Source organism: Sciurus carolinensis, chromosome 3, assembly GCF_902686445.1.
Source record: "Sciurus carolinensis chromosome 3, mSciCar1.2, whole genome shotgun sequence".
In the NCBI taxonomy this organism is placed as follows: Eukaryota; Metazoa; Chordata; class Mammalia; order Rodentia; family Sciuridae; genus Sciurus; species Sciurus carolinensis.
The window spans coordinates 22,019,685-22,080,632 of NC_062215.1; the positions used below are offsets into that span (position 1 = coordinate 22,019,685).

Consider the following 60,948-nt stretch of genomic DNA (forward strand, 5'->3'; position numbering starts at 1 on the left):
ACTCCAAAGTCTGAGGGCACTAGGATGGGAGGAGAAGCAGCTGTCTATTCTCCCAAGCACCCCCGCCCATGATCTAAGGGGGTCAGTGGATGCCAAAATGTAATGAAACCAGCACAGGAATATCATCTGCTTTAGTTCATACCTCACGATGGAGAGAGTCTTTCCTTTGACGGGAAGGCAGGGGTGGGATGATCTTGAGCCAGCAGCCCTGGGGACCAGTGGTGGGGTTGCCCCAGAGGCCCCGGGTACTAGCCAGTGGGGTCGCGCCTTCCTCTTAACTTCTGCTGACTAGAAGGCAGCTCTGACCTCCCTTGGTGGTTCTGTTAGCAAGTCTGTAAAGCAGGCCCTGGAGGCCAGGTGGGAGGCAGAGAAAGGAGCCAGATGCCAGGGAGCAAGGCAACTGCCCTCAGCACCCAGCGCAGATAGAAGGCACCCAGACACCAGCTGTCACATCAACACCGGCCCCATTCACAGCCACAGTAGGGAGTGGGCTCTGGGAATTTGTGGGTGAATAGGCAGGACAGGCTCTGATGGGAAGCTCCTCCACAGTTGCCTGTGTTCCCCACAACAGAGCCTTCTAGAACCATGGACGGTCCTCAGCATCAGGGAAACAGCTGGGGAGGCAGGAAATGGAGCCCCACACACCTACCCACCACCTGCCATCAGGCGGGTCCCTCAAAGTCCTTTGGGGTTACTGCTTTGTAAGCTTACTGGTAACAGGGCCTCTGGAAGGGAAATGCTCCCCACAGCCTTGTAGGAGCCCCAGTCCCAAAGCCAAGAAACACCCCTACGCTTGAGGAGCTCCCACATCAAGGGGAGGTCCAGGCCTTAGTTGGGAATGAGGGATGTCAACTTGTTCACTGAGAACCTCAGGGTTCCTCCAAGACTCCTTCCCCCAGGGAAGGGTGCAGGCCTCAGGTGGCGGGTGGAGATTCCATGAGTAAGCAGGTACAGAGGAATGCAGTTCCAAGGAACTTGAGTCAGAGGCAGGAAGAGGAGAAGGAGGCTGGTGCCACTCTCACCAGCCGAGGGGGCTCAGGGAGAACCCGGGGTGCTCTCACACCCTCAGCCCTACTACTCCAGGGAAAAGGCCTTTTCTTGCTGGGGTCTTTGTTGTCCCAGCTGGACTCAGGGAAGATCCCTGCAGTCCTGTGAATGATGGTGGCAGGAAGTGATGTTAGTGGAGCCTTCCTCAGGGCCCTGTCCTCTCTGCTGCCTGAAGCTCAAGGGTATTTGTAGGGGGCATCCACCGAAGGTGGCCCATCTCACTGGGCATGTGCTTGGGCATGTGCCACCTGGACCTCTCTGAGGGTTTTGCCCTGTCAATCTGACTGACCGGCCTTCAGATTAGCTGCCCAGTGGGCTGCAGAAGGAGTCCAGCCAGGCTCTCTGGCTCCCTGGACTTAGAGCAGAGCAAACTTCTGTGAGCGTTTAAAAGTGCTGGATGAACACATTACCTAGTAAGCACAGTATTTCTCAACACCAGTCATGCACCTGTACCTTCACCACCCCCACCGCCACCACCCTAAAGCTATTCCTTCCCAAAGCTGCCACAGCCTTGAAACTGGGACCCTGGCTTCCTCATTTGACCCCCCTCTCTGGTTCTTCAGCCATACTATGACCACAGGATCTTTCGAAACACAAAACTATCACAGTCTCCAAATGTTGTGTTACTTCCCGCTGCTCTGGGATAAATACAAACTGTCTACCTTGGTGCACAGGGCTGGTCCCTCACCACCTCTCTGACCTCATTGATGTAAGCCCTTTATTCTTCAAGCACCAGTCACAATAAATTTTCTTCAGCTCCTCAAGTGGACCACTCTTGCACCTACCTCAGGACCTTTGCGCTTACACCCACAAGCCCTTTCTCCCTCATCATCTTTGCCCAGCTAATTCCTATTGTCTTCAGGTCTTGGAGTAACTAGGGAGTCCCTCCCTGAAGCCCCAGAGGCAGGTCTCAAAGCATTGTCAACTTCTCCTTCATAGCCCCTTTCATAGTCTGTAATTACACATTTGCATGGTTATTTCATCAATGTCTACCTTCCATACCTAACTCTCTCCCCTTCCTACCCAAAGGCCATTAGCAGGATGTGGACCAATGCCCATCCCTGGAACCTCCCCTCCAGGAAGCTGGGGCCTGACCCCAAAAGGCCCTGCACCCCAGGGGGCTGGGATTTGGGAAGTACTTGACCCAACACGTCAACCCTACTCTGTGCCAAAGATCTGGAGAGGAAGAACTGGAGGGTGTGGAAAGAGAAAGCTGAGGAGTACTTGGGGAGAGAGATAAGGTGGTCAGAAAGCAGGAAATGAGCTGCCAGAGCTGTTGCCTAAGACAGGGCAGTTGAGAATTAAGGCTGCAGATCAAAGCCACAGGAAGTGGGCTGGTTTTTTTCAGTAACAGAAGAATCTGATCAAAGCCACACTTTCCTGTCTGGGTGGGGCCGGCAATTCATTCACTTATCCATTCGTCTGTGTGTGTCCTACGGTCATTCAACAAATACTGACTGAGCGCCTGTCTGTGTGCCAGCCACCGTGCCGTGCCCTGGGGGTACAGTGAGTAAAAGTGGATCATGTCCCTGCTCTTCTGAGTTTGCAGCCATCCAGCTTACTGTCTAGACCATGTTCAAACTGCCCACCTGCTGTCCAGGCAGTGAGTCACAGCCAGCTTTATTTTAAATGCAAAAGAAATGCAACAGAAAATGAAGAGTGAGCACTCAGTTATATATGTGTTAGGTGAACTGGGCCCCTGCCTAATATGTAGTTCTTAGTGTGACTCACAATCAGATAATTTTGGAAGAAGAAAAAAAAAAAAAACTCATCTAAGTATCATTTAAATTATTCCAGAGCTGGGATGTAGCTGGGTGGTAGAACACTTGCCTAGCATGAGTGACACCCCCAGAACAGAAGGGAACAAAGAAGAAATCTTTGGGAGAATAGAATACTAGGACCCAACTGGGCTCAACTAGAGAGTGGTCAAGGACGTTTTCCCTGGGGAGAGGATGGTTCAGCAGAAGGACAGGCAGAGAAAGAGAAGGAGGTGGAGTAAGAGGGAGAGGAGGAAGAGGGAAAGACGAGGGAGGGGAGGGGAGGAAGAGGAGGTGTTAACTAGGCCTGCGTCCACTTGGGGACAGGAGCCTCTAGAAGGAGCGGAGGAAGCAGAAGGAACAGCTCACGCCATGTGAGAGGAAGGAGCATGGGAAAGCCAAAGGGAGGTGTGGAGACCTGTGTAACTGCAGTGAGGCTGGCAAAAGGGGGAGGTGGGGACCTCTGGGACCTCTGGGATCTCTGGGAGACTAACAACGCTCTGCCCTAACAGAGGGGAGGAGGTGCTCTCTGTTGTCCAGCTCTTGCTTGGCCCTGGGGCATCGAGTCCACAGCGCCCCAGGTCTGTCCCCTGCACAGGTCAGCCCACTCCTGCTGCAGAGAGCAGCTCTGACGGAGGTGTGGTCGAGATGCAGGCAGGAACCTCAGGGAATGCCAAATGCACAAGGGCCTGACCGTCTGCCAGAATCATCCTCTGCAGCTTCCAGAGTGTTCTGTGGTGCTTTAAGTTCTCTGCATTTGATTTAGGGTGAAGACCCTCAGCCCTAACTCCCGCCCTAACTTTTCCTCTGGTCTCCAAATCTTTCTATCAACTCCCACCCAGATCTCCCACTTCCCATGTCCCATGAGCACCCCAAATCATCAGGTCCTCAAACTTAATCCCTACAAATCCCCAGCCTCACCATCAAACCTATACCTCCAGTTTCCTTCCTGGGATGGAGGCACCCCAGCCAGAGGGCAATTCCCTTCTCCTCACCACCTAAGCCAGCCAGTCACAAACCTCGGTCCTGTCACTTTTCTGTCCTCTCACGAGCCAGCGTTAGGGGCCTTCCCAGCCTCTCCTCGCCGCACCCCATCACTGCATCAACTCCCTGGCTGTCCTCCCAGCTCCATCAGGCTGACCCCAGGGCAGCCCAGGCAAACTTCCCAAAGCACAGATCCGGTGGTATCTGTCCCCCACTTGACGTCTCTCACACCTCCCACTCCCCAGAGGATGAAGTCCAAACCCCTGCGTATGGAATCAAGACTTTCACGTCTGGCATCACCCCACAACCTACCTAATAGCCCCAGGGCGTCGTTAGGACCCTCCCACCTCATACTCTCCAAACGCACGGGGATGGGGAATCCAACCCAGGGCTTTGCACGTGCTAGGCAAGTGCCCTATTTCTGAACTACCTTCCCGGCCTTTTTTTAATTTTTATTTTGAGACAGGGCCAAGTTGCCCAGGTTGGACTCAAACTTTCAATCTTCCTACCTCGGCCTCTCAAGTGGCAGGAATTACAGGCAACCTTGGCTCCAACCTTTCTTGGGTTCCAAATTCCCCTGGCGCATGTCCATTCCTTTGCACTTAGTGACCGACTTTCTAAATCCAATGACTTCTGCTTTTGTCCACCTGACAGATACCCCTTCTTGTCTCAGCTCAGCCCTGCCTCCTCTGGAGAGCTTGCCACGGTGGCTCCACACCACACATCATCCAATAAAGCAGTGGTCACTGTGAGCTGCAGATCTGCTCCCCCACTAACTGTGACCTCCTCAAGCACGAGGACATTATTTTCAACTATGTACACCTAACACAGAGACTGCTCCCAGGGAACCCTCCCTATGTCAAGTGCCCAGGTTAAGGTGACAGCATCTGAGCCAGATGGGACTCCCTCTCTCCTTCCACTGAATGGAGCGCCCCCAATACAGGTGACCCATGACTGGCAGGACAAGAAATAAATAGAGCAGCACTTTATCTGCCAGCATGGCACTCCTGACCTTCCCAGTAGGACCTGGAGTTGCCATGGTAATGCACACTAAGCATCCACAGTCTCTCAGGACCAAAGGCAGGATCAGACCAACATATAGGCTGTGAACCTGGGCAGAGAAAGGAGATTCTGTCCCCTGGACACCAAAGACCTCCTTGGCTTCAGGGATCCTGGCTCTACCCATGTGGGCCAAACGACCAGAAAGCATCAGGGGATGAACCTATTATCTACATGGGTGACTTGGGACAAACTGCTCCCCCTTCTTCCGAGCCTCAATTTCTCCATCTGTAAAATGGCATGATTCTATGATTCCAGCTGTGGTCCCACCAGAGAACAAATCTGATCCCAAGTGAGCGACCAGAGGCTGGAGGGGAAAGAACACAGTGTTTGGGGACTGGGGCCCTCTGCCCAGTCTCTGCTTTCAGTCCCTGTTACTCCATCTGAGTCACCTTCCTTGGTTTCCTCATCTGTTAGAGTGTAAGGAGAAATGCAATCTGCGGTGTGGAGCGCCTGGAGCAGCACTTGACCCAGGTAGTTGGGCTGGTTCCCTTTTCCTGGGTAAGGATGCTAGGTGCCTCCTAGCTCAGCCTGCAGCACCCAGAGACTAGAAAATTCTGTCCTGACTCACCTCCTTCTGTCCACCCCCAGCTGTGGCTTCCCTCTCTGCCAAGCTCCTCAGCTCTTCGCCTGAGTCTGGCTGAGGGCCCGAGTGGCCAGGTAAGTGTGGTTAGCCACAGACCTGACCACTCAAGACTCCATGACCAGAGTGGAAAACCCAGATCTACCCAGAGTCTGGAGGCTCCAAGTCCAGGCCCTTCTCACAAAACAGCAGACCCCCAGGCGACACCGGGCCCTGGGCTCTCTGCCCACTCACTGTCCAGACCCCTCGCCCCTGTCCCCAGGTGATCCCATCACGTTTCTGTGTTTTGGGGTTTGCTGGCGTGGTGGCCGTGACTGAAGTCTTGGCACTCTCCCACCAGTGACGGGGAGGGGCTCGAGGGGCCAAATTCCTCTTCAAATGAGATTCTCGTGGTTTCCTCCGCTGAGGCGTCTGCGGAGCAGAGAACAAACAATGTGGGACTAAATTTCTCTGGAAAATAAGCTCCTCAAGTGAAGATCTAAGCATCTCCTGGGGCCAAATGCTTCCCAGCGCCAGGCCCGACTCCCTCTGCCTTCCAGGCTCAGGGGCTCAGCAATCCCAACTCCTGAGACCAGGCACTCCTTCCCCACCAGCCTCTCCACCCTCTGAGACCTCACAACTCTCCCAGAGATGGATTCCAGCTTTTTCTGGACTCCGCTGGGTCACCCTGACCAGACACAGTTGGGAACCCTGAAACAGAAGCACCCTCCTGGGATGAGTCCACCCCAGCTGTGTCTGATGTTACCGCTGCCACTGGGCGGGATTCAGGATCAGGTTGCAAAGATCAGGGGATGTGGTGAGACTGGCTGTCTCCCTGGATCCTCAGGCCTCATCAGTAGATTCTAGAGTGAGAGACCCCAAGGCACAGAGGACTCAAGGACAAAGAGGTGAAGCCACCAAGTGAGTTCCCCAACTGCCCGCCCCCATTTCAATGCCATCTTAGATCCTGGCAAGAGGGACCCTGCACCTGTGGCCTAAACTTGCAATGGATTGTTAGCCATACAAAGGAATGAAATAGCTAGGAGAGTGGTGCAAGCCTGTGATCCCAGTGACTCAGGAGGCTGAGGCAGGAGGATCACAAATTTGAGGCCAGCCTCAGCAACTTGGTGAGGTCTTAAGCAACTTAGTGAAACCCTGGTTCAAAATAAAAAATAAAAGGAATTGTGGATGTGGCTCAGTGTTTGAACATACCTGGGCTCAATCCCTAGTAGCAGGAAAATTTTAAAAAAGAATAGATCACTGATATACGCCCCAACATGGAACAACTTGAAACCATGCTAAGTGAAAAAAAGACAGACACAAAGGCCACATAATGTATGAATCCATTTATATAAAATATCCAGAATAGGTAAAGCCATAAAGATGGGACACAGGTTAGTGGTTGCCAGGGCCTGGGGGAGGGGGAAGGAAAATGATAATGGGTATAGAGTTTCCTTTTGGGATGATAAAAATAGAAACCAGATAGAGGTGGTGGTTGTACAATATCGTCAATGTTCTGGATGTCGCTAATGATCAGTTTTATGCCATATAAAAGGAAAAAGCGAAAGGTCCCTGCCCTGGGTCCCCAGCTATCGAGGAATCCAACTCTGGCCACCCCCATGGAATGAGGAGCCTGGTCCAAGTGGACGTACCCACCAGAGCCATTGTGTGCACAGAGAGGAGCAGGGAAGTCCTCCCCAGACAAGCCTGAGGCTCCTCTAGTGTCATTTCCTCACAGGCAAACCACATCCTGGGCCCAGGGGACCGCCGTTTACAGAAGAGTGTATGGAATTTGACTTCCCTGCACTGGGTCAGGATGGAGCCGGGAAGGAGACAAAAAGGAAGGTCAGAGCTGGGCACCATGGTGCACATCTGTAATCCCACAGTCTCTGGGGGAGACTACGCAGGTGCACAGGTAAGACATTGAGACTCAGAAACTTGAATCCATTTTCCCAGAATCTGTAGGGGAAATTGGAATCCAAGCTGGGAGCGCTAATTTTAACGGCTACATTGCCTCAAAAAATCCTAAAGAACTCAAGGCCCTGGGCTTCCCATCTGAGGTCAGGCACAGTTATCAGGCTGCCACTAGCCCTGAGCTCACTGCAGCATCTCAGTGGCTTCACCTCTAAAGATGTCTTTCTCATGAGGGTGCAGGAGCTGTGGACTCTGCTGCTCAGAGGCCTGCAGAGACCCAGGCCCGCCACCCCACCAAGGCGAGGGCCTTGACATCCTCTTCTGGGTCATCCATATCCTACCGGCAGACAGGGAAGAAAGTCAGTCAAGGCAGATTTTTCTAGAACCAGACCAGTCTTAGCATGGTTTACATCCCTTTAGCCACATTCCACTGGCCAGAACTCAGTCTATGACTCCATCTAAACTGCAGGGGAGATTGGGAAATGTCCCTCTGTGCACTTAAAAGGAAAAGGAATTTGAATTTGAAGAACACACATAGCATGGTACACAGGCACAGGCTCAGCAGGAGGCCTGTTCACCTAGCGAGCTCACCTTCATCCTGTGGCCAGGAACTCCATGCTTCTGGTCAGTCCTAGTACAGCAGCTTGGGTCATTGCTGCTCCAAGACATGGAAAAGGCACAAGCACTAAGGTCCCCAAAAGTCTCCCTAACCCTACCCTCCCCATGGAGAGTGAGAGGCCAGAGCAGGGCAGATGAGGGTGGCAGGACTGCACCCCGGCTGGTGGCTTTGTGGATCCAAGTAGATCATTTTCTCTTAGCTGTTAGAATCAGCCAGTTAGGTCCCAAAGCCGAGTACAAATTCTTTGGTCTAGAGAGGGTCATGGAGATGCAGACTCTGTGTCTAAGAGGCCTGACTCTGTCTGTCCTGAAGGAGAAAGAGGTGGGAAAGGAAAAGGGTATTCTCATCAGAAGCCTGTCTTCACCTGTTGGGGTACCCACGCAGGTCTGACCCCCAAAAAGCACAGAGCAGAGGAGATGTCCAGGTTCCAGCCCTGGGTCCCAGAGGGATAGATATTCCTAGGGCCACAGAACCATGTGGGTGGACTGGGAGACTCTGAGGAGGGATCTGCGCTGCACCACCTCCATCCTGCCCTGTCAAGGTGGGGGGAAAGCTCTGGAAGGCAAGGACCTGAGTTTCAGTCTGGCTCTGTCACCCTGCTGACAAAGGAACCCTTAAGCAACCTCCACCCAACCTCAGTGAACCTGTCAGTCCAGAGATTTGATCTCCAGGTATGGTTGCACAGATTGTGCAAAGAAAAGTTTAGAATTCAGTATAGATGAATTTCTATACCAAAGAAAGAAAGAAATTCAGGTCTTCTAATATTTAATGTAGAGTCTAATGTACAGGCTGACCCAAGCCCACTCACTCCTTTTTTTTTTTTTAGGGATTGACCCCAGGGGCACGGAACCACTGAGTCACATCCCCAACCTTTTTTTTTTTTTTTTTTTTCTTTTTTTTTTTTTTCTTTTGAGAGAGAGAGGACCTTGTTAAGTTGCTCAGAGTCTCACTCAAGCCTGAGACTGGCCTTGAACTTGCAATCCTCCTGCCTCAGCCTCCCACGCTACTGAGATTACTGCGCCCAGCTCACTCCTTGATTGTTAGCCAGTTACGTCCCCTACATTAGTTGGTTTCTGGAAGGAGTGAGCATGTCCCACCAGCAGAGAACTTCACGGCCACACCTTCACTGTGATGCTTGGTTTTCAACATATTGTAACATACTGACATCTACATGGGCCCGGTCCAATGAAATTACAGTTTATGATGTCTTATTCAAACTAAATCAATCCTCTTTTAAAAAGGCGGGATGGACAAACAACCCCAAAAGATTTCAGTATTAAAACAGCAAGAAAATAGCAGTTTCCCCCAATCCAAAGACACAGTTTCGTTTGTCATATCATAAAAGAAAAGTAAGTTCAATCCGTTGAGTGCTACAATAGACATTTACAAAGATGAAATCTCTTTTCTTCAAGATAGAGGTGAAGTTAAACAAGGGTAGAGGAAGAAGCTCTGGGGGGAGGAAAATAATATGATAGAGCATTTGGAAATAAAGTTTGAAAGTATTCCCATTGTTATATACATATATATTTTTTTTTTTTTTTTGCTGAAAATCTTGTGTATTCCCAAGATCGTGCCTATCTGCCCTTCAAACAACGAACCAAAAAAAGAAAATTTTAATTTGCTTAAAAATCTTCTAAATGAAGAGTTTGAGTGGGTTTGAAATCCATTTGCTGAAAGTATTAAAATGCAACATATTCCAATTTCTTTGCAAGAACAACTGATTGACAGGAGAGAAGATGGAAATTCGCAAGCCAATTTTGAACAAAACCTTTGCATAATTGGAGGATGGAATTGAAAATTGAAAATTAATGTCATGATTTAATGAGCTGAGCCCACAATGCACCTCGTCCATCTGGATCTAGGTGTCTTTGTGAGGCCTCCTTTTCAGCTGTGACAGCCATTAAAACTGAATATTGAAATAAACCAGATTTAGAATGAGACATTCAAATCACTGTCCCACAAAGTGTAAAACCAGAATTTTCAAAAATAAACAAGCATATTCAATCACAGTGCTCCTACTGCGAGAGCAAAAAGGATTTTCATTAAATGAAAATTTCTTTTAAATATTGTTCATTTATATTTATTATATATTCTTTCATTTCTACATGTAGTTTTATAATAATATGATAAATGTCATTTATGAATATATGCATAATGGTCATGGTATATTTTAATGTACATATGTTTTTATAATGTGAGCACTAATGTATATGCATGTATGTAGCTCACATATATAACTTTAAAAGTTCTATGTGTATAATTCAGAAATAAGTAGATCCCAGAGTAACTGCTCAACTTTTTTTTTTTTTTTTTTTTTTTTTTAACTGATGGGATACGTAAACAATGAAGTTGGAGTTCAAGGATGTTGGCAGAGCCTAAGGGCCCCTCCACTTCTGACCCGGAGTCCACGTGGGGCCCACCCTTTCCTGGGTGTGGGCCTTCATAATAAAGATGTTCCTGGACTGGGCCTTGCCTGCCCTGCAGGGGCAAAGGGTCAGCTGGAATTTCAGGCTCGTGAGTTTTATAGGTAAGAAGTCAGTCCAAAAGAATAAGAACTGAGAGCAGAGAATGAAGGTCATTTTCTCCTCCCCCCAGGTTAGTAGCAAGAACAACTCCCCCCAGTCTATTATATCTGTCTTCACTCCAAAAAAACAAGAGAATCCCAGAGAACAATAAGGCCTGAGCCTCTGCTGCCTCTTAGTGCTCAGTCCCTCCCTGAAGAGAAAGGACATTTTTTTTTTAAACATCTTTTTCGATGTTCATAATCCTTTATTTTTTTTTTCATTTCTTTATATGTGGGGCGTGAGGTTTGAACCCAGCACCTCCCACATGCAAGGCAAGCACTCTACCACTGAGCCACAACCCCAGCCCCTAAAAGGAACTTCTTCAGGCTCAGATACATTCATGTCATTCCCTCCCTGTTCTTGCCTGCCTAAAGTCTTCTCCTGTATTTCTGCTGCCCATAACAGAAAATCTAGGATGCTTAGACCAATTTATATGGCCTTTACCCACTGTCCCCAACCCATCGTATCAGTCACCTACATGCAACAGAAGCCATACCAGCTAATTTGAGCAGAGAGAATTTCATGCAGTTATTCTGTGCTTGCAAAATCCATGGAGGGGCTAGAGCCAGCCACATCGGCAGGAGTGGCTCCCCAAACGGGATCCCCTCTCGCACTGCGAGGAAAGTAAAAACTCAGGAGCTTCTCAGGCCCGTGGACTTCAAGAACCATTCTCACAAATGACCCGGGGAATAGGAAGCCACTTTGGCAACAACCTCTCAATGCCCACCAAGGTGGACCCTGCTATAAATCCCAGCGTCACTACTGTGCTGACCAGCAACAATTATTTTCCGTGCTCAGTTTGTTGAATCCATGACTGTGGAACCCATGGATACGGGAGGAGGGACAACAGTGATTACCTCCCCAAAGAGAAAGTGCCAGGACCAGGGCTGGGGAGATAGCTCAGTTGGTAGAGTGCTCGCCTTGGAAGCACAAAGCCCTGGATTTAATCCTCAGCACCGCAAAAAAAAAAAAAAAAAAAAAAAAAAATTGCCAGGACCAGATGGTTTCACTAGTGAAGGCCACCAAACATTTAAGGATGAAATTATACCAATTCTCCACCATCTCTTTTCAGAAGATAGAAGAAAATGGGCTATGTCCTAATCCATTTTATAAGGCTGGGGTTACCCTAATACCGAAACCAAAGGTATTACAAGACAACTATGAAACAATATTTTTCATGAACATAAATGCATAATTCCTCAACAAAAGATCAGCAAATTGAATCCAACAATAAATAAAAAGAATTATACACCATAACCAAGTAGGATTTATCTCTTGGTTCAGATGCGCAAGGCTGGTTCAACATTTGAAAATTAATTAACATGACTCATCACATCAACAGGTCGAAGAAGAAAAATCACATAATCCTACCAATAGATAGAGAAGGAAATGCCATCTCATCCCTTGGAGAAGCTGATCCTGTCAAAGGCCAGAGAGGGACTGGGCAGGGTCTGTGGAGCAGCTGAAACCAGCACTAGCGCTCTGGGACCAGTTAAGCTGTAGGAAGCAGAATGTGAATCAAGGGTCAAGCAGCCGCCAGGCGTGGTGAACACACTTGTAATCCCAATGACTAGGAAGGCTGAGGCAGGAGGATTACAAGTTTGAGGCCAACCTCAGCAATTTAGCAAGACCCTAAGTAATTTAGCAAGATCCTGTCTCAAAAATAAACAACAAAAGGGCTGGGGTTGTGGCTCAGTGGTAGAGGGCTTGCCTAGCTTGTGTGAGGCACTGGATTTGATTCTCAGCACCACGTATAAGTAAATGAATAAAATAAAGGTCTATCAACATCTAAAAAATTTTTTTAAATAAAAAATAATAATAAAAAAGGGTTGGGGATGTGACTCAGTGATAAAGTGTCCCTGGGTTAAATCCCCGATGCCAAAAAAAAAGAGTCAACCTGACTCCTCAGGCATGGGATCCTATGATTAGGAGACACCCCCAACCACTGGCCCTAAATGACTGCAGGGGCTGTCCTCAGCCTCAGGAGCGGTAGCCAGGAGTTTACAGGATCCTGGTCTAACACCTCCCGTCCCTGTCATCTGCCCCGTCCACCCAAGAAACTCAGAGTTGCCTCTCCCACCCACCATCATCCCAAGAGGCAGCCTCATGTCTAAGGTTCCTCAGTTTGCAGCTACATCTGCCCCAAGGGAGGGAGTGCCACTGTCTTCATTCAAAGACACAACTGCTCGTCCAGCCCTGTGCCATCTGTGCTGCATGGACACCAAGGGCACCTTTAAATGCCACCATCAATACAGAGCACCTTGTTCAGCTTTGCTCACTGGCCTCCTGCAGCGCAGGCTCATCATGCCTAAGCAAAACCACAGAGCGCCAAAAACACCAAGGCCAGAAAACAGTCCACGGGGTATGATGGGGGCGCTGAACAACCCATCCCTGAGAATAGCCAGCTGGGGTGACTATGAGTCTCTGGAATGGAGACACTGCCCGTTCCCTCACTTCAGATCAACCTGCCCAGATGGGCTCTGCTACCAGTGACAACCACCACTGTGGCTGGGACCCCCACCGCCACCCCAGCTCAGAACAGGGAGGAAGCTGAAAGCCATGAAAAGAGAGGGAGCAACTCCCTGTCCTCCTCCCCCACCCACCAGAGCTTCCACCCTGGGGCACAGACCAGATCATGCAGAGGGTGAATGAATGAATGCACTACAAGCCCCTTCCAAAGCCCTTCGGGCCTCCAATCCTCCTACGCCCACGTTAGAAGCCTGATTCCTGGGCTAGGAGATACCACTGTAAAAGGAAAGAAAGAAGAAAAGAAAGATCCATGCCCAGATTGCTTCCGGCAGGCCCCTCCCGTGTGCCTGCTACAGTGGGACCCCCAACACACAGGACGGGGACTGGAGAAGGGTTTCCTGTCCACCGTCATCCTGCTTTACCAAGGCCAAGCTCTCCCTCCCTGCCAGCTCTGCCAACCCCGTCTCTCCCCCAGGCTGGCACACGGGATGAGAGCGAGGCCCACAGAACACCTTGGCCCTGGCAACACCCTGTCCAAGCAAGGGCTCCCTCACCACGTGGTGCACCCAGAGCGCCAGGCAGGGAGCTTGGGAGCCCCCGACACACACCCCACCCGTGTCTGCCAGGCCAGCCGCCACCCAAGGCTTCCCCTCCCCTGGCCTGTGCCGGCCGCACCTGAGCTCACTGGGACGAAGCAGGGGCGGGGCCTGAGGCTGTCAAGGCCACGTGTAGGGCTCCTGCGGGGAGGGCCCGGAGGGCGGGCTGCTCTTAAGGCAGGTCTGGAGGTGAAGTGGCGCCTCCCCTTACTCCTCACCTGGACTCTGAGCGCCTTGGTCCCTGGAGCCAGTAGTGAACCCAGCAGCCTGCCCACCCGCGGACACCAGGTAGGTGCCTTTATTCTTTAAGGTGCTGAGGCACACGGTCCCTTGGCCCTGACTTATTTCACCTATTATCCTCAGCTTCTCTAGCTCTCCTGGGGCTCAGCGGGAAGGTGGAGAGAAATGAGGAAGAGACTGTGGATAACAGGTGGTCTCAGGATCACAGACCCTGAGGTCAGCACTTTAGGGGAACTAAGTGAGTTTTTAGGGTACAGATGAGAGAACCAAGGTCTAGGGAGGGGAATAAACTGGCCTGAGTTCACAGACACTTGGGAAGGAACTGGACACAGGACCTGCCTCCCAGTCAAAGCACGGTGCCCTTCTGAGTCAGGCAGGAATGGGGGTCTGGTCCTGGAGGGTCCCTAGCTGCCCTTCCAGGTCCTGTCTCACTGGGTCTGGGCGGAAGGGACGGGAGGATCAGGAGGCATGCTTTGAGGATGGGGTGGAGAAAGGATCGAGCTTCTGGGGTGATGTGTTTTGGGGAAGACTCAGGCTTCACCCTCTCCCTTCAGTGACGTAAGCTTGTAGGACAAAGAGAGTGAACCAGGGGAAGAGAAGGTTTGTCAGGGTCTCAGGATTCCCCTGCCTCTGGACTCCATAAGAACAAAGAAAGAGACTGGGGTCAGAATCTGAAGAGGGAGAGGATGGGAGAGACCCATAAATAGGGCAGAGCTGACTGGAGCCGTCCCTCCCTCTATACACTACACGCAAACACAGCCAGCCCAGGAACTCTCCCCTACCACTTAGAGCAGGGAGGACCACAAAAGAACGAGCTAGTCACGTGTGTTGGTGGGGCTGGGAAAGACAGCAGCTCTAGGAACACCAGAGTGAGCCCCAGCCCCTGTCTGGGAGGTCCAGAGGTGACTTGGAGAGGGTTAGAAGCGAGAAGAGCTTGAAGAAGAGTCGAGAGGCTAGTTGCCCTTTGTTCAGTTCCAGTCTGTCCCACTCAGTTCCAGAATCCCAGGAGGGGCAGGTAGAAGGGGCTTTAAACATTAACTGTGGCACAGCAGCACAGGGCGAGCGTGTGGGACTGTGAAGCCAAGCATGCCCAGGTGCAAACCCCAGTTCCATCCTTGGGTGCATGACCTTGAGCAAAACTCTCAGCTTGTACCCTCCTCATAGAACAGTTGAGAAAACTGGAATAAGTTTTAAGTGTCTGTTATTATTGTCTCTCCATTAGGCAGAGGAGACCAATGAGGCCCGCCCAAGCTGGCAAAAAAGCTGTGTCCAAATCAATAGGCAGACATCCTAAGCCCTGGTCCTGGGGGAGATCCAGTCCCCTAGTACACTCTGCAAAGTCAGTAGCCCCAGCGTCCTTTCTGGACCTGGCTAGAGAACCCTGCAGGGTGCGTCTGGGTCCTGTCCCAACAAACCCAGGACACTTGGAGTCCATGTGGAAAAAGCTACAGCTCGGGCTCTGTGTCCTCGGCTGCCCCCGGGGCAGGAGCGCAGAGGCCGACTCTTTTCCACTGCCATTTATAGACACGCTTCCCGCACCGGGGATGCGCCACCCCCTCCAGGTCTCCGCCAAGGAGAAGGTTGGCAACAAGCCTACAGGAGCCAGCGGGGGAGAGAGAGGGGAGAGAAAGGCCTGGCTTCTGTCATTAACTGACTTGCAGCCTTGGGCAAATCATGTCCCTCTGCGGACCTGAGGCGTTTCTCTGCACTTGAATTCCATGTGGTACAAATGGTTAAGATTCCAATATCCCAAGGCCTAGGTTTGTAGCCTGACTCCACCACCTTTCTGGACGTGTGGCCTACACAGGTTTCTTAACTTTTCTGGGTCTCATTATCTTCATCTGCTAAATGGGCTGAAGAAGATTGTGAGAGGGGTCAGTTACTAAATGCAACTCATATGCAAATCGTGTTGATCACTGCATGGCACCTGGCGAGTGCTCTGTGAGTGGGATCCACCATTGTGAGTGTGTCATTCTTCATGAGTCCCATTGCTAAATAGAATTGTCCTGATGGTTTCATAAGCAGCACCTCTTTGCTTCCATGGCACTCTCTGGGAAGAAAGCAGAGCAGGGGTTCTCATCCCCGTCTCACAGATGAGGAAACTGAGAGTCAGAGTGACACTAGAAGGACCTTTTGAGCTGGGACTCACGCATGAACCCCCAAAGTCCAGAGTCTGCTCTCCCATCATTTGCCCCAAGCTGGTCTCAACTTTTCCAGCACTAGTCTGATTCTGAAGCAGAAAGTGGAGGAGGAAGCATCTTGGAAAAGGGGAGAGTTGAGAGGCAGGCATTCAGTGGGAGTGTAGCCAACCTGTCCCAGCTCCGTAGTTTTCTCAGCAGCCTCTTAGTGCTTCCCATCCCCACCTGGGAGGAACTAGCACGTGGCATTAAGGTTAAACCACAGGCAGAAGATTCCACAGTAAGGGACATGAAAAAGTTGGGACAAATTTTTTCCTGGAGGAGCCTTCAGGGAATGAATTTTGTCTGATGATGTCACTCCCCAGCTCAAAACTCTTCTTCAGCTCCCCACTGCCCTCAGGGTTCAGTTGGCAATCCTGAGCCAAGCCTGCAAGGCCCCGCAGGGTCTGGCTTGCCTGCCTCTCCCACCCCAGCTCTCCCTCCATCCTGCTTCCTGGATGCTCAGTGATGCCTCATGGCCCCTGTCTGTCTGCTGGACCTTTGCATCCCCGTCCCTGCTGCTTTGAACACTGCCTGGCCTCCCTGCTCCCACCTGCCTTGCCCAGCCAGCTCCTATTTTTCCTCCTTATCTTCCTCCCCCTGTTCCCTCCTCTAGGAATTCCTCCCTGACCTCGCCACCAGCACCCACAGTCTGCTTCCCCCTACCCCATCAGCTCCCAGTAGCCCACCTGCATACTGCTCTGTTTCACCAACTGGCCCAAGTACAGGGCCCAGACCGCAGGCATCCCGGGATCCTGTCCTGCTCTGACACTTGCCAGCAGTGTGATTCAGGCAAATCACTTACCTCTCTGTGTCTCAGTTCTTTCATTGTAAAATGGTAGGAGAATAGTACCTACCTCATAAGGTTGTTGTGAGGACTTTAAAGGGCTTTATGTGTAAGTATCAGGGCCTGTGTACATAGCAATTCTTCAATAAACATTAGCGAGCATGTATTTAATTAGTATGCCTCAGACATAGTAGATATTCTATGAGCATCTACTGAAGTGACCTAATAATCACTTGCAAAATGCTCGTGACGTGCCAGTCACCTTTCCACATATATCACAAATATAGCTTATTTTATAAATGAGGAAACTGAGGCACAGTAAAGCTAATTAACTTGCCCAGACTATACAACTAGTCAGTCAGGGTGCAACGCAAACCCAGGCACCCAGGTTTTTATGAATGAATGAATGAACCAATGTGCCCTTGTCTGGGGTAATGGGGGCAGGAGCTTTCCCCACAGAGGTAACTCGGTTCCCACCCTCACCTCTTTCAGGTCCTGGGGACTCCTTTCGGCAAGTGATAGTTCTGGGATGTAAGTGAGCTGGTTGGGAGCCAGAGGTAGACCACCCGGGTCGCCAGCCCCACCATGTCCCAGGTGATGTCCGGCCCCCTGCTGGCGGGAGGCCATGCAATCGGTTTGGCTCCCTGCGAAGAACCCAGGATGGCCCTGCACCCAGTGCCCGGCCCAAGTCTGCCGCCCCAGTGTCCTTACTACACCACGGAAGGCTGGGGAGCTCAGACCCTGATGGCCCCCATGCCCTCCAAGGGGCCCCCCAGCAGACTCCAGAAGAGCCCACAGGCAGAGGTCAAAGCTCATGGCCTCCGACAGAGCCCTGGTGAGCGTGCCTTGGGGACCTCACAGGACCTCGACTCCTACATTGACTTCTCACTGGAAAGCCTCAACCAGATGATCCTGGAACTGGACCCCACCTTTCAGCTGCTTCCTTCCAGTGCTGGTGGCCCCCAGGCTGAGCCTGCCCAAAGCACCACCTTGAGAAGCAAGAAAGAGGAAACTGAAGCCTTGGGTAAGGACCTGGGGCACAGTGTCAGCAGGAGGGCTGGGGACTAGAGCTCAGGAGGAAGGACTATCCTATAGAATCAGAAGAGCAGGTGACACTCACCTGGGGGAAGGTGCAGTGCAGCCCTAAACAAGTTATTAACCTCTCTGTTTTCTCTGCTGCACAAAAGGGATTAGTACAAGTGTCCCTCACTACCCAATTCTATTTGGTTCCTGAGTTTGGAAAGTGATGGAAATCTGTTTTATATTAATTTTTTATGCCATCGTCAGCAAGCTAATTCATATAAATCTTTTGTACAATACCGTGCATAAGAGCCAGTTCTATAACCATGAAGTCCCTGAATCTTACATTCTTTGGTGTCTTTTTAGGTCCTGACATCAGGCCCCTGAAATTATTGTAGGACTCTAAGTTATTTTGTTGTAAGTTTACATAATGTAATTTTTAATAATGGCTGAGTTTAGCAACCAGCTAGCTGGATGAAATCTTGAAAATTTAACAATCAGCACTTAACAAGCTGGTACAAGCCAACACCAGTTCGTCACTGAGTCCAAGGGAATCTGGAAATCCCTACATCTGGATTCAGTTTCCCACACAAAAAGTTTCAAGGATAAGGGTCAAAATGCAGCAGCTCCATTAGACAGACAGGAAGACTGAGGCTTCCTAGGGGTTTAAACCATCAACAGGAGTTGGGGTACAGTTAGAATTACAGAGAGAATCCATCATAATTTCCACTTATTAAGCATGTATTATTTATCAGACTCTGTGCCTAGTAATCTACATAAGATCTTTCATCCTCCCAGCCCATGCCCATGAGATTATTTTATGCCCATTTTACAGAAGAAAAAAAAAAAAGAACAGGTTGAGAGGTTTGAAAAAGCAGCCAGTCTAGCCTGATCAAGGACTCAGGCAGAACTTATACAAGCTGTTTACTTCACTTCTTTGTGTCTCAGATTCCTCATCTACAAAATGGAGATAATAACTCCACTCCATCTGTAAAATGGAGTTCTTCCCTCAAAGGGTTGTTGCAGGGATTAAAAGAAATAACATTTGTTGGCTGACTGTCACAAATCCTGGCACACCATGAGTCATTCTAAATGGTGGCTGTTTTATTAAACATTGGGATTGCATGGAGGCCCAGCCCCAGGGTAGGTTTGGACTCTGGGGTGGAGGTCAGCCTAGCACCCCTGCCCTCGGCTGCCCCTGGCCTCCAGCCTGCTCCCCCTCCTCCCACCAAGCATTGCCTGCCAGCCCTATTAAAGGAGCTGCCTCCTCCCTCAAGAGCCTTCCTGCTGCCTAAGACCAGTCAGGGGCACGTCACTGCAGGGAAGTGTCTTGAGCCTAATCAGGACTGGCAGGGGCAAGCCCAGGGTTTTGATGTTCCTGCCCCAAGGCAGGGGTTCCACACGTCCAGGGCCAGCCAGGGCAAGACCAGTCTCTGTACAGCATCCACTTGCCTGAGGTGGAGGTTGATAACTTCTAGGCCCTTCCTCCACGGAGCAGGCTGATGATCAGCATGGGGCTGACGGGCGGTCGTCCATGTCCTCGGATGCCTGGCATTGTGAGCATGGATCCACCCAACCCTGGGGATCAGGGAGCTGGTGGTGGTTAGAGGGTCCCCACAAAGCTGTCTAGGTCTGTTTCAGTCCTCCTCATGGAGAAGGGGGAAATATCCTGTCCCCTACCCCCTGCTTAGACACCTCTCAAGCCTGAGAGCTCACTTCCTCCTAAGACAGCCCAGATGAGTTAACTTCCCACTAAAAAAAACTGTTCTACCATCACTAAGAATGTCAGGCACCTGTCCCTCACGGGGTCCACTACCCTTTCCATGCATCTCAAGTCTCCCCAAGCCTGCCTGCTGACCACCAGCACTGGTGACAAAGCTCTCACAAGCCCAGGGCAGTGGAACCAATTCTGGGCATTGTGGTAAGTTCCACATTCAATATGGAGGGCTCCCCTGCACGCACACTGCTTTGTGATCCCATCCTCCCTCTTTTGGGGTTGCTAAAAGTGAGGATCCTGGTATTGTGTTCATTGGTAGGTAGGTGTTCACTGTTCCTCCTTGTCCTACCTTGGCAAAGTTCAAAGCATTGGCGATCCCATACTGACACCTCCCCAGAGATGGGGAGAGAGGAGAGAGAGAGAGAAAGGTTTTTTTAAAAAGACTAGACCGTGTAATGCATGTTCCCATAAAGGAAATAGTGGTTACCTCATTTTACAAACAAGGAAACTGAGGCTCAAAGAGGGAAGGGATGACCCATGGTCACACAGCCAGAAGGAGGATAGGTCAGATCTCTAACCCATTGGTTACTGGGTTCCAAAGTCCATGTTCATGCCAGACATGGAAACCCCAGCAACTCCAGAGGCTGAGGCCGGGGAATTGCAAGTTCAAGGTCAGCCTAGCAACTTAGCAAGACCCTGTCTCAAAATTAAAAAAAAAAAAAAGAAAAGAAATGGACTGGAGATGAGGCTACCTAGTAAAATGCCCCTGGGTTCAATTCCCAGCATCCCCCAAAACAAAAACAAAATCTGTGTTCCCATGTTTTTCTATTTCTTGGGGTTAATTTTCTGCCCCCTGGGGCATCACAAAATCTCTCTGTTTGGAGGCAGTCTGAGGGCTCCCCTCCGAGGCACAGCCGCCCCAGCGCTTGGCCGACCTTCCCGAGACCCCTGCCTCTGCCTCATGCTCACCTTCCTTCAGGCCTGCCCTCAGAGTCCCCTTCCCACAGGGAACGGTGGTTCCTAGAAGCAGACACCACACACCCCTTCTTTCTCCTCTCCCACGACCTCCCACCCCATCTTTGGAACAGGCCCCCACGTTTCATTTTCCAGCAATTTCTGCCAGGCGAGGCTGTTTGCCAGTCCCAAGGGAAGGGTGTTTAATGACCGTCTCTCCACCCCCCACCCACATGCCTCCCTGGGCCTGCCCGGCCTGCCGCTGGCGCCCGCATCCACCCGGGCTGCTCAGACTTGCCCCACAGGCCTGTAAACAGCGACTGCGCCCCAGCGTGGGGTGGGGGCCCCTATCTCCCCAGCCACATCCACCTCAGAACAGCAGCAGGAGGTGACTCAGTGCCAGGGCTCCTCCTTCCCTTCCCGCCCAACCCTGCCTGCTCAGCCCCCCACCCCCCACAGGGTCTTTGTTGGGTATTTGTATGATCCAGGACGCAAGGGACCAGGAACTTTACCAGGCCAAGAAGCCCTCCCCAAAGCCACCAAGCTGTCCCTTGAAATGTGGTCCCAAGGAGCCACCTCCTCATCCTGCAACAGGCATCAACAAATCTCGGGAGCAGAAGTTGGGTTCCTCTACTCACTCACTGTGTGACATTAGACAGTTCCCTTAATCTTGCTGAGCCTTGATTTCTCATTTGTTATATGGGAATTAATAATATTTCCTTTTATTGAGTTGTCGTGAGAGTTAAATGAGACAGTACAGTTAACTTATGTGCAGTGGTGCTGGCACGTAGCACTCAAATACCAGTCTTTATTTTTTTGTTTTTTAATTATTGTGCAGTAAATGCTAGTTATAGTCCCACTTATCTCCAAGCCTCAGTTACCATCTCTAAAAACAATAGCTGTCCTGCCTAAGGGCTTTTATGAGGTCCAAAGGTACTTATGGATATAAACACTATAAAGTCCTATAAAAATAGAAGTTGCACTTGACAGCCTTCCAGAAGAATCCACCCCACTCTAAGATCTCTTCTCCTTCAGAGCTTACAATACAGTGCCCCAGATGCGCCCCTCTTGTCCTCATCCTCCTAAGTAGAAGGATGTCTGCTGATCCCTCCTCGAGGCCCGCCATGGGCCAGGTTCCAGCTCTGTTCTTCATGTGAAATCTCAGGAAGTTGGGTTTAGATCAGCAATTTACAGAAAAGGAAACTGAGGCTCAGTACAGTTATGAAACAATCCAGTGCCTCTTGGCTGCAAACTGGCAAAGCTAGGACTCACGCCCAGGTTCATGTGACTGCAAAGCTGGGCCGTTACTCCACCCGCTGGGACAGCAAGCCCGGGTCAGCCCTTCAGCCCCGCTCACCTGATGCAATACCCCACCTCCACCCTACTCCAACAGGCTCAGACAGAGGCAGCAACGTGAGCAAGGCCAGGGGGCCCTACCCAGGAGCGGGCTGGGGCAGGCTGGGACTCCACAGTCTTGGAGTGGGAGGGATGTGGCTATGCCAGGCCCAGGGCAGGTGGGAGGCCAGACAGGAGCCAAGTGTGCACGTTCTCCCTGACTCTGACTCACTACCCTCCTGAAGGGGGCAGCTGGTGACCCCCACCTTCCATCACCTTTTGCTGGCACAGCACCAGGACAGCTCTCCTCCCCCAGGTTGGGAGGAAGAGTGTCCATCCTCTCCACAGGAAAACCACAGGGCACCTCACTCCATCTCTGGAGGAGGAACAGGGTGTCAGAAACCCAGGGGTCCTGGATACCCCCACTGGGGCACAGGAGTAAATCAGCAGCCAGGCCTGTGCTCAGGAGCACCGGCTTTGAGTGTGGGGACAGCCTTGGCAGGAGGTCTGTGGCATAGCCAGCCCTGCCTTTAGGGTACTGCCACTCAAAAGCAGAGTTCTCAAACTCTACTCATCACTCAGGTCCCCAGGGAGTCTCAGAGAAATGCAAATTCTGATTCCACAGGCCTCAGGTAGAGCCTGAGATTCTGCCAAGTGGCCAACTCCCAGGTGGTGGTGAGGCTCAAGCATCAGAATCGCCAAGGAAACTAAGAAAACAAACCAACCCGAGGCCTGGGCCCACCCTACAGATCCTGATCTAATTAGCATGGGGCTGTGGGGCTTTTATAAGCTCACGCATGATTCTAGAGTGTGACCAAGCTTGAAAGCTCTGGCCTTTATTTGTGAATACAGACAGAGAGCAGCTTTCACACACCCTGATTGAGGGAGGCGTTGGAAGGCATCACTGGCAAAAAAAGGGATGATCTCTCAGATTTTAAACACCTACTAAGTGCCAGATCCATTTCATCCTTCCAGTGTCACCAAGAGGCTGGGTATGGCAGACTTATTCTACAGGACCCTGAAGCTGTACATGGTAAAGTCACTTGACTGAGCTCTCAGATGTCAAGTGGCAGAGTCAGACCTCAAACTTAGGTCTGTCTGATTCCAAGGCCACTGCCTGTCCCCACCCAAGGGACAACATCACAGAAAGGGTGACTTGGGAACTGAACCCTGAAGGTGGAGTTGGGTGCTAATCCAGATTCTGGGCTTGTTTCCTCATCTTTGTAAAAGAGGAGGGACCTGAGGATCTTGTGGCTGCTTCCAGCATTTTCATCCTGAGAGTTCAGGCTCCTGGGTTTCACCAACGCTCTGCTTTTCTCCCTAAAGATATAAAGTACATCGAAGTGACCTCCACCAGATCGAGGTGCCACGATGGCTCCCAGCGCTGCTCCAGCCCATCTGTCAGCCCGCCCTTTGGCTCCCCACGCAGCGGTGGCCTCCTCCTTTCCAGAGACATCCCCCGAGAGACTCGAAGCAGCAGCGAGAGCCTCATCTTCTCTGGGAACCAGGGCCGGGGTGCCTCCCCCCACCCCTCCACCTCCCCCAGCATCTCCATCCCTTGCACGGGGAGCAGAGCCTCAGGCCCTCATGGCTTGGGCTCCCCGCTGGTGGCTTCTCCAGGCTTGGAGAAGAAGCTGAGAGCCCTGGCCCCACAGCGGGGCAGCAGGGTCTCAGTGCTGTCAGCCAGTCCAGCATCTGATGTCAGCTATGTGTTCGGGAGGTAAGTTCCTTAGTTTCCCGCTTCCCAAGCACACATGGCACGTACATGCGCACAGATCCTAAAATCATGGAGGGTACCCTGCTCTTTCTGAGCAAAATCTGAGCATGCGCTAAGACAAAAAGGATGACTGTTGTCTTTTCTGCCATCACAGCCATTGGGATCTCGTGTTTTCCTCAAGCATTTAGAATATAATTCAAAAATTGTGCTTCCATCTGTATGATTGTTGAGAATGGAGCAGGTGCACTGATAAGGTTCACCTGTCTCCTCTCCAGCCCTGGCACAACCCAGCTCAAGGAAGGGCTTTTTAAAACTCCAAAACACAGGGATATATATGGACATTGGAAGCCTAAGGTAAACATTCAGGAACGAAAAGCCTCCTTCCCTTCGTTGCTGGCAAAACCTAGCAGAAGGAAGTCCACCTACCTGGCTGGGCATTCTTTGCCATGGTCCCAGCTCACTCTTCCACAGGCCTTGCCGTACAACTGCAAACACACCCCATTCTGCCCCAGGAAGAGGCAAGGATTTCCACAGCCATGCCCACAAGCTGAATGCCCAGCTGGCCTCCTCCTCCAAGTAGGGAGTTGCCTCTGGATCAGCATGGACGTGCCCAACCCAAGTCCAGCCTGTCTGTACCTGGGAGTGATGGGCAGGGGACAAACCGGTGTGACAGTTCAGGCAGACCTGCCTGGCTGGGAAAGCAGAGGGAACCCAAGGCAACTAAGCCATGCAGCCTGCAGTGGGGGTCAGCCCATTGGTTACTTAAAATGACCAAAGACCCTATAGCTAGACTTCTCTGACCTTCGGCATACCCTGGGGATCAGATGGTCATGCTCTTTATTCTTTGATCTGGGTTTGGGGTAGGGAGTATGATCTGTTTGGTCAAAACCACAGCTCCCAGATCACTAGAGTTCAGAACCTGGCTCTAGCCCCAAGGGTCCACCTTGACTCCCTAACATCTTGTTCCTGATCTTTCCCCCGCAGCAGCCAATCCCTCCTCCAGTCCAGCATCTCCAGCCCTCAGTCACCTTCTAGATCCTTGGAAAGTCCAGCCAGCTCTTCCTCCAGCCTCCACAGCCTTGGCCCAGTGTCCCCGTTTATGAGACCCAATGATGTCCAGGCCCCCAGCAACCCTGCTCTGAGCATGGGCCAGTCCAGAGCAACCCCTTCTCCTCCAGTGGCCAAGGAGCATGCCAGCAGCTGCCCACCTTCTGTCACCAATTCCATGGTGGACATACCCATTGTACTGATCAATGGCTGCCCACAACCACAATCTCCCCCACCCCAGTGGACACCAGGACAGCAAGGGTTTGTCCAGCCTGGATCTGCTTCTCCCAGCCATCCCTGTCAAACCACTAAGAGCCACAGCCAGACCCAGCCAGATGCCTCCTTTACCACGTCCCCCGAGGGTAAGTTGTAAACCTGGAGCATTGAGAACTTTGGTTAAGGGTAAGAGATAAAGCATCAGTGAATTTCTATAACAGCCAGTCAACACATTTATTGAGTACCTACTGTATGGCTGGCACTGTGCCAGGTTGTGAAGACAGAGTCTAGAAAAAGAGAACAAAAGAAGAATCACTCCAGAGTCAGAGAAGCACAAGTAACGATGGTCAAGCTTATGGGGTGACGGGGGAAGGAGTGATGAACGCGGTCTGGAGAACAGAGAAAGTGACATCTGAGCCAGATGGGGACAGCAGATCAGAAGTGTGTGGCCAGGGGAAGGACAGAAAGGGCATTCCCTGCAGAGAGAACAGGGACACCAGAGTGTGCACGCACATGGTACATTTAGAAAATGCCTAGAGTGTTGGGTGCAGGTCATTGAGAGTCATCTGGAGCCAGATTGTGAAAAACCTTAAATGTCAAGTTAAATAGTGGATTTTACCCTTTAGGCAATAGGGGACCATCAGAGAGTCCCAGACCGGGGAGAGTACAGGCACAGTGGCTCACGCTGGCAGCTGCATGAAAGATGGATTGCAAGGGCAAGATCCAGGGCGGGGCAGTGGGGGTGGAGGAGACAGGACAGAGCCAGGCAACCCTCTGGATGTGGAAGCAGCAAGCCTGATGACTAACCCAAGGAGAGCCAGAGGGCGCGTCAGGGCTCACTCTGACGTTCATGGATGACGAGAACACAGAGGGGGCGCACAGGGAATGGAGACAATGCATACCAATCCAGACAGCCGAAAACCACAAAACAGCAAACACCCTCCTTCCCGGAGTCTGCGACTGCAAGCGTCCAAGAAGAGCACAATCAACCAGAACCCACAGCAGTAAACACAAAGGCTGAGCCGCAGCACCCCCGGGTGCGCACCTCCCAAGAGTAGAGCCCCAGGGACACTTTCCCAGCTCCCCCTTCCTCAGTCATCTCCCTCCCAGGAATGCCGAAGGTGACTCCTGGAACTGAGGCGTGAGATGCGCACTAGCCCACTGCTCACTCCCACACAATGCAAGTGGGAGAAAATGGTGCCTTAGGCCTGTCTTTGAATCTGTCTGATGGCTTCCTTGGGCAGATCATTTGCAGCTTGTAGTGCATTTTTTTATAAGGAGTTACTCTCAACTCACCATGACACACCTTCTTAAAACACCAAAATTGTGGGCTGGGGAGATAGCTCAGTCGGTAGAGTGCTTGCCTTGCAAGCACAAAGCCCTGGGTTCGGAACCATTGCTGTCTGTCTGCCTTAAGGAGCTAGGAACATGGGCATTTTGTCATTTCAAAGAGCATTTTTGTGTAGAGGGGTGATATTCCCATCCTGTGACTCTGATGCCCTTGGATATCACTAATTATACCTCAGGATCTTATCAAATCCTGCAAAACAAAATTCATTTCCATTACATATGTTCCTGGAACATTTGCACACCTGTAATCACAGGGACTCAGGAGGCTGAGGCAGGAGGATCACAAGTTCAAAGCCAGCTTCAGCAACTGAGTGAGACCCTGTCTCAAAATAAAAAATAAAAAGGGCTGGAGATGAGGCTTAGTGGTTAAGTGCCCCTTGGTTCAACCCCTGGTACCAAAAAAAAAAAAAAAAAAAAAAAAAAAAAAATCATCAAAGGATGTTGAGCCTATTCTGTCCCCTCTGAGAATCCATTATCTACCCCTATTTCAGTCCCCACCAAGTTTGTTATCTATTTGGTTTTGATTCATTACCAAGGATACAAGGGTAATACAAGGGTCCCAGATGACCCAGGCCTTAGAACCCTTCTGTTTGGTTTTGCTTCTTTGGGTAGTTGGGCAACATACTGGGGATGGGGTCAGGGAGGGTGGGTCAAATGGAACTTCTAGGCCAAGGAGCAGGGGAGGATCTCCAGCCTTCTCTGCTGGTCATCCCTCAGCAACCCTCCATCTAGCCTACAGAATTCCCTCCTCTGTGTCTCCAGGTCCTGCCAGGGACATGCAGCCCACCATGAAGTTCGTGATGGACACGTCTAAATACTGGTTTAAGCCAAGCATCACCCGAGAGCAAGGTAAAAGGAAGCCGTGTGTTTCAGGGACCAAGTGATCCAGGAATCAGATCTAGGTCCACATTAGGCAGAGGGGGGCCTGAGTCATTGGGAATAAAGGGAACAGCAAAGGGTAGGCCCAGGGAAGGGGAGAGTCCTGCTGACCAGCTGACCTCAGGAGGAAATAGGAACTACAGTGAAAATGGTAGACATTAAACAGTAAAGAGAAGTTCTTGAGAGTGGAAGGTAATTCTGTAATGACTGTTCTATGAAGACACTATGGGGCTGGGGGCAGAGAGTGTCCCTGTGGTGTGGTATCTGCCTCTGACCCAAGCTTTCTTCCAGCAATCGAGCTGCTGAGGAAGGAGGAGCCAGGGGCGTTTGTCATCAGGGACAGTTCCTCATACCGAGGCTCCTTTGGCCTTGCCTTGAAGGTGCAGGAGGCCCCGGCATCTGCCCACAACCGACCAGGTACGCACGTGCCTCTGCGCTCACTCAAGGCCTCACTGAGGCAGCGAGGTGTGGTGGGTTCTCTCTCAGCCTGATGCTAGGTTTCAGGGTGACCTTGAGCCAGTCACATAACAATTCCATCTCAGCACTCTCCCAGCTGCCCCCAGCCCCGAAGCGACATAAAAATATATCTTTCACTTCAAGCCTGAGTCCTCCTGAGTGCCCCAAATTCCTTGCTCTACCCTTGGTGTAGGAAGAGGAAGAGAAGGCCTCACCCCTTCTCTAGGCTGCTCTCTTCTGGGTAGCCACCTCTGTCCAAGCCCAACTCTTCAACCCAAGGTAATGATGTGTGTGAATAACTTCTCACATATGAGAACTTATCACGTGTTCAATAGCTCATCGCACGTGTGATAGCTTATCACATACTTTCTCATGATCTTACACGCTCTTTCCATAACTCAGTACACATCTATGAGGTCTCTGGAATGTGTCAGGCATTGTGTAAGAAACCAGGATAGGGCTGGGGATATAGCTCAATTGGTAGAGTGCTTGCCTCGTATGCACAAGGTCCTGGGTTCAATCCCTAGCACCACAAAAAAGAAAAGAAAAGAAACCAGGGATACAGAGGAATTTCATGCAGAGGCCACCTCATTAGGGAGAGAAATGAGAACAGATTATTGCAGTATAAGTTACCTGGGTAACAGTCCTTTACCTAAGCCTCAGGATTGTATCTCTCACTTAACAGATGAGATAACTGAGGCTCAGAGTAATTATGAGACCCCAGAGCAATTAAGAGATAGAGGAAGAATGAAAACTCCAACCTTGTATTCTATTTTTTGGACTGGGGATGGAACCCAGGGCCTCGTGCATGCTAGGCAAGCACTCTACCACTCTACCATCTCCAGCCTTTTTTTATTTTTAATTTGGAACAGGGTGACACTAAGTGGCCAAGGCTGGCCTTGAACTTGCGATCATTCCGCCTTAGTCTCCCAAGTAGCTGGGATCACAGGCGTGGTCCACGGGCATCCAGCCCAACCTTGTGTTCTTTACGCTTGATCTCACCGTCAAAATAAGAAAAGTGGGAGGAGGATTGGTTATCAAGGAAGCCTGGCAAGAAGCAATGAACCCGAATGGAGGAGGAAACTAGGGGATGGAAGAGAAGAGTCAGAAGGGTACTCTGTACCCTCCCAGGGCCAGCCTGGCTCCACCGGGGATGATCTGGTAGAAAATAATAGAAACAGAAATGGGGCGTGGAGAAAGAAACAGAAAGCAGACAGAAGAGCTGATATTTAGTCTAAACTGTAATTAGGACCATCCCTGATAACTCCTGACCAAGGGAAAGCTTTCCCGAAGGGGAATTAACTGAACACAGAGCCTTTAGGCAAATATGTTGGCACCACCCACAGGGAGCCCTGGAACATGGGATCCCCACCTGGCAGGGGACAGCAAGATAACCTTTGGTTGGACCTGGAAGACGTGGGTCAGGGAAGGAGTTGGGCTGCTTTTGACTAACACAGAACTCTGGAACTCTTTCTTCTTTCTTTGCCCAGGTGAGGACAGCAATGATCTTATCCGTCACTTCCTCATCGAGTCTTCTGCCAAAGGGGTTCATCTCAAAGGAGCAGATGAGGAGCCCTACTTTGGTGAGCTGCCCCAGCCTCCAGGCCCCTGGGGCGGGGGGCCCCACTCTTCTGAGCTCTAACGGTGGGTGGGAAAGCCCTATTCATGCAGGGCCTCCTGTTTTCCTGCAGGGAGCCTCTCTGCCTTCGTGCGCCAGCATTCCATCATGGCCCTGGCGCTGCCCTGCAAACTTGCCATCCCACAGAAAGGTAGGACTGAGCCCTAAGGAGGCCATGTCAGGTGCCAGACCTGTTTGTTCTCCCTAGCAAGGCTCTCGAGGGTCCCCTTCTACCTTGTTTATGGATTACTTTAGGGTCATGGATTAAAGTGCCAGCTGCAGAGTTGGTCAACGTCTCTACTTCCTTAGCTGTGTAAATTTGAGAATGTTAACCTCCGAGCCTCAGTTTCCTCGCCAATATAATGGGGACAATCATTATCATACCTCCCTAAAACATCGGCTTGCTGATTGAAGGAGAGAGCACCACCAGGCCCTTAGCACAACCCCTGACACAAAACAGATGTTTGATAAACAGCAGCCTGCTTTAAGAAGGAAAAATAGAGATGGTTTCCCCGCCAGGGTCCAACGTTTCTCCAGCACCCACTCATTCACTGCTCACCATAACCCTATGAAGTAGACAGTACTGTTATGTCCCCATTTCACACTGGCCCAAAGGCCCACGACGTCACACCCAAGGCCTATCAGCAAGCCCTATCCAGAGAGCACAGCTCAGACCCTACCAGACAGAGCTGGTCACCTCAGGACGTGCAGGGGAAGCTAAAGAAGGGTGAACGCATCCCTGCTTTCTACAGAGAAGAGCCTGGGTTTCATACGGGGTCTGAAAGAATGAGAAGGTCAGGAACCCCTGAGGACAAGCTCTCAGCAGCACTCTGGGGACTGTGGGGTGGAGAGAAGGGATCAAAAGACTTGCAAGCTAGGCATTTGGGAGCCCAAAGTGGCCCTGTTTGCCTAATTACCCGAATCACACCTGGTTTCTCCCCCAGTCACTTCCTGGTGGGGGCGGGGTGGAGGTGGGAGATGTTCAAAGGGATTAATGAGGCCTGTTCCTCTGAAGGGGGTCCACTCATTCCACCCCCGCCCCCTCGGGGGCCTGTTCCTTTACCTTGGCTCAGAACTGGGAGGTGCAGACCGGGTGGCCTCAAACTCCTCTACAGACAGCCCGGCCTCCTGCCTGAAGAAATCTGCGGGTAAGTGGTATGGGGGTGGCGCCAGGCTTGGCTGTGCCCCCAGAGGGCACCTCCCAGCCCCACGCACAGGCGCACACAGGCCCACACATGTTTCCCATCATGGCTTTGTTTCTGCAGTTTTAACAAGGTGTCACAGCCCCTTCACCCCCCTTTAAACCAGAAGATGAGAGACTGCAGGCTCTGGGCCCAGGACGGGGGGTGGGGTGCTGGCAGGGCCCACCCCTCATCCTGTGCAAACATGGACACACATGTGCGTGGCCAGGGTTTCTCTAGACCGGCCCTGGAGGCAGTGTCTAGATCGAGGTCCTCTGAAGGGTATCCTGAGTCCTGGGGGCTTCAACACAGGGAAGAACCCTGCTCCCACATCCAAGGACCAGACATAGGTCAGCACTATCTCCTACTCTGTGCCCCTAGACACAATGTCTCCCCTCCACATACTTGATTTATCTCTCTACTCTCACTCAAGGTGGAGGTGGGGTTGGGGTGGGGGCAGGGGACAGGTCTAGAGAGAAGGAAGTTCTCCTGGGTGACCCTAGACACAAGGCAACATCCCCTCCCCTCCCTCACCCACCCAGGGGGCCAAGGGCCAGAGCAATATATAGCAACAGACATCCAAAATTCTTCTGAGGTTGGCCTCAAATCTCTGTCACCCTCTCCCTGTCTATCTGGTGGCTCTAAGGGGAACCCCACTGGATTTATGAAGAAGAAATCCTCCCCGCCTGGCTCTGGGCAGAGGGAAGATCTGGGCCTGGTGATCCCCCATCCATTCCAAGGACCCTGGCTGCAGACTCAGCAATATCTGCATCCCACAGGCTGTCACACCTTGTACCTGAGCTCCGTGAGCGTGGAGACCCTGACAGGAGTCTTGGCCGTGCAGAAGGCCATCTCAACTATCTTGGAGAGAGAGGTCCTCCCCACACCCACTGTGGTCCATTTCAAAGTCACTGAGCAGGGCATCACCCTGACTGACGTCCAGAGGAAGTAAGCGTCTTCCTAGTCCTGGGGCTGCAGGGATGGGCAGAGCAGTTCTGGAGGGAATGGTGAGACAGCTGAGCATTAGTGATAAAGGCAGAGTTCAGGGTCCTGGACCAGATGGGACTGGTGACATGCTAAGTAACTCCAAGCAAGTTCCCTGTCTTCTCCAGGCCTAACTCCAATGACCCCCTGCCAAGCCTTCCTCATTGGAGATGAAATTGACTATTCTTCACTGGGTGCTGATTAAGTCTGCACCCGATGATGGGACGTCATTCATGGGCCAGATGCCGGCTGACTGCTGAGACACAGCTTGGAATGAGATCATTCCTTCCTGGGGCTCAGGGACTCAGTCGAGCAGAAGCCTGATCCTGGGCTGGGCACTTAACTGGGAGATGCAAGAGAGAATCAAGATGTAGCTCTATTCTTTTTTTTTTTTTTTGGTGCTGGGGATCGAACCCAGGGCCTTGTGCATGCAAGGCAAGCACTCTACCGACTGAGCTATCTCCCCAGCCTGTAGCTCTATTCTTAAAAAGTTAATGGCATGGTGGGCCATGAATGAAGACCGCAACATGAGGACGCAGGCGGAAGCCCTGGGTGGGGTAGAGAAGCACAAGCTTCCCAGGGCCCAGCAGTGGGAAGGCCACAGCAGTCAGAAGGATCTCACTGGGAGACTTCTTGGAGGATAGGACATCTGAGCTTTGGGGGGCTCAGAGATGCTGGAGGCAGAGCATGGGCCCAAGATAGTCCCTCACCTGCTTCCCTTCTCTCCCGGCCTCCTCCAGGGTGTTTTTCCGGCGCCATTACCCACTCATCACCCTCCGTTTCTGCAGCATGGACCCTGAGCAACGAAAGTAAGTTTCAAGGCTCGGTCAAACAAAGAAGGTCATCCAGCCAGGCACGGTGGTGCCTACCTGTAATCCCAGCAGCTTGGGAGGCTGAGACAGGAGGATTGCAAGTTCAAGGCCAGCCTCAGCAATTTAGCAAGGCCCTAAGCAACTTAAGGAGAACCTGTCTCAAAATAAAAAATAAAAAGGGCTGGGGGTGTGGCTCAGTGGTTAAGTGCCCCGTGGGTTCAATCCTCAGTATCCACCCCCCCAAAAAAGGCCACCCAGGGCCTGGCTGCCCTCCACAGTGTCCTCGTACTAACTCTGGTATTGGGGTGACAGAAGGAGCTGTGAACTCCAGGGGTCAGGGGTGACAGAATGAGGGCAGGTGGGGCGTGGTAGGGTGGGGACTTGACTAGCCAGGCTCTCTCGCTGCTCATCCGGGGTCCGATGGATTGAAGCAAAGCCTCCTTCCTCAATCTCTCCTGTTCCCTTCCTACAGGTGGCAGAAGTACTGCAAGCCCTCCCGGTAAGGCTGGCCCCACCCCCTTGTCCACCCTAAGAGATGTCCCTGTGGAGGGGCCCCAGACAGACCCAACAGAGCAATGGCTCTAGGAAAGGAGGGAGGCCTCATCTTAACCCTAGGAGCTCGTGGTGTTGATGAGGGACAGGCCCTGTCTTCACGAAACCTTGGCCTACAGCGATGCCCCAAACCGATGTTCCAGATACATCTTTGCCTTCAGGGAGTTTCCACCCTTAACAGGGAAATACAGAGGTCCTGTCCTTAAAATGGAGAAAACCCAGAGCTTGAACTCGGGCAATCTCCCAGTCTGAGAGAGAAGGCATCTTCCCTAAGAGAACTCCATTATAATAAGGTTCTGGAGCCAACTGCCTGGGGGAGGTGTTGGAAGGAATGAGGTACAGACCCAGTATCCCACCCCAGTGCCATCAGCTCGATGTCCCCTGCATCCCACCACCAACTCAGACTGTACTCTCCCATCAGGATCTTTGGATTTGTGGCCAAGAGCCAGACGGAAGCACAGGAGAACGTGTGCCACCTCTTTGCAGAGTATGACACGGTCCAGCCAGCCTCACAGGTCATCGACCTGGTGACTGCTCTGTTGCAGAACACAGAAAGGGTGTAGGCAGAGGGAGCTTCCTGTGTACCTTCGCAGACATCTCAAGGGAAGATGTCCGTCCAAGAGCCACCTCCACCCGCTGAACAATGGGCTGTGGCCACACTAATAGAACCATCTATTGGACTGGAGAACGGTTATCAAGCTGACATCCTTGAACCTGCTCTGAACTTCAGCAGTAACCTTCAGCAGTAATCCCAAGCCTGTTTCCTCAACTGAAAGAGGAGTCTGATGGACAAGACCAGCTGCTCTTCTGAGATATTAATGGGCATCTTTAGCACGCTCCTCCAAAATTCTGAGGCACACCCACTGCAAAGACTTCTGCTGAAAATCACCTCCAAGAACCCTCTGACTCCATCAGCAGGAAGAGAATTCGAATAACAGCCGGAGTCAGAGACCTGTGGCCCTGTCTCATGGCAAACAGCAGGTTCTGGGTCGTGACCCATGGGGATCCCACCCTGAGGCTGGTGATGGTATGTGAAGATTGAGGACAGACTCTCTATTCTTTTCCTCACTTACCTGATGGCCTGTTGGATCCACCTACCCAGGAGTCCACAGGTGGATATTGTGGCAGTGCAGGAGTGAGGGGGTGGGGCTTCTGCTTATGAGCAGAGGAGATGAGATGCAGTTTTTCATTCTGTCTAATCTCTTCCCATTGCAAATGAGTATTAGCCCCATCTTTCAATTTCTTGGTAAGCAAATGTCCCAAAGCTCAACTGCCCCAGTGTTGCTTACATAACCTACATCTGGCAGATAGGGGTAGAGAGAACCCTTTCTAGAACAAATATAAGCGCAGCTCTCTGTGGTTCTGCTTCAACCCCAGTCTTGCTGCTGAGTGGTCCCTACACACACACACACACACACACACACACACACACACACACACACAGAGCTATGTGGTGTCAACTGGCCTCACAGCCACAAGGGGGCAGCAGAGAGTCAAGAATGCAAAGAGGCGGCTTCCCCGAAGCTTGGAGAAGCTGGGCCCTTTCCTGCCCATCTCTGCTGGGACCAAACCAGCTATCCAGAAGCTGAAGTCTTTTCTCTAACAGGCCTGGGTTCCTAAGGAAACCACACCATGGCTGGGAGGGGAGGCTCAGGGAAGAAGCCCGCTCTGGCTCTGTGCAGAGCAAGTGCCTGCCGCCTCTCAGACCAGCTGTGCCAGAGCATCATTATCTTTGGCCAAGTTGGGCCTGACACGGGTTATGATTTCAACCCAGGAAACCAAACCAGACTGGAGCAGTCCTGGGCTGTGGGACAGATTGAGCCTAGCCCACCCAGGCTGTGGTCAGTTGCTGCCCCACCCCTGGAGTCTGCCAAGGTCCTCAAGTCACAGTCCTCAGTCCTATGGCAGGGGGAGAGGGTTGCTGGCATAGTCCCCTGTAAGCTCATGGGTGCCTTGTATGGCTCTCATCATAAAAAATAAAATGTCTGTCTTTGCATAAGAGTTGGTCCAGGGCTGGCTGTCTCCTCGGAGATGGAATCCTAAACAGAGAAGGGGACTTAACTTATTGGGCAGTAATTGTCTCAGAGAGATCAGGTGGTCACAAAAATACAGGCTCCCACTGACTCCCACCTCACAAACCATCACTTAAACCGCTCTGTCCCCCACATGCCCAACATACCCCTTTTCCTTCTTCGTGCCTCTCTGCCAGGAAAATGGAAGGGTTGGGGTTCCCCTATGTCCAGGGCCTAAGGTGAATTTGTGGCACCCTGATGAGTTCCAAAGTCTCACTCAGCCTCCCTGAGTTGTGAGGAGAGTAGGGTGAAGTACAAGCAGCTCAAAGGGAATATCTGAACCCAGAGGACGCCCAAGCTACTGGCTCAGCCCTGAAGAACTGGACAATGGCCTTGGGTATTCTACCCCAGCTTCTAACCGGAAGCCCTCCCTCCCCACTCCAGTCCTAGGGTATTCCCCCCCCAGACTGTTCCAGGTCCTGAGATAGTGGGGCATGCCTCAAGGTCACCAAGTAGTGCACGACGGGGGCTGCAGAGGTACCTACTTTCCTACAGAGCCTTGGCTCAGCACTCCTTCTATTTGGGCTGAGCTCTATATCTTGGTGGCAGGGGCTCCCCCAAAGGGCCTGTGAAGAGACCTTCCCAATAGCCTTGATCCACCATTAGCCAACCCCTGCTCCCACTCCCAACTGCCATTCCGACCTGGAGCTCCTCTCAGCCCCCTGCACCTGGGCCTCTCAGCCCAGCCAGGAACAAAGCTCACGGAAAGCGATCTTCTCTGCGGGATTTGCCATCATTCATCTTTTCTCCAAGAAGATTTAGCAGAGAACCTGCCTTGGTCTTTTTTGCTGACAGGTATGATAGTCAGCCCAGCAAGAGTGGGAGGACTAGAGGCTGAGGGGAGCCAGGAGGCAGAGGGCAGAGGGTCTTTGTACCTACATGGTGGCATTTTAGTTTTCTCTCCAGGAGGATCCAGGCCTTGCAGTCCGTGTTTCCCCTCTAATGTCCCCCCACCCCATCTGCATCCCTCCCATCCCTTTCGACGTCTCTGAACACTCTGGCCACCTGCCTCCCTCACGTTCCCCCTCCCACTTCCTCTCTCCTTCCTAGCCTCTTCTCATCTTGCCTTCTACCCAGCCAACCCCTCACCCTTTCCAGAAAACCCTTCCCTCCCTCTTGCTCTTTTCCAACTTCATTCCCTTGCCTTTTTGTCCAGGTGGCTGGACCCACAGCAAAGCCCAGCTGCTGGGGATAATGAGAAGGGGAGGCAACCCCTGCACTGCAGACCTCGCAGACCCAGATTCCCACACCCCTCAACCCTGCCTCCTCTCCAGCTGGAAAGCAGCCTCTCCAGAAGGCTAAAGCTCCTCCCCCACACCCTCTGACCTCTGATGAGTCACCTCCCCACAGACATGTCCCACTGTGGACCAACGCTGCTCACCTCTGCAGTTTCATCTTTGGCTTTCGAGCCATCACCCTGGTGCCACCCAATAGTGGGTTTAGAGCCAAGGCAAGGAATGATGGGTGGTTAAGGGCTCCCAACTCAGAGACTGATGCCTCAATTCATGCAGCAAATGTTTTCTGGTGACAAGCTCTGGTCACATGAACCAGTGAAACAGATAAATATGACAGTGTTATTAAACAGTTTGCAAGCCAGGTATGGTGGTGCACGCTATAATCCCAGTATCCTGAGAGACTGAGGCGGGAGGATCACAAATTCAAAGCCAGCCTCGGCAACTTAGAGAGACCCTGTCTCAAAAGAAACAATTAAAAGGGCTGGGAATGTTGCTCAGTGGTTAAGCACCCCTGGGTTCAATCCCTGGCGCCAAAAAAAAAAGTTTGCAAGGTGGGTACAGTGGCACACACCTGTGATCCTAGACAAGAGAGGCCAAGGCAGGAGGTTGGCAAGTTGGAAGCCAGCCTTAGCAAATTAATGAGGCCCTAAGCAACTTAGCCAGACCCTGTCTCAAAAATAAACAATAAAAAGAGCTGATAGATGTAGCTCAGTGGTAAAGTTCCCCTGGATTCAATCCCCCGTATTAATCTAAAAAAAGTTTTTTTTTAAATAAACAAAGTTTGCAAGTGTCATGCAGGCTTGGTGGCGATACTAGAAACAGGGCAAGATCAACTTTATCCCCTGGGAGGAAATGAGAGCAATGTTATCAAGGAGTTAACATTTGAGTTGGATCTTCCAAAGTGAATAGGAATTTGCCATACAAAAAAAGGGAAAACCAACTTTTATTGCAGGGATTCTATGTGCTAAATGCAATGTGAGGCACATTATATATTTAGTCCCATTCTGCAGATTAGAAAAATGAGGCTCAAAGGGTGAACTTGCAAATGGCAGAGAAACAGCATTCCAAGTCCACACCCAACCTACTGCCTCAGCACTCAAGCAAAGGGCAAATTTGTATGCGCAGCACACAGATATAAAAAGGTGTGCCATGTTTAGTGTGGTTAAAGAATATGGGACCCAAGGAGTACCATGTTTAGTGTGGCTAAAGAATATGGAACCCAAGGAGTGCCATGTTTAGTGTGGTTAAAGAATATGGAACACAAGGTGTGCCATGTTTAGTGTGGCTAAAGAATATGGTACCCTGGGCTGGGGAGATAGCTCAGCTGGTAGAGTGCTTGCCTCACAAGCACAAGGCCCTGAGTTCGGTCCCCAGTACCACAAAAAAAGAAAAAATATATATATATATATGGTACCCAAGGGAACAGATGAGAGAGGAAGCAAAGGAAAGAGGCAGGCAGGTAAGGACCATGTGAGAAAGAAGAGTAGACCAAGGACCCCATTTCCCTCATCTCAAGCTACCATAACAAAGTACCATCCATTGAGGGACTTAAGAGATAGAAATTATTTTCTCCCAGCTCTGGAGGCTGCAGTGGGAGATTCGGGAGCCTGCTTGGTCAGGTCCTGGAGAGGGCCCTCTTCCTGGCTTGCAGACAGAGCCTTCTCACTGTGTGCTCATGGGCGTGCGGGTGTGTGCCAGGAGGAACCCAGAGAAAGCACTCTCTCCTCCTATTATCTTTTTTTTATTTGTTCTAATTAGTTATACACATCTGATTAGGACTCCAACTTTATGACCTCATTTAACCTTAATTACCTCAGAAAATCCCTATCTCTACATACAGTAACAATTGGGGTGAGGGCTTCTCTATGTAAATTTGGGAAAAACAATTCAATCCATACTACCCTCCAGGCAGCGCCCTGCCCTCCACGGTCCCCCACCCCTTCCATCCCCAGTCCATGTCGGGCTGGAGCTCCCAGCCTCAGGAAAGCAGACTCTGTGCTTTTTGGGGCCAGCCAGCCAGCCAGGGGCTGTTTCCTCCGCCATTCACTTCTCCACAGCTGGATGCAGCCAGAGCCCAGCTGGGGGGCAGTATCTCTTGGCTGGGAGCAGCCCTGGAGGCAGGAAGATGCTTCAGGGTAAGGGAAGCCAAGAGAGGAGGAGGCGGGAGAATGATACCGCTTGCTCATTCCACATGGGACTAATATGTGCTGAGCCCCCAAGAGAACAGTGCAGAATAGGGCAGACAGGGACTGGGAAGGAGGTGGGTTCTGCATGCACCCAGGATGGAATGCTCTCTCCTGCGTGGCATTCAGATTTGACATGCAGTGAACCTAAAATGAGACATATCCTTAGTTCACCCCCACTCCCACCTACACACACACACGCACGCACGCACGCACGCACGCACGCGCACACACACACACACTTCCCTCTTTAGCATCAAGAATTAGAAGCCTGGGTGGTCAGGCAGATCTGGGTGGCAGATCCCCTCAGTCATTGACTAGGTACGTGGTTTGGGACAAGTCACTTCTCCGGGCGCTGAGCCTTGGTTTCCTCAGTCGTAATACCCACCTCACAAAATTAAGATGTGGGAAGCCTAAAAAAATATATCAGATGTGAGCGAACTTTATAGTCTGTAGGGCACTGCACAAATAAACGTTCCTTATGAGAAGAACGACAATTTTGTTGCTCCGTCATTGAGCACTCCATGTATGCCAAGCACCATATCACAGGAATGGGACTCATGAGAAAATGGCTCATCTTGTTCACTGCTGAATCCCAGGACCCAGCACAGTGCCTGGCTCACAAGAGGCCTTTGGGAAGTATCTGTTAGAAGCTCTGCCATATGTTATCTCATTTATTTTTTTTTTTTTTACTACTGAGGATTGAACCCAGGGGTGCTCTACCACTGAGCTACATCCCGGCCCTTTTTACTTTTTTATTTTGAGACAGGTTTTGCTAAGTTGCTGAGACTGGCCTCGAACTTGCAATCCTCCCACCTCAGCTTCCTGAGTCCCTGAGATGATAGGTGTGTGACACCTCACCAGGCTTATCTCATTAAATCTTAAAAACAACACTATGAAAATATGATTATTTATCCTCAGTTGATGGATATGGAACTGTAGCTTCAAAAATTAGGTAAACTACCCAAGGTCCAAACATAATAAGTGGCGATGGAGTGGGACTGGCCCCCAAACCCACAATGATACTGAAGGAGGTGACAGCTTACTGAACCAGGGATCATCAGATCCAGTACCCTGCCTCCAGGCACACCACGGTTGTCCGCTTCTGCTGTCTCTGCCAAACCCCTCATCTTCCATAAGCAGTCAGGTCCTTGCCCCACCTCTGTCCCTAGCCACAAGCTGCTCAGGATATTGAAAAAGTCACCACCAGCCCTCTGCCTGGAAGCTGGCACATCTCCCCTGCAATCTCCTATCCCAGAGGTATTCAAGTGCCAACTTTCCTGTCTCGCTGATATTTCCTGTCACAGCGAGGCTTCTCTTGCCACCAGAGCTGTCCTTAGGACCAGCAGGACCAGGACAGCACTAAGCAGGGGGCTCTTAGTCCTATTGAGAGATGTCTTGACCCTCCAGCCACCTACTACCACCCAACTCAACTGTTTTCTTCTTTATTAATTTATCCAATCAACAAACAGTCACTGAGCACCTACTGTGTGCCAGGGCTCCAAAGATTCAAATGTAAATAAGACAGTCATGTATTTTAGAAAAACAGGGGGGAAATTAGCAATTGTGAAGACATAATGTAGAAAAAAATAAGTGTGTTAGAAAAGCAAGGCTAGGGGACATACTCTACCTGAGATGGTCAGGGAAGACTTCTCAAAGGAAGTGACATTGGGCTAAAGGCTGAAAGCTGAAGAAGCACCTTGTGAAAAGCAAGAGAAAGAGGTGTTCTGGCAGCAGAAACAACACGTGCAAAGGCCCTGAGGTTGGTGGGAGTCATAATACAGGAGCTGGAAAAGAGCTGTTGACAGAGAGAGACTTACAGGCAAATGCAATGCATTCGAAGCAAGCCCTCTGAGGATTTTAATCAGGGTCCTGGGGAGAGTCCTTCCTCTGAGCCTGGCAGGTACAGACACTCTCCCCTTGGTGCTTAGGTTTGTGGCCCCCACAGCTCCTTGGTGCTCACACACATCCATTCCCTTTGCATGGAGTCATGATTCTCCTGCACAAAAATTATACTCCCTCTCCCTTCCTTCTTCCCTGACAATAGCCATGACTGAGTTTGCCTTTCTGGTTCCTGCATGTCTCTTCCTAGAGGGGCCTTGAAAATTCCCTCAGCCTCACTGGGAGATACTGAGTTCTAACCTGCTTCTGCCATCAGCTCATTTATTCCTTCAGACAACAAGTCACACACCCACCTTGGTAACAAGGAGGAGGGGACCTTGAAGCTGCTCCCAGCTTTTCTTGCCCAGTAGGGCTAGAAGCCCCACCCCCACACACCAACTTGCCCTCTTCTCACCAGAGTGACACTGTCCTCTCCCCAGCTCCTTTGCTATCTGCCTCCTGGCAGCTTCTGCTCTCTGCCCCATGCCCCCACTCTCCGCCCACCCTCCACTCTGGACTGTGCTGACTGTCCTTCCTCTGCCAGTGCCCACTGTGCCCCACAAGGCCACCGCCTGCAGAGAATAGGACTGGAAGCTGGCCTTTCCACAGCCCACAGGGCCTTCTTCCCTCTTAGAGCCCCAAGAACATCTCATGCATGCTTGATAAGGACAATATGCCTTCTAGAAGCAACCTCCCTTCTCCCCAACAGAAAAAATTAAAAACTTTCTTAACACTTTCAAGGCTCTAATTTATATTTTAACATAACCCCTTCTAGGCCTGTTGCCTGGGGATTTAGGACTCAGTAGTCCCTAAATTCACGCTCTCTTTGGGGAGCAAGGGGCTGAGCTGCCCAGAGAGGGTCCCGTAGGCCTTGTGGATCTTCAGAACAGGCTCCAGGGGCTTTTGGAAGTGGGAGTGGTCACAGACTCTGGGAGGAAGGGTTCTGTGCTGGCCTGGCCTGACCTCTAGCATGGCCACCGACAGGGCCAGGGTCACCGAGCAGTCACATGTCACTTTGAATGAGAAGCCTTGAACTGCAGCTGAGAAATGAAGTTGGGAAACAGCTCAGCCAAAGGCAATTGAACTTTTTTTTTTTTTTTTTTATGTTTTTGGGAAAAAAAACCCTCTATTGTCCAACTAACCTTCCATGATGCTGGAAAATTGCATTGATTTCCTGAGCAGTCAGCTCTAATTTCCCCTGGGTGGGGACGAGGCTGTGCTCCCCTCCTGGCTGCCCCAGCTTAGAAGATCTGGCTCTGCTCACAGACCAAGAGCAGGAAGGGAGACAGAGACCCTGAGCCTGGGCCCTGCCAGGTGGTCCCCCTCAACCAACCGTGCCTCCTCACAGCCCCCTGGCCCCGACCCCTGCGGGTTGGGGAAGCTTTCTTTGGAGCTTCATGTTTCCTTGTTATTCCCACTCTCTCAGCAACCTGGCTTTGCTGGACAGCTATCTTGGCCTGTCCCCTGGCTGTCCTGGCTCTCACACGTAGCCCTCTGTGCCTCAAGACCTGGGGCAGATAGAAATATGGTTATAAAGTATCTGTGCGGCTGCCAGGCTAGTGAGGGAGCCGTCTGCAGCAGGGAACCACCAGGCCTGAAATGACAGGAACCTGGGCCCCAGCCTGGCCCCAGCCTGGCCCCTACTCTCCCACTGCAGCCTCCAGTGTAGGACCCTCTCTTGAAGACCAAGGAGGCAAGAGGTAAGGGGAACGGCCTTGAGGTCACTCCAAGAAACCAGGGGATGAGAATGGTCAGCCCCCACTTGGCAACCTGCTGCTCAGCGGAACTTCAGTGTGGGGTGGGGAGGTGGGAGCAGGGGCTGTTGCTCCCAGAGGATGTTGTCCTGAGGCATAAGACTGCCCACCCAGGGGCCAGGTATGTAGCTCAGTTGGTAGAGTGCTTGCCTCGCAAGCACAAGGCCGTGGGTTCAATGCCCAGCACCACAAAAAAAAAAAAAAAAAAAAAAAAAGACTGCCCACCCAAGCCTCAGAGACAGACTGTCCTCAGTCAGCCACCTCCCCATCGCCGGCCTCCAAGGTCTAATAGAAAGGTTTCCGGATCATGAACCTGGAGAGTAAGGAAAAGGAAGAAAGGCATTGCCACCCAGGCCTGGCAAAGAGGGGCCTCCCACACCTCCCCTTCCCTATGGTGTGTCCCCCTGCCCCTCTTGGTCCACAGTGTGTGGACTTCGCAGAGGCCTCCGGCCAAAGGTGACTCCTCTGGTTCCAATCAGAACAGGTTCTCAGGTCCCAGGAACGTGGGGAGGGAAGTTGGAGGACAAGCAGCCTCACTCGCTGTGGCACCCCCAGCGCTTCCTCCCCCAGGATGAGCCCTGTCCTGTTTGTCTCCTCTCACCTCCCAGAGGGTCAGCCCCTAGGTCAGAGGGAAAGCCTGGGGAAGGGCCTCCTGACCACAGACCCCAGACCTCATCCCTGCTTAGATCTTCAAACCACAAAGGAAAGAAGAAAAGGGAAACTGAAGGAAAGGAGGGGCTGGAGGGAGGAGGAAGGGCCCCAAACAGAGAGCAAGCAAAGGTCCCGGAAGCCATCAGGTCCCAGCTGGTGCTGGCTACTCATGGGGAAGAGCCCAGAGAAGGAAGTCAGCTAGAACTCACTGAATCTGCCCCAAGCCTGGTGCATGCATTGGAGCCACTCGTCTTCACTGCAGCTCTGTATACCGTGGAAGCACCACCCCACTGGACAGATGGGGAAACTGAGGCTCGAGGGAGCTAGAGGTCTCAACTGTCCAATTCACCCTGGTAGTAAGTAACCTGGTGTCTGATGGCAGAGTCTGGACACAAACTGTCCTCCGGGAAGTCATCAGGATCTGCCCTGGTTCCCCCAGTTGGCAGGACACCCCCAACTTTTCCTCAGGACCGGAGTCAGAGGATACAAGCCTGAACTGGCAGCCTCTGTGGACATGGTTTGGTGGACATGGTTTGGTGCCAGAGTTCTCATCCTGGCTCTGGATGACCTTGGTGTCTGGGCCTCAACGTCCCTAGCAATAAAATGGACTGGGCTGTCTAAAACTGGGTTGAACTCTGATTCTACTGACTCCCCACCCCTTCGTTCCCGTCATCCTGAACAAACCTGGAGGCTCCCCCTTGGCCTGGGTGGTCTTTAGGAAAAGGATACTGGGCCTAATTTCAGAATGCCGAGTTGGCAAGGGGGCCAGGAGAAGGATGGGACCCAGCCATCCATGGAAGCCACTAATCTCCATCTTCCCCCCCCACCCCTCCCCAGGGGACTGCACTGCCGCCTCCACTGAAAGCAATTTGTCATGCTCTGAATTAAGTGATTCCAACAAGGGTTTAATTTCAGTTTAATGGCTCTGTTTTTATGTGTAATTAAATACCATTGCATAGCAAAAATATGTTGTTTGCACTTTAGAGACTGTGTAAGGGCCCAGGGAGCCAATCCCACTGAGTTTCTGCTCCCAGGCTCCACCAGCCCCTCCCCCAGTCTAACTGGAATCGTCCAGGTCCAGGGGAAGGGGGTTGGGGACCTGAGGAAAGGACAGGGGAGGGGAGGGGAGAGGTGGTCTTGGTGGCGCCAGCTCACTCAGTAGAGCATGTTTCTAATTATCTGCAGCACACCCCCCCCCTCTACTTTCTGACCTCAGCCCTCCCCAACCCCTGGGGCCTCAGACACAGAGGGGACAGGTCACTCCAACAGTGAGGATCTAATGAGACCCTTGGTAGGCTGGAGTGATGTCTGCCCACCCCTATGGGTGTGCCAAAGGCATGGGCTCCATTGACCCTCCTCCCCCTTGAGTACCTTCCTCCCTGTGGTCCTTCCATCACGCCCACAGACTGCCCCCTTCCTCCCCGCTGGAACCCAGCTGCTGCAGCCCCCAACCCCAACCAACCTCTTCATCTTGACTCTCTTTCTGGGTCAGAGGTGACACTGCCATACGGGCCTGGAATGCAGGGGGAGTTTCTCTGGCTGGAAATGTTTCAGGGTCATTAACCACATAGCCATATTCCCCCCAGGAAGGGGGACTGAGCAGGCACCCCAAGTCCTACACGCCTCATGACATTCCTGGAGCAGCTTGGGGGCAGAATCTGGCTCAGAGAGCAGAGGGGCTGGGACAACGGGCTTTTCCTGGAAGCAGCTGAAGGGGTGGCAGCAAATGAACCTCAGAACCTTGGTGGGGGACAGGCTGGAGGCTTGGCCAGCCCTCCAGAGATTACCCTGCCTGAATCCGGTATAAGAGTCAGTTGCGTCTCCATTTTTCCTCCCTTCCCCCACCCTGCCTTCTTGCCAGTGGAAAACCCAGCCCCCAACCTCAGCGACATCAGGGCTTGATCTCCCCTAATGAGCTGGGAAATGGAAACCAAATGCTTGGGGTGGATCAGCACCAGTGAGCTCAGGGATCCTGGACAGCACAGCATCCCTAAGGAGGCAGACGAGCACGCGGGACTTCAGTTCTCAAGTTCATCCAGGTGTGGTGGGGCTCACCCCACCAGGACACAAGAATTTGGTCCTTACCACCTCCTCCCATGCTACCAGAGGTGCTGACACTCCTGTGGAACTCGAGAGACCATTCAGGGATATCCAGAGGCAGAAGGCACGGGGAGAGGCCCTACGTGCAAATATTGGTCTACTTTTCTGTTCTTTTTTCTTTGTGGTACTGGGGTGGGGGGTGAGCCCAGGAGCACTCTACCACTAAGCTACATCCCAGCCCCTTTTATTTTTTGAAACGGGTCTCACCAAATAGCCCAGGTTGGCCTCAGACTTGCAATCCTCCAGCCTCAGCCTCCCCTGTTGCTGGGATTAGAAGCGCCACAGCACCCAGTTATATTTTCTTCTTTTGACGCCTAGCACCTGGCCTCAGGGTCATGGGACACGTTCTCAGGAGGGGAGTGGTGTTTCTGTGGAGTGTGGAATCCCCCCACAAGTAAACATCTGTCTTCTCTGATGTGAGCTCCCTGAAAACCTGCAATGGGGGCACCTAATGAGTGAGGATTCATTCATTCACAGCCAAGAGGGAAGTACAGGCTCTGTAAATGTCTTGTTCTCTCTTCTCACCTCACACACACACACACACACACACAGAGACACGCTCAGATTCAGACTGCCCACATAAACACCACACAAGTGTGTCTCGTCTACACTCATGGTTTGTAACAGGCCCTACTCTCAGGCCTCACGGTGCTACCTTCACACACACACCTCACACACACATACTCCATGACCACGTATCCATCACAAAGGCACACCCCGGGCCACACACAGCTATCTCCAAGCAGACTCTGCTTAAAAATCAGCTCTGTGTGTGTGTGCGCACACACATGTGCACGTGTGTATGTGTGGTGCTGGGGACTGAAACCAGGACCTGGTGCATGCTGTGCTAGACCCTGCTTTTCTTGGAGATCCATGCAAGGAAAAAAAAAAAAACTCTCCCACAAACTGTTGCCAAGGGTTTAAGCCTGGGAAGCGGGCTGGAAGATACATTTCAGGGAAAGAGATCCTTCCCCTAAAACTTAATCTTGGGGCTGCACCACCTCCTACCCCAACATGCCTTGGTCTGGGCCCCAGAAGGAGGGGGCTCTATGAAGAGTGGCCAGCGCCCAGGGAGCAACTCTCAACACCACTTTGTTCTTTATCTCCGTCTGCTGGCAGCAGCCTGGCGCCTCCGGAGACCAGATGGCTGCAGGCTGCGCTGCTGAGGCAGAGCTAGACTTGCTAGAGAGCTGGAGAGACAGCAGCCCTGGGCTCAAGGTGCTGGCAGCACAGGTGCTAAAGAAGTCAGGGGCCAGTGCAGTTGCAAGCCTGGGAGGACCGCGGAATGAGGGAGGGGAGGACGGGACACACACCCCTTTACCCAGCAGACAGCAGACTCAGGGCACAAGGTCTCCAAGCTGCCAGTGACCCCCATCCGAGAGATCAGCCTAGCCCTACACAAACAGAGGTGTGGGTATTGCATGATGGCCAGGAATCCATGTGGCCACAAGTTCTGAAGCAAGGGCTGGCACCGAGAGCCTAGAGCCAAGTCAAGGATGGCCCCACCCATTCCCAGCCCCTCGGAATGAAACCTCAGAACAACCCCCCAATAAGGATTCTGGGCATCAGAGCTGTGGAATGTGGGGCAGAACTCACTCCCCTTTCCCCTATGAAGGGAGTGTCCCCTGCCCCTGACTAAATTAACAAATCAACTCCAGGTGCAAACCCAGTCTGCCCCATGTCCTAGGAAATGCCCCTGCTCCACATACCAGCTCACCCAGAAGGCAGCTCTGAACCAGCAGGGCTGTCCTTGGCCACACCCTCCCCTCAGGAGCCATAGTCTGCCCACTGGGAACCTGAGCGGCTGGACAGGCCTCTTCAGGGAAGGCTGTCCTCTCAAGTTTCCTCACCATGCAGGAAGGAACGGGGACTCCACAGTGTGCCCCCCTCTCTCCACCCCTGGTCCATCCCTGTCTCTAACAGTAAATAAGTCGACCAAACACAAGTATCTGAACATTTTTTGGTTTTGTTCTGTTTTGTTAAAAAAAAAAAAAAAAAAAAAAAAAAAGAATGGGGGGCGGGTGGGAGGAGAAAAGAAAGACAAGACATAACAGTCAACCAGGTCCCTAAGTCTCCAACCAAGCTAGAAAATGCCCAGAGGAATAGGGACTTGTGGGCAGGTGTAGGGGAAAAAGATACTGGAAGGAAGGCAGAGTCACAAGTAGTGAGCCACTGGAAAGATGGGGACACCCTGGTGACTTCATGGCTGTGACCACAAACAGGTAGGGAACAGGACCCCAGACAAGCCCCTCGTCCCCCAACACGTAGGTTCTCATCTCCATCGGGCACACTCAATCCAGTCCTGCATTCTTTCTTCCCACCTGACGGCTCAAGGACATGGCCAGACCTGATCTCTGCCCTGTAGGCCTTTCTCTGTCCCCTCTCCCTCACCAAAAGCAGGGTCTCAGCTGCCAGGCAACCAAGCAGATGACACAACACCCAGACCCAAAAGTGGGCTTGTCTCCCGGGTCCTTCCCCTCTCAGCAGGAGGACCTGGGGAAGAAGAGCAGGGGAGTCTGGCAAGCCTAAGCTTTGGGCGTGGGTCTGGGTCTTGAAGCCAGCTCCCACCCTGTGACTAGATAAGGGGAGAGACAATGGTCAACATGCACGTCTCTCCTCCTCTCTGACTCTAGGAACGAGGTTTCTCTTCTGCCACAGGCCTGTGCTCACTTTACGGGAATGGTTCGTGTGCCACAATCAGAGGAAGTCAGAACAAGGGCACCCAGGGCTGAAAACTACAGCTGGCACATAGAATGTGGTCGATAAATGTTTCTAGATGACTGAATGCATGAATGAACCCAGGACTGATCTGGAAACAAACAGGGCTCCCCATGGCCACTCTCAGATCTCTTGGGCTATCTAAGCTCAAAGAGGACACTCCAGGCTCTGGCTTACCCCAAGGGCACACTAGGGCCCATAAACACACACGCGCGCGCGCGCGCGCGCGCACACACACACACACACACACACACACACCCCAAGGGAAACTTCTGGGTCAAAGGCAAAGCTTGGACCCAGACCCAGACTCCACTCCAGGTCAACTTTGCAGTCCCCAAAGTGGGGGGTAGTAGGGGGCACCAAGCCCCCTGCCTGCTGGCAGGTTTCACTCTCGGAAGCTGTCAGCCAGTTGGTGGCAGTCCAGCTCCCCTTTGGGCTCCAGGCCCCCTGGAAGCTTCACGCCTGTCTTCCGGTCCACACACCAGCACTTGCCGCGCTGCCCATCCAGAGCTGGGTGACACTGCCAAGACAAGGTCATGGGGGTCAGATACCAGGTAGACAAATAAAGATCACAGGCAGCCTGTCCCAATCCCGGCCCAGCCCCCAAGCAGGACGTTTGCTACTCCAATATGGCATCTGAGGTGAAGGCTCTTTCTAAGTACAGGTTCTTTGAGCTCACTGGAGTAGGGAGAACGTGGTCAAGAAGGAAGGGTCCAGCCAGGCGCAGTGGCACATGCCTGTAATCCCAGGGGCTCGGGAGGCTGAGGCAGGAGGATCACAAGTTCAGCAACTTAGCGAGGCTCTAAGCAACTTAGAGATCCTGCCTCACAATAAAACACAAAAAGGACTCGGGATGTGGCTCAGAGGTCAAGCACCCCTGGGTTGAATCCCCAGTACCTCCTACCAAAAAAAAAAAAAAAAATGCAGTGGGGAGGAGGCAAAAGTATAGTCCAGAGTCGGAATTAGAGCTCAAAGGAAGACTGACTCAGAATTGGTCTGGGATAAAGGGTCAAGAGTCACAACGTTCACTGCAATAAAAATTGGAGGAAGGAAAAACACATAAAATTATACAACACAAAAAGTGAAGACTGATGTAAACTCTGAACTTCAATTAATAATAATACTTCAACAGTATTGGCTTGTCAACTGCATCAAATGTACCACACTAATGTAAGATGTTAATAATAGGCAACACTGGAGTCAGGAGGCAAATAAGGGAACTCTACTTTCTATTCAACTTTTTGTAACCCTAAAACTGCTGGGAAAAAAAAAAAAAAAGTCTTGGACAGGCTTTGGTCCACACCTACAATCCCAGAGAACTGGGAGGCTAAAGCAAGAGGATTGCAAGTTCGAGGCCAGCCTCAATAACTTAGCAAGGTCTTAAGTAACTTAGCAAACCCTGTCTCAAAAATTTTAAGCTTCCACCTGCGGAGTCCATGCTCTTTGCAGAGGCCCCCGCAGCACCCTGTTGGGACAGAGCATTAAGAGGTTCATCACTTCAGTGGTCCATTGGAGCCACTATGGAGAAGGGTCCTGGGAAGAATTTGCCATTTTCAGTGGGAAACAAGTGGAGCTTCCTAGTTATGATGATCTTATACTTTGGATCAGTATTTACTGCACCTTTCTTTATGGTAAGACACCAACTGCTTCAGAAATAAGAATGTTTTAATCCACCCATTTAACAGATATGAAGAATGTTTCAAGAGGTGCAATCTCTGAAAAATGGATCAAACTCTTGGATTCACAGCATATTAGATATATATATGTAAATAAACCAATGACATGAAAACAACAATTTATTTATTTATTTTTTGTGGTGCTGGGGATTGAACCCAGGGTCTTGTGCATGCGAGGCAATCACTCTACCAACTGAGCTATATCCCCAGGCCCGAAAAAAAGTTTTTTAAAGCGGGGCTGGGGTGTGAACTCAGCGTTAAATGCCCCTGGGTTAAAAAAAAAAAAAAAAAAAAAAAACGATTAGTTTTATTAGATTTTTTTTTTTTTTTTTTCAAAAGAACTCAAAGAACAAGGACAAGGATAGAACTTGTGTTGGAGGCTAGAGATGGGCCGGGCACTGGTTCTGGGGAGCCCTCTCCCATCCTTCACACACTGTACACTACTTAATGCCCTCCTCGTGTCAGGCTGGGGTTTACAGACCCAGAAGCAGCCTTTGCCCTCCTAGCAAGGCCTCTGCTGGCAACAGGGCAGCCCAGGTTGTAGATGTACCCACAGCCCATGGAATGGCATGTGTGTCTATGTCCACAAATGCTGGAGGAGACCCAGGTCAGGGCTGCCTGTCCACGCCCAGCACAAGGTACCCCAGTGCTCTGTCCAGATGTGCCTCCCTGCTGATGGGTCAGAAGTGGGCTGGAGAAGGGCAATGCTGAGGGACATCCCAGCCTCCGGAAGGCTGGTCAGAAACCCCACACTGCAAGGGCATGAGGAATACAAAGGCTGCCACCTTCTCGTCTTCTCTCTTGCCCCTCCCTGCTCTCTATCCACCTAAAGTGCCTGTCTCAGGCCTGGCTCTACCTCCGTCTTTGCTATGCCCAGGTAGTTCTGCTGCTCAGCCTGCCGGAGGGTGGGCTGGGTGTCCTCCCTGGCTCATGACTTGGGCCCTTCGGGGCCCAGGCGAAACATCATTAGTGACCAGGGAGACCTCCTCCTAGGACTCGAGCAGGGTGAGGGTTGGAGCAGAGGTTGACAGGACATCTACCCCACAGACAGAGAATCCAGAGATGACAGATACTGCCGGAGGGGTGGACAGGGGGCACGACAATCTCTGCTGTGAGCTCAGCACTGTGGCTTTGGGCCAGCGAGGGCCCTTTTACACCTCTCTGGGTCTCAGTCTCTTCATCTGCGTTGGGCAGAGTAAACTGAGGCTCCAGGTTGGGACAGGGCTTCAGGAGGGCTGAGGGGTTGGATTTGGGTGGAGGAGGACCCCCTTTTTCAGATTTCCATCCAGAACCATCCTGCGAAGACACCAAGGATGCCCCTGGAACCCAGGCAGGGCTGAGCCAACAGACCAAGACTCACCTGTTTGGGGTGGAAGTTGCCGTTGCGGTCGCAGTTGGGGATGGGGATGATAAAGAGGTCCTCGTGGGTGCGACTCTGCGAGGCAGCCAGGCGCTCCAGGGCCCGGTGCAGCTCGCTCTGGCAGGAGCCCTGGGGCTGGGGAGGAGAGGACAAAACTGCTCAGCGGAAGAGAGAGTAGTGGGAGGACCAGTGCCGGAACCCAGAACTAAACAGGGGCTGGGGCCCTGGCATGCCTGGAAGCTGGGGAGGACATGAAGAGGTAAAGGCAAGGTCTCAGGCTCAGGGGACATCAGTGGGGAGAGCAGAGGGACACTGAGGAGAGGATCCGGAGCCAAAGAGCCTCTATAAAGGAGAGGTATAAATTGAGGGACTTGATGTGGACAGGAGCTATGGAGACCTATGGAGATCAAAGCAGGGGAATTGCCAAGCAGGTAGGAGAGACAAAATCACACAATTAAAAATCTGCAAGGCCCAGGCACAGGTTCATCAAAAAAGACATCAGCAGGCTGGGGAGACAGCTCAGTTGGTAGAGTGCTTGCCTCGCATGCAAAGGCCCTGAGTTCAATTCCGAGCACCACCAAAAAAGTAAAAAAAAAAAAAAAGGACATTAGCCAGGCCCTTGAGCAGGGTCCCAAGGTCCCCTGCTGTGGCCAACATTCCCCTTCAGTTACTGAGGTCTGGGGTGGGGAATCCAAAAGAAGGTCCAAGAAACACCAGGGTGGTTGGGACCCTGCTTCTTGCCAATCAGTACAACGAAGTACACCAGTGAACTTCAGCTGTACCACTGTGTATAACTGATGAGCAGGAAAGAAGCCACAGGAAAAAAAGAATAAGGATTCTCTCTAGGTTCTGATGCACACATGAGGTGCATCTTGCACACAGTAGGAATCAAAGAATGTCTGCGGGATGAACAGAGTCCAGATCTGGTGGTGGTGGTTGTGGTGGCGGTGGTGATGGTGTGTGTGTCTATGCACACGCATATTTGTGGGTCAGAGGTCCTCACCACAGGCCGGGCTTCCTCCCGAGGTGCCCCGATGACCTTCATCTTGCCCCCACTGGTGCTCCGGTCCCGCATTTTGGCGAAGTGCTTCTGCAGGCACCTGCGGTCATGAGCACTGCAAGGGCTGAAGCTGTTGTTGGGGTGGTCACCCTCATCCTTGTCTGCAGTCAAGCCAAGATGGGCAGAAGTCAGCATCAGAGGAGAATAGACCTCACACCAACCCACCTCCCTCCTGCTTTCTCCTCGACAGAGTTCACCAGCCTGGCACTGGAGAAAAGCAGGGAGCCTGGGAGGCAGGAAGAAAGGAAAGCAGCTCCCCGCAGCCCACCCCATTCCCCTGGATCTCCTCAGGAGAATATTCCTCTTGAAGTCCTTGACTTGTCCCTCACCCCACCCAGTCCAGCCTGCAGATGAGTCACCAGCTATAGCTGCCCAGATGGCAGGAGGGTCCCCTGGGCCCTGCAGGGAGGTCTGAGGCAAGCAGGGGGCCCCCTACCAGATCTTGCCTCCCTCATTCAACTCTTCCCCCAGTCCCCCTCTCAGTCAGCTCACTCTTCCTGTCTCCTTTCTTGCTCTTTCCAAGTGTCTGGCAGAGCCTGCTGGGGATCCCGAGGGCCAGAATCAGACTTTCCATGAGTGAGGAGAAATCTGGTCCCAAAGGCTCTCCTCACTGCTTGGGTGGGAGTTAATGTGTATGCCTGCATGGGAAAGTGTGTGTGTGTGTGTGTGTGTGTGTGTGTGAGTGACACACTGTGGCCCCAGGACCAAGAGAACAGAGAACAGTTGTACATGTTCCTCCAGCCCTTCATCTCTAGTTGTTCCAGCCCTAGACCTTAGGCATCATCCAAAGTCCATGTCTGTCACCCGGAGTCAAGGCACTGGACGTACGGAGATGGGAGTGGGGGGGCTGGGCCCTTACTCCCTCCGTGGGATCTCCCGAAGGCTCCATCTGAGCTCCAGAGAAACCCCACCCAGGAGTCCCCGACTCCCTCCAGGCAGCCAAAGCTGGAATGCAGGGCAGAGCTAGAAAAGGAGGCTGGGACTGGAAGACCTTTCGGCACATCAGAGCCACCTCTGAAATGCTCGGGCTTGGCAGCTCACTGAAGGCCTGAGTGCAGAGCCCCTGCCAGCATTCCAGATGTTGGCAGCCAGACAGGAGGTTACATCTGGTTTGCGTCAGGATTTTTTTCCTGAGGAGTTAGCAGGTTCCTCCATGCCTGGCAGCAGTCCCAGAGCTGCCTCGGGGTCAAATGGTATTTTTCTGCCTAGCCAACACTGGGGGGGGGGGGGGGGGGGGGTTGCTTCTCATTTTCTTCTTCTAGTTCGGGGGATGAGGAGGGAAGCACATGGATAAAGGGAAACCTGACGAGGACTGCAGACCTTCAGAAAGTCTTGGTCAAGATCCCACACTGAAGGTCATTAATAAAATTGAGTCACCAAGGAAGGAAGGTTGTGTCACGAGAGGGGAGAGCCGGCTTAGAAAGAGGAATCAAAGGGAAGGAGTGAATGGAGCAGATAGATACAATCCACCCTTCTGCACCTGTGATATCCCAAGAAGGATGCCAGAGGGGGCTCCAGGTCCACATCTAGTGGACCTAGTCAGTCAAAGAGAAGACACTGCAGCAAGACCTGCCCGCCCCGACCCCAGCCAGTGCAGGCAGCACCGGAGTGTGCCACAGGAACCACAAGAAGATGCACCCTGAGCCCTCCGTTAAGAACCGGGGAAAGATCGGGAATCCAGCCCCTTCCTTGAAGACCCTCCCAGCGAACCTCTCTGGCCAAAAAAGACTCAGCTAAGCAGTGACCTCCCTGTCCCCACTCTGCAAAAAGCCCTGTGGGTTTCAGGGGTATAGGCTAGAGCTGGGGAGTGGAGAGAAAGAGGGAATAGAAGACATAAAAGAATTAACACCCCATCTCAGAGGGACAGAGGTTGAGCTGAGGTCCAAGAAAGACCCATCATCCCACCTGGGTAAGGCAGGAGGGGGTCACTGGCACTGGGTCACAGCCCGGGACTCTGACTCCAGGGGACACCCTTTCAACCCAGAAGGCCTTTATTCTTCCTGAGTGTGGAGTGTGCCTTCTTTTCACCGCCATAAAGGGAAGCACAACTTTGCTTCCATCTTGGTAAACTTGGTAAAACTCTTCTCCATCTTGATAAATGGGCAGAACGTTCCTAGGCTCAGGGAGTTCAAGGAGTAAGAGTTTTCTAAAGAAAGGGGTTGTCTCAGGAGATAGAGGGCTCCTCAGCCTGGCGTGGGGGAGCCTCGGGAGGCTGGAGGGAGATGGAACCGAGCCTTGACCACACGTACTTTCCAGCATGGAGTTTCTATGAGTGCAAGCTCACAAAGGACTGCACTTTGGGCAATCTCCCACGAATATTCGGGATGTTCACCTTTAAGGAGAACACTTGGGCAGCTTTCTGAAACTAAGGGCTGCCTGGGCAGAAGGTGAGCCCAGAAAAGCATAGCTCATGTTCTTGTGTTGGAATGACCCCATGTCATACAAGGGGGATTTTCGGGGCAAAGCTGAGGCAGCAGGCTGCCTGGTCTCCCCACTGTTGGCTGCCCCATGGCCCAGCCACTGATCCCTAGATCACATCTAAGTTTAGACTAGAAACCACCAGATTGGGAGAGTAGCTCCTTACTGACTTACCTGGGGACACAGGTCCACAGAGTAAGTCCATATCTACCCCCACACTCAGACAGGCTGGACCTCAAGAATCACAAACATATACAAACGATCACGTGTCCAGACACACTCGTCCATGCTGGCACACCCACATGCACTCAGGCACTCTGACCCTGCCCTGGTCAGAGACACAGACCCAAGGCAGGACATGATGACTTCCCAGTGTCTCTGTCACCTAAGTTTGTTGACTTTCCCCTTAATCTGTAACTTTTCCTTGCCCAGCCTTGCTTAACTGGCAGACTGAGGAACCACCCCAGGAACCACCCCTAGGCACAGGGTTTGGGGGATAAGGGTTATAGCACTGGCTCTGAAAACATTAACCTTCCAGCGTTCACCCTGTAGTGCCCTCTGCAAAATTCCAAGGCCCCGGGGTTCCCCTCTGAACAGGAACTGGAGTCAGACCCTTCCCCAAAAGTTCTGACCTCTGAAAACTTTGTTTGGGAAGAAGAGCTTCCAAGGTCAGTGAGGTCTCCTCCAGCCCCCAGCTTGGAGGCAGCTGGAGCTTAGCCAACTGCCTTGCAGCGCAGGGGAAGCCTTGGTCTGTGCTACACAGTAGAGGAAGGCAAGGACCCCGGGGCAAAAGAGGAGGCACAGCTTTGGTTCTAATGGCTGCAAAGTTCCTGCTGCCTAAATTCACCCCCATGATTTCTCCTCAACTCCAGTCCCAACCCCAGGTTGTCAGCCGGGTGGACCCCACCACCTATACACAGAAGTTTCCACTGTGTCCTTGAAGGTCACCCACCTGCCCTGCCAAAAATGTCCTTCTATTCCTTCTCTTGGACTCTGGCTGGAGAAGGCAAGACCACCTGCGTGGGGTGCCAACCCTTTCTTTAAGGACTGGCTCAGGAGTGTGCCCTCACCCTCGTACCATGCCACCACGGGCCTCAGGAAAGCATGTGGCCCTGTCTATCCCACGTGTTCAGCACGAAAAAGGCCCCAAAGCCAACCAACCCCTCTCAGCTTCTCTGAATGGCTCCCCACCTTGGCTCCCCTGCCCTAGGGTCCCCTAAAGTCCCAGTACCAGCTGCTTCTTCATCTCCATCTTCATCATTACTCCAATTTATTGGACATGCCAGACACCCCAATGCTATTACCTACTACCAGTCCCACTTTACAGATGGGGACACTGAAGTCACATGGGTGGAGGGAAGGAGTAAGGCTTGTCTCTGCTGCCCCTGTGTCTTTAAATGGAAAGATTTCTGATAGCCAAGGCACCAATAATTTGGGCTTTGCCAATACTAAAGAAAAAATGCTAAGCAGCCATGCTCCTCCTCCCCCTCCCCCCAAGGCACAGAATTTCTGGGAAGGCCCTGTTTCCATGACATGACTGGATTCCCAGTACTGAAGTAAGGAGGACAATATTTGCTGCGTTGACTAAAAATTAACCCAGCTTGCCTGTTCTCTAACCTGTCCCGGAGGGACCCAGAGCCCAGTTTTGGAACTCCCTGTCCCAGGCCCCATCTCCCCCCCCCCAAACACTCCCCCAGCTTCTACGAATGGAGGAATCAGCACCACGATGCAGACTTGTAGGCTTCTGAAGCACATGTCCACCCCCATCTCTGGAGGCCTCAGGGGTGTTATTCCACAATCTGGCTATCTGATAAAGGAGGGGCAGGACTGGCTGGAGACGGAAGGGGAGGCCTGCCCCCAGGGCCAATAAGAGGTCCCCAAAAAATCACAGGCCAGGGGCAGCAGCCTGCCAACTGACCATCCTTCCTAACCACCTGCTGAAGCTCAGCCCCAGAAGGAAAGCACAGAAATGACCTGACATCTCTACTAAGCTATTCCAGTCCAGAGGGCTCAAACCTGGGGGCCTAGGAGGGGTAATAGCCTGTTGACGGTGTAAAGCTAAAAAGGATAGTGGGTTTAGGATCTAAGCCTTGCTCATCTTATCTGTCCAGAACCCCTGCAGGGATGCTGCACAGCTCTAGAGGGTACTCTTCCCACACGGGCAATGTGGCCAATGCCAAGGCACAGGAGTACTTCTGTGATGACAGGGTGAGAGGGCCTGGGCATAGCTTGTTAAGCACATACCTAGTTTTCCCAGGGTCCTTCTGACTCCCATTTTCCCTCCCCCTGTATCTGCATGTACAGCCTGGGTAGAGGACAAGGCCAGGAAGGAAGCAGGGGATGCATTAGAGACCTGGGCTCTGTATTCCAAAGGGGATCTAAAGCCGCCCCACTCCTAGACACCTCTTGAGGTTGCTTTCCATTTGTTCACAGGTAATCACAAACTGTTCGTGCCATCTCCTGGATCCCGTAGAGAATCAAATTTTCCTCCACTAGAATTCTCCTACCCAGTCAGAGAAGACCCTCAGAGGGCTCTTGTGCTTTATGTTCAAGTTGATGACAGAAAAGGAGCCACCAGTCATCCTTATCTGTTGCCAGATACCCACTGGCTGGTGGAGGGTGGAAATTCAAAGGGAAGTGGCACTGTCGTACTCGGAATCCAGGGGCTCAGCCCTCACGCCTACTCTCGCTGAACTGGCATCTCTGTCCCAAGATCAGTGACTTACTCCCCCAGGACTCCCCACCCCAGGAGTGCTGGTGTCAGGATGGCATTTCCCCTAGAACGTTTTCTGCTGACCCATCTCTCCCTGCCCAAGGGCAGGAAGGGCAGAAAGGCTGGAGGCCCAGACCCCTGGGGTCCAACTCCTTCCTGTTTTCCCTGCATCCTGCTCTCCTCCAGCTAACAAGCTACAGAAGATTGAGGAAGTGAAGCGGTCTGGGACCTAGGGCAGGAAGCTTGGGGCCAGAGTCGCAGCATCCGGACTGCAACAATGGAAGCCTCAAGCACCAGGAAAAGGGACAGACGCAGAGAGGCACAGAGCAAGCAAAACAATCAGAGAGGGAAGGGGAATCAGAGGTAGAGATGCAGAAAAGCAGAGATCAGAAAGACAAGAGACACAGAGAAAAAGAGCAAGAAACTGAGGCGAAAGTCGGAAAAGCAGAAAAACAGAACAAGGTGGAGAGAGAGAAAGAAACTGATAATGCACAGAAGACAACGTGAAAAGAGAACTCAAGAATGTAATGATGAGGGGTGGGGGGAGGGGTTCCTGGAGAGGGATATTAGCCGATTCTATTATCATATTGTGTGCATGTACCAATATGTAACAACAAATCCCACCATTATGTACAACTACAATGCACCAATAAGAAATGTGCAAAGAGGAAAAAAAAAAAAAGATTGTAATGGCGAAACTAGAAGCTGAGAGGCAAGGCAGGAAACAAAAGAACAAGAGAAGGAAGAAAAAAGACTGAGAAAAATTCTAAGGAAAAACTGAGAACCGCCAACTGAGAAATGGACAAAGATAAAGTGTAAAGAATGAGGTTGGGGAAGTGAGTCTTCTCAGAGTCTTCTGTCTTCTCTCTGCCTCTCCTGCTCCCCCTCTCCTCTCCTCCCTATCCCGTGCCCCTAAGGTTTCAGCAATTCTGGGCTGGAAGCCAAAACTTCTCTTCTGCCACCTCAGATGGCACCTGCCAGGAGAAAAGAGTAGGGATCCTACATACCAGGGCAGGGAGAGGTGCCAGGGTCTGGCAGAAAGACCCCTGTCTTTCCATCAAACAACAAGACGAAGAGACTCAGAGCTTTGGGAAAGGGCAAGTCTGGTGCCCCTCATCATCAAAGTCTGTAAGATTTCTACAACCCACTCCACTCCAGGTCCTGGTTCCTCAGGACTGTGGCAGTTTACTTATAGCCACGGTGAGGGGTAACCCCTGGATCAGGAACAGAAAGCTGCCCCCAACCCCCATGGACATCCCATTCTATCCCCAAGTTTTCTGAACCTAGAGGGTTGACTTGACTGGACCAGGTCACTTGATTTTCCACTCTTATATCAGTAGCCAGGCCTATCATTGAGACCCGGCTTCCCAAACAGGCACTCCCTGCGGACTGTGGATGTAGCTCAGTGGTAGAATGCATGCACAAAGCCCTAGGTTCAATCCCCAGCCCCCCACCACAAAATAATAATAATAATAATAATAATAATAATATTAAATTAAAAAAAAAATAGGCACCCCTGGGACGTTTGAGATGGAGGAATGAGACAAAGTTACCCTTGATGGTGGCAACTGCCAGCAATTTCCTTGGCTGAGCCTGTCCCATGCCAGTGGGGCCCTGCCACGTACCTGCTTGCTCCTCAATTCACAGGGGATTTTTCAAGGGCCTTCCAAGCCAGCCATGAATTGGAAAGAAGTTGCTGAGAAAGAGCGCACTGGGAAGGGTGTGGGAGGGCAGGGGGGTACCTTACCAGAGGACTGCAGGCTTTCCTGGATGGCCTCGATCTCCGCCAGCTCCATGCACACCCCTTGCCCGTGCATCAGCGTGTGCAGGGGCTTCTCTACCCCACGGGGCGGGTAGCAGCGCAGGCCCGAGCCGCAGCGGGGGGTATACACCCCACAGGGCATCCCTAAGCCCAGGGCGCAAGTGGCGCAACAGCCACAGCCGGGCTCCCGCACCAGCTCCTCGCAGCCCACGGGGGGGCGGCAGCGCGCCAGCTTCTCCTCGGAGCAGGGCGGGCAGTGGATGGCTTCGTCGCCCAGGCTCGGCCCGGGCCCTGCGGCCAGCAGCAAGGCGGCCACGAGGCAGAGGGGCAGCATGACCGCGCGAGGACCGGGAGCGGGCGCGGGGCGCAGGCGGGGAGCGCGGACACGCGGGCGGGAAGCAGTGGCACCCGGCAGCAGCGCCCGGCGCGCCTGGAGGACCCGACCCGGAGGGCGCGGGGAGACGGGGCGGCCCGGCTGGCGGGCAATGACAGAGCCGGGGGAAGTTAGCAAGCGCGCCGGAGCGGAGCGAGCCTGGCAGCCGAGGCGCTGCGCCGCATCCTCGGCCCGGCCCAGGCAGGCGGCTGGCGGCTGGGGGCAGGGGGCTGAGCGGCTGCCCGGGACCGGCTCCCCGGACTTTATACCGGCCCCTGGCCACACCCCCAGCGCCTTCCCCGAGGTGGGGGAGCCCGGGCGGACGAGGGGGAGAGGGAGAGGCAGCCGTCAGGGGGAGGGGGCGCTGTCCTGAGTCGCCGCGGCCGCTGCAACATCTGAAAGTCCTTTGCTCCGTAGAAGGAAGCCGCGCAGTTTGGAAGCGGTGGCTAGCGCCCAGTGCGCCTCTGAACTAGAACCCAGGAGGGGAGGCAGGAGAGGGGAAGCGAAGGGGCTGCTGCTTGGCTCCCTCCCCCACCTCGGAGGATATCTCCCCTACCCCACCAAGGCGGCCCTCTGTCTCCCACTGAGAACCTGACCTCCTAGCCCGACCTCAGGCGGCAGATTCATTTTCCCCGACCAGAGTCCTTTCCACCCCTCCCTGGTACTTCCAGTCTCCACCGCTGGACACCACGCCCGGTGAGGTGGGGCAAGGCGCAAGGCCTACGGGCAACGAGGGTCACGGAAAGGCCTGGTGACCCTAAGGCGCTAATAGGCTCTCTTCCCACTTGCCCCTGGGAACCTTCCCCCTTCAGTCTCCCCAGGGTTCATTTGGGCCCTGGTCCATCCTGCCTCCCCAGGATGGAATCAACCCAACTCATGGAGAGAGAGGTGCCAAGCCTCTTTCTCTGTCCTGGATGTTTGCCTCTACTGCCCACATGGACTCTGGAGAGAGACTGGCCGGGGACATTACCACTTGCAGTGTACAAGCTGTGCATTGAACAACTCCAGGGGGCACCATCCATGTAGTCATTGTTTATTTGTATAGCTGTTGTGACAGTTTCCCAGCAGATGGCAGTCAAGGTTTTGAGGAAGGGGTGCCCTTTTCTAATTCACTTAGTGCCACTCTTTGGGCTAGTGTCAGGGCTGGCTCACCCTTCCTTGAAATCTTATTGGTGCTGGTATCTCCCATCCTTGCCCCAATGCTGGGATTGGGGGGAGAACTGCATCTGAAGCAGAAACCCACCCATCTCCTAGCTTCCTTCTCAGGTCCTCCTAATACTCACCCCTCATCCCCACAAAGGCTCCTGCTAGCCTGGAGCTGGTTTCAGGGGAAGGGTGTCTGTCCGGGCATCAGTGGTGGCCCACTGTGAATTATTTTTAGCTTGGCCCAGAAACCTGCAGGACTGCCAAGCTGAAGTACAGTTCATGGACCCTTTTCCTGCTGCTTCTCCCAGAGCAAGGGTCTTTCTGCCTCCAGGGTTGGGCCACCTACTTTCTGTAATTGCAGACAACTGGGGTGATTGGAGGAAGAGAGGGCCTGGGAGTGAACCTGTAGGACAAATCAAAAAGTTGCAAACTGACGGCACCTGCTGGCAGCCATGGAGACTGCAGAAGGGCTGGAGAGTTACGGCCAGGGACAAGATTCTAGGATTCTCTGTCCCATCACATAGAGAATGTGGAGTCTCTTCTACCTAGTCTGCCTTGGAGAAAGGCAAATAGAGCCAGGTTCCTCAAGTTCCTAGGGGATGCCCAAACTGTGCCTGATTCAGAAAACTGCTCCCCGCCCTTTCCCCCTACACTATCACTGGACCCAGTTCTGCCACAATTTATTGGATGAACTTGAAGTTTGACTGTCCCTAACTGTAAAAAGGAGGTAGATCATGTCCACCCATCTGACCCTTTAAAACTCTTGTGAAAATTAAATGGACCAAGAAAGATGGTTCTGATGCCAGTGGCCAATTCCTCCCAAATCGGTGAACCCAGGAAGGGTAAAGGCTGGGACAGAGGCAGGAGGAGGAGAGGCTGGACAGAACCAAGAGGCATGCCTAGGATAGAGCATGAGTGCTGGCAAGGGTGAAAAATCTGGACAGGTATTCAGGTGAGACAGACACCCACACCTCAGACCTAGCACCTCCCTAACCCCCAATCTATCCTTCAGCATCTTCCTCACCCCACCCCACTATCACTGTCTCAGGTCATTCCAAAGAGGCAGGAGAATAACAGGAGGAGGCGTTTCAAGCACTTCCCACCATTTACGCAACCCACATTTACTGAGCACCTATTATGCATGACTTTGTGCTCTGTCTTGGCACAAGACCACTCTATGCCTAAAAGAGCTCACTGCCTAGTGACAGAAGACAGATATGTAACAAATAAGTC

At 52.2% G+C, this 60,948-nt stretch overlaps 2 protein-coding genes and 1 pseudogene across 2 annotated transcripts; 2 read left to right on the forward strand and 1 right to left on the reverse strand.

Moving 5' to 3' along the window:
* The first annotated feature begins 13,726 nt into the window (after nt 1–13,726).
* Tns4 (tensin 4) lies at nt 13,727–36,336 on the forward strand. The gene is made up of 13 exons (XM_047546571.1): nt 13,727–13,859; nt 17,268–17,799; nt 23,128–23,521; nt 24,503–24,927; nt 26,894–26,980; nt 27,302–27,427; nt 28,957–29,049; nt 29,158–29,235; nt 30,158–30,232; nt 31,045–31,213; nt 31,990–32,058; nt 32,534–32,560; nt 33,035–36,336. Exons 2-13 carry the CDS (start codon nt 17,361–17,363, stop codon nt 33,174–33,176), a joined length of 2,124 nt encoding a protein of 707 aa, XP_047402527.1. The 5' UTR covers nt 13,727–13,859; nt 17,268–17,360; the 3' UTR covers nt 33,177–36,336.
* Nucleotides 36,337–46,480: 10,144 nt separating this feature from the next.
* On the reverse strand, nt 46,481–58,823 carry Igfbp4 (insulin like growth factor binding protein 4). Its single transcript, XM_047546372.1, has 4 exons — nt 58,182–58,823; nt 51,247–51,404; nt 50,244–50,378; nt 46,481–47,727 (listed from the first exon to the last, which is right to left on the reverse strand). The coding sequence occupies exons 1-4, from the start codon at nt 58,528–58,530 to the stop codon at nt 47,593–47,595; spliced, it is 777 nt and encodes a 258-aa protein (XP_047402328.1). The 5' UTR covers nt 58,531–58,823; the 3' UTR covers nt 46,481–47,592.
* Nucleotides 47,837–48,865, forward strand: LOC124981076 (cytochrome c oxidase subunit 7C, mitochondrial-like; annotated as a pseudogene).
* Nucleotides 58,824–60,948: the final 2,125 nt, after the last annotated feature.

What these genes read in the sequence shown, in the direction of transcription:
- Tns4 (XM_047546571.1), top strand. Translation starts at nt 17,361, where the DNA reads ATGTCCCAGGTGATGTCCGGCCCCCTGCTGGCGGGAGGCCATGCAATC. An exon ending in CTGACTGACGTCCAGAGGAA is followed by an intron (nt 31,214 to 31,989) that starts GTAAGCGTCTTC and finishes GGCCTCCTCCAG; the next exon opens with GGTGTTTTTCCGGCGCCATT. An exon ending in ATGGACCCTGAGCAACGAAA is followed by an intron (nt 32,059 to 32,533) that starts GTAAGTTTCAAG and finishes CCCTTCCTACAG; the next exon opens with GTGGCAGAAGTACTGCAAGC.
- Igfbp4 (XM_047546372.1), bottom strand. Translation starts at nt 58,530, where the DNA reads ATGCTGCCCCTCTGCCTCGTGGCCGCCTTGCTGCTGGCCGCAGGGCCC. An exon ending in GGAAAGCCTGCAGTCCTCTG is followed by an intron (nt 51,405 to 58,181) that starts GTAAGGTACCCC and finishes GCTTGACTGCAG; the next exon opens with ACAAGGATGAGGGTGACCAC. An exon ending in GGGAGGAAGCCCGGCCTGTG is followed by an intron (nt 50,379 to 51,246) that starts GTGAGGACCTCT and finishes TCTCCTCCCCAG; the next exon opens with CCCCAGGGCTCCTGCCAGAG.